Below are 72,089 nucleotides of genomic sequence, written 5' to 3'. Positions count from 1 at the left end.
GAAAGAACGAAATGAACGGAACGGAATGAACGGAATGAACGGAATGAACGGAATGAACGGAACGGAACGGAATGAACGGAAAGAACGGAATGAACGGAACGGAACGATTTTGTATAAAGGATCGGAACGGAACGGCCTGCATAAAGAACGGATCTTTTTTACTAGGTTCGGACCGGAACGGCCAACACTAGTTTCTACACAGTTTTTGCACTCACACAATTACACATGTGTGAATGTGTGCGTTCACTTTCACATTGCTTGTAACGAAACAATCGCCTTAGGCATAGCTCCGGATAAATTTGAGCTTCATTTCATGTGAGCTGGCGCTCGTAGAGCTGTTCATGAGCTGGGGATGAAAAAATGGTCAAGGCGCAGAAGATCAATTTGAATTATCATACGCTGCTTCTGGAAGCGTATACTTCAGTGCCACGATGCTGGGGTAGTGCAAGAAAATCTTAAATTCAGCACCTTTCCAAAATTGTAGATATTTCAAGTTGCGTAGCTTTCGTGGTACTTCCGAAGGCAGCTTTATCGTTTCCATTATATTTGATATAAAGCTTATATCATCCAGCGTCCACTTGTACTTTTGCCCAAAAAAGCCTTTTTTCCTGATCAAAAATCACATCACTCCTAGTTCGATTAGATGAAGTCGATAGGTTGTGGGTACATCATCAATGATATCAAAATATAACAGGGCAATGAGTTGGGTGGAGTTTTCGCAATGGTTCTTATACCTTCTTGCCTTGAAATGTTTGGCGGTTCTATTCAGTGCATCTACTCCCGAAAAGTGCATCCGATGCGTGCTACGGTTATACACAGTGTGTCCTGTGCACTTAAGACAGGCATCGTAGCCGGTATGAGCAATAGCGTCTGCATAGAAATACATCATTTAAAGAAAGAAATGATCATTTAGTTCCGTCGTAATTTACCTTTGATGAAAGCACGTGCGGGAGTGTAGGCAATGATGGCGTGTACACGTATTTTTACCTTCTTCCCACCTAGCTGAGGGTGACTGCAACCGGTTCAGCTCTGCAACCTGCTGCCGAAGATAGTCCTCTGCGCTCGCCGGTTTGGTTGTCCCACAAAACAGAGCAACGACAAACACAGGTGCATTGGGTAGATCGGATACGCCGTTGTACCAAAATTGGCCTCCTGCCATATTTTTGATGTCGATAGACGTAGCTGTCGGTGTTTTTAACAGAGTCCTTGGATCTTTCGGCAGCTTGAAGTTAGTCTCCTCTTTGATCAAAGAGAGAAGCGAACCCATAATGTGAAATGTTAGACCAGAGCGCAAAATGCCTAAGCTTTCTCTGAAACTGATTATTACTAATATTCACACCATCGTCGTCTTCTTCTTCTTCTTCTTTGGCACTATGGAAAAGGTCACTATTTAAATTTTTGTGGATTTGTCCAAAACACAATTTCAAAATTCAGATGTTTAGTATGCTACAATTTGCACTGTTATATCTGCTCTGTTATATCTGGACGGAGAATCAGCACGTGGACTGCGTGACCTATTGGAGACGTGAAAAATTCATGTAGACGGACTGTCTTAGGCCGCGGGGCCACGGAGCATTCTCAAGCTGAGAAAACATTCTCAAGCATTCAAAACATGTTCTCAGACGTGAACTCGTGGCCGTCTTCAATTTTTTTCACTCTGAGAAACTGATAAAGCCACTCAAGCTTTATTTGAAGCTTCAAATAGAAATTTAGTTTTTGATCACAATTTTTTTTTTAAAATTCAATTATAAACATTGAATACGTTTTCCAAAGTGATTACCGAAAAACAAATAGCACAATTGCTCATATTTCAGTTAGCCGATCGCTGCATCGTCCACTTTCTCAAAGATTCTCAAAGATTCTCAAAACCGATTTTGTTCCGATTCGCCAAACGCTGAGAACGAGGATTTCTCAAAAGCACTCATGAGTGCTTGAGAAAATGAGCGTTGTGAATCCCCATGGCCCCGCGGCCTTACATGAAAAAGGAGATTGATACTCCCGCCATGCAATTGACAGCGATTTGACACATAGATACGCGACGAAGTGCGATGAATATTCCTGTGAGCATGGGAGTGTGCACAAGCAACACATACTGTGTGCGAGAAAGAGTGAACAGTTATCTTGCATGCAGCAAGCAACAGCCGGACAAAACCGGTTTTTTTCAAAGAACGGAACGGACGAACGATAGCACCTTGCTAACAATATTGAAGACCGGAACGGAACGGAGCGAACGGAAAGAACGAATTGAACGGAACGGAACGAACGGAAAGAACGGAATGAACGGAAAGAACGAAATGAACGGAACGGAATGAACGGAATGAACGGAATGAACGGAATGAACGGAACGGAACGGAATGAACGGAAAGAACGGAATGAACGGAACGGAACGATTTTGTATAAAGGATCGGAACGGAACGGCCTGCATAAAGAACGGATCTTTTTTACTAGGTTCGGACCGGAACGGCCAACACTAGTTTCTACACAGTTTTTGCACTCACACAATTACACATGTGTGAATGTGTGCGTTCACTTTCAGCCTGCGCGCTCAGTTTGGTTTTCTCGCAGCGGCATGCGGGTATCGGTGTCTCGCTCGCACTAGTGCAGCGAGTGTTCCTCTGTGCGCTCCCCTTCTTGCCACCACACGAAATCGTCAGTTCAGCTCAAGCGTTCGCCGTGAAAGGCTGCGCGCGTGTTAGCCTAAGTCCCGGGCGATCGAAGTTTCGCTAAGTGTTGAAGTGTTGTGCACATTGAAATGAAGCTGCGCTTTTCTTTCACCATTTATCTTAAATGTGTGATATGCGCTGCTTTATTTCAATGTTTATTTTTGCTGTATCGAACATCAACAACGGGATCCACGCAGTTTGACGGCTCTTTGAAATACGACGATTTTTTTATATTAAGAATTTGTGTGATTTTGTGGCAAGATTGTGTGAAGCTATGTGTGAAAATGCCCCTTTATTTGCAATAAAAGTGATAAAATATAAACCAAGTTTGATGTGTTCAAGTTTTTGTTTTGATTCGGGTGTACCAAGTCCGAATGAAGGAAAGCGCACAGCGCGCTACGAAAGAAACGAGCGGGAGGGGGTGTCAGTCCAGCGCAGCGCAATTCGCTGGAATCAAGTGGGAGGGGGTACCAGTTCAGCGCAGCGCAAGCCGAAAGAAACGGGAAGGAAGGGGTATGAAGAAAATACGATGAAACAGCGCGAGCGAGCGTTCTTTACAGCGAGAGCGCCTCGTGTATTTTAAAGGCAAGCAAGAGAGCGCATTCTCTCCGTGGTAGCGCTCCATCCGCCATTTTTAATTTCGAGCCCAAAACAACGGACTTTGGATCCGACTTCGGGCCGGACCCCCACCGCATGTTTCTACCTACCCCTCGCCTGTAAATTTCGTTCTCTTTGTCTGTCGGGGATGGACTATGTGTTCGAAATGCTTCTCTTGGTTCCACTCAGAGTGCTTCAACACCCGACAGACAAAGAGAACGAAATTTTCAGGCGAGGTGTAGGTAGAAACACGCGGTGAGGGTCCGGCCCAAGCTCGGATCCGAAGTCCGTTGTTTTGGGCTGAGAATAAAAGATGGCGGATGGAGCGCTACCACGGAGAGAATGCGCTCTCTTGTTTGCCTTTAAAATACCCGACAGACAAAGAGAACGAAATTTTCAGGCGAGGGGTAGGTAGAAACACGCGGTGGGGGCCCGGCCCAAGATCGGATCCAAAGTCCGTTGTTTTGGGCTCGAAATTAAAAATGGCGAATGGAGCGCTACCACGGAGAGAATGCGCTCTCTTGCTTGCCTTTAAAATACACGAGGCGCTCTCGCTGTAAAGAACGCTCGCTCGCGCTTTTTCATCGTATTTTCCTCATACCCCTTCCTTCCCGTTTCTTTCGGCTTGCGCAGCGCTGAACTGGTACCCCCTCCCACTTGATTCCAGCGAATTGCGCTGCGCTGGACTGACACCCCCTCCCGCTCGTTTCTTTCGTAGCGCGCTGTGCGCTTTCCTTCATTCGGACTTGGTACACCCGAATCAAAACAAAAACTTGAACACATCAAACTTGGTTTATATTTTATCACTTTTATTGCAAATAAAGGGGCATTTTCACACATAGCTTCACACAATCTTGCCACAAAATCACACAAATTCTTAATATAAAAAAATCGTCGTATTTCAAAGAGCCGTCAAACTGCGTGGATCCCGTTGTTGATGTTCGATACAGCAAAAATAAACATTGAAATAAAGCAACGCAAATCACACATTTAGGATAAATGATAACAAATAAGCGCAGCTTCATTTCAATGTGCACAACACTTCAACACTTAGCGAAACTTCGATCGCCCGGGACTTAGGCTAACACGCGCGCAGCCTTTCACGGCGAACGCTTGAGCTGAACTGTCGATTTCGTGTGGTGGCAAGAAGGGGAGCGCACAGAGGAACACTCGCTGCACTAGTGCGAGCGAGACACCGATACCCGCATGCCGCTGCGAGAAAACCAAACTGAGCGCGCAGGCTGAAAGTGAACGCACACATTCACACATGTGTAATTGTGTGAGTGCAAAAACTGTGTAGAAACCAAAACACGCTCGCGCCTCCGCGTAATTCCGCGTATTTCCAACCGTCTCCCCATGCTTCTACATGCCCCTCGCCTGAAAGTCGCACACTTTTTCATTCTCATTGCTAGTAGGGTACACGAGGCGCTCTCGCTGCAAAGAACGCTCGCTCGCGCTGTTTCATCACCCTACTAGCAATGAGAATGAAAAAGTGTGCGACTTTCTGGCGAGGGGCATGTAGAAGCATGGGGAGACGGTTGGAAATTCGCGGAATTGCTCGGAGGCCCGAGCGTGTTTCGGTTTCTACACAGTTTTTGCACTCACACAATTACACATGTGTGAATGTGTGCGTTCACTTTCAGCCTGCGCGCTCAGTTTGGTTTTCTCGCAGCGGCATGCGGGTATCGGTGTCTCGCTCGCACTAGTGCAGCGAGTGTTCCTCTGTGCGCTCCCCTTCTTGCCACCACACGAAATCGTCAGTTCAGCCCAAGCGTTCGCCATGAAAGGCTGCGCGCGTGTTACCGTATTAATACACGATGCGCAATCTCAGATTGCGCATATATTCGTTTTATCAAAACATATGTCATTTCGCGTAGCCAAACCTTAGCTATAAACGTCATTTCCATATAATTACAGATTGCGCCAAGATTGCGCATAAATTTTCAAGATTATATGTCCGAGATATATAAATATTTTTTGACAGATAAATATATCAAACCCAAGGTGTGTTTATTAACCGTAGAGTTGGCAACCAGATTTACACACGTAAGTTGGCAACCGGCATACCCGGGTATTCCACACGTTTTGATGCAAAAAATTAACGATTTTCATAGGTAAACAATGCTTTCTATATTTTAATGCTGTAAGCAAGTAATGCCGACCATATATTCTCTTCTATTTCATTTATTAATTAAGTTTTTCCATTTTATTATAAAAATAACGGTCAAATTGAAATTTGGAATCGCTTGAATTTGACTCGAAAATAAGCACAATACAAAAAGAGGAAGAAGAGAAACGTCATTCTCCATACAAAATGTATGGAATACCCGGGTATGCTGGTTGCCAACTTACGTGGTAAAGTTTAAAAAAAATTCAAAATAAAATACTTACAGACTGTTTAAAATTAAAATTTATGTACCAAAAAATCATAAATTGAAAGTTGGGAGGCTACGGAAAATTTCAGGTCAATAAAAGCAATGAATCAAAAGTTATTGCAGTTTAAAGTTGAAAAAAATACCCGGGTATCCGGTTGCCAACTTAAAGGTTAAGGAGGTGAATTGTTAGCGCGTTTACCGGGCGCCATCATTGAGTGTTGTTATGTCAAATCGCATACAATTTTCTATACCCCCTCCAGCCTTCCCCGATTTTAATACCGGAGCCCCCAGTATTGTTATGTCAAGTCGTGAAATGTCAATTTGCTCTGAAGCACTTCACCTCCTAATATCCATACACCTTGTATCAAACCGATCCGTTTGACAGATAAATATATGCGCAATCTGAGATTGCACATCGTCTATTGCTACGGTTAGCCTAAGTCCCGGGCGATCGAAGTTTCGCTAAGTGTTGAAGTGTTGTGCACATTGAAATGAAGCTGCGCTTTTCTTTCACCATTAAACTGAAATGTGTGATTTGCGCTGCTTTATTTCAATGTTTTGTTTTGCTGTTTTGAACATCAACAACGGGATCCATGCAGTTAGACGGCTATTTAAAATACGACGATTTTTTTATATAATAATGTGTGTGGTTTGAAGCAAGATTGTGTGAAGCAATGTATTTAAATGTGATTTTATTTGCAATAAATGTGATAAAATGTAAACCAAGTTTGATGTGTTCAAGTTTTTGTTTTGATTCGGGTGCACCAAGTCCGAATGAAGGGAAGCGCACAGTGCGCTACGAAAGAAACGAGCGGGAGGGGGTGTCAGTCCAGCGCAGCGCAATTCGCTGGAATCAAGTGGGAGGGGGTACCAGTTCAGCGCAGCGCAAGCCGAAAGAAACGGGAAGGAAGGGGTATGCCCGACAGACAAAGAGAACGATTGTGATATTGTGTACGGTTTTTAAAGTATAATTATCACATTATCAAACATTATTTTAAATAAAATACACGATATCATAAATGCCAACTCTTCAACTTCGGTTATAAACTTAATATTCATAGATATTCGACATACGACTTTTTCGACTTACGCCTTGCTTTGGGACATTTTTTCGGTCCCAAATACAGTCGTATCTCGGGGGACACCTGTATAGGAGTGGCAAAAGTTAAGTAAGTATATTAGATTGGTCTCAATCGATCGTTTCGGCATAAAGCCATGTTGAACATTAGAAATTAATAGTGAAAAGGCTTGGAGCATATGACGAGACAATATCTTTTCAAACAGTTTACTGCACGCACATAACATTGAAATTCCTCTATAATTGCACACATTTGTTTTGTCAGATTTTTTATAAACAGGAAACATCCACGATGATTTCCAAAGACGCGGGAAGCATTTCGATTGCAAGGATTTGTTGAATAGTTTGGTCAGTATGGGAATGAGAGCAGCCTTGCAGTTAATGAGAATTGAATGCGCTGGGAATATTGTCAGGCCCAGGAGCGTAGGAAAGCTTCAACAACGAAATAGCAGATTCCACCTCATCATCGTTGAATAGTGGTGTGCATAAATTAACCTCATCATTAATGAAGGATAAAGCCGATGTTGAGTTAGACGGTACCGAGGAATTGTTGGTGTACACAGAAGAGAAATATGAGGCAAATGCATTGCAAAACTCTTAAACGTAATGAAACTGGTATAAAATAAACAATGACTAGGTTATAAATGTTTTTTGCTACACTTTCTTCTGGCAAACTGTTCAATAATTGTCTCTGTATCAAGTTGATCCATCAAATCTTGTTCTAAGAATAAAATGGCAAGATTGTTAAGCTTGGCTTCACCCATCGAGTTACGTAAATAGTTCTTAAATCGTTTTAAAACAGAAAAAGATCGTTCGTCAGAAGTATTAGAAATGGGAATCGTTAGGAATATTTTCAATAATGTTTCCATATTTGGGAACATGTCATACAGTATCGGACATACAGTATCGGACATTAAGATAGGACCCTGGTTTTTTCAACGCACCGTGCACTTGTTTTGCCTCGTTACTTGTGTTTGTGTGTGAGTGAGTGAGTGTGTGTGTGTGTGTTTGAGTGTGTGTGTGTGTGTAGTAGAAAGAGAGTGTGCTTTTTAATGTGTATTTGCAAGTGCTCGGGTTTGTGTCTGAAAAACGTAGCTTGCCATTATGTCATATTGCGTTGAAAGTATTCTTATTATGTGTGTTATCATGTGAAACATCGTGCGTTTACACTTGGATAAAAACTAAAGTTTGCATCGACAGCAGCTCTTGTTCCTCGGACGACAACGCAGGTGTGCTGGTTGATGAATGTGCATGCGCAGCGATGCAAAATGGACACGCGCACAATAGCAATGAACTCGGCATTCCCTCACAGGTGTTTCTCCAGTGCACGCCCTTGAAAGGCCTTCGTGCATCTCTGCGTTGCACGTTGTGTGCGCATGGGAAACTTTGTGCGTGCATTGAGCTGGCGCGCAGGTTTTCTTTTCAATGTGCGTTTTGTTTCATGAGCGCGGCAGTATTCTGTTCTCGATTTTGAAGGGAAGACGCTTACTCGCGTACTCGTTGATAGTTTTTATCCATGCGATGTTTTCGCTGCTCGACAACGATGTAATTCATCGCGTATAGAAGTAGAACGCAGGCAGAGCACGGGATCAGCCGTGTCCATGTTTTTAACCAGCAATGTTTGTAACAATGGGTCGAGGTAAACATTGTACCGATTATCAGCGCCATATCATTAAGCGAATGGCGGCTGCTGGCATTAAGCGCAAAATGATCGAGTTCGTAATGGAACGATCGCGCACTTTTGTGGCAAACGCGCTTCGGACAACCGAAACGCGCTTAGACAACCGAAACGCGCTAGGACAACCGAAACGCGCTAGGACAACCGAAACGCGCTAGTCAACCGGACGTCTTCAGAAGACCACGGCGAAAGAAGACCGTAAAATTGTTAATATATCGAAAACACACTGATCGCGAGGGCAGTGGTCTTGCTTATTAGATCAAAAACCTAACCCAAAACACAAAAAACTACTAACAAAACTATCCGAAATGACCTACTTGTGAAGCAAACACACACACCAATACAAATTCAAACATACATACACACACACACACACACACACACACACACACACACACACACACACACACACACACACACACACACACACACACACACACACACACACACACACACACACACACACACACACACACACACACACACACACACACACACACACACACACACACACGCACGCACGCACACACACACATGTACACACACACACAAACACAAACACACAAACCACACATAAACCACACATAAACCTGTCCCAACGGGTGCATGCTGCGTTGAAAACACTGGGGTCCTATCATTCTGTCCGATACTGTATCTTTAGCCACTTTGTACAATGCCTGAATGTCAACTTTAATGTTATTGTTACCTTCATTATTGTTGTCGGAATCTATTATTTGAAAATCTTCGTTTTTGAAAATCGTCGTTATGAGAAAAAGTATGAATTGCTCGAACTCTTCTTGCAACCCATGAACCTCAATGTCATATTTGTAAATTTCTGAGAGAGCTTTAATTAATTTGAATCGATTTTCTGCCGTCATATTCGAGTCATAAAAAACTCTGAATGGTTCTAATACAGATTCATATTTTTCTGTCCTCTGTGTAAGTTGCGCTTTTGTATTATCGCATATAGCATAAAATGTATTAACGATAAAATCATATCTGTCTGTAAATTGATGTTCATTTTCACGAGATTCGTCAAAGAACAATTTTCGCTTGCGTGTTCGTTTTTCTTCGGTAAACAATGAAGACAAATTGGACAGCTCCTTAGCTCTTTCTTCAACCTTTGAAAAATCAGTTCGAAAGTTGTCTGTGAATTGTACCAAAGAGGTAATTAATGACACACCTTTAAATAATTCATATTCAACAGTTTCGAGCGATTTACTTGTTGCGTTAATTTTTTGCTAAAGTGTATTCCATATGATGGTCAACTAACCAATGTCAGGTTTTACCATCTGCTTGAGAAGTGAATTTGCCCCATCGACTACAACAGATCTATCAACTTCATCGTTACAAATATCTGACAATGCGTTTTGGATGTCCTTAAAACCTGCATTTAATACCGAAACTGCATCCGCTCTAGCTGACCATCTAGTGACAGAACATCTTTTCAGTAATACGGTAGATTGATGTTGACCCTTGTTTAAATTATCGAATAACACTTTCCATCGATGAGTTGATGACGAAAAAAATGTATACATTTTTTTATGAAACTTAAGTAACTAACGGCTTTTTTGCAATTTTAAGCAGCAAAATTAGCTACTTAATAATAATATAAATACGGCACTTGGGTTGTGTTGTTTAATGCGAGCTTGTAAGCCCATATACTTGCCTGACATATTTGATGCGTTATCAAATGATTGACCCCGATAGTGTGCAATATTTAATCCCAATTTTTCTAATTTTGCCAGGACTTCTTGTTCCAGATAAGAAGCGTTATGCCTATTTATCGGAATAAATCCCCAAAATCGTTCAAATATTTTCCCAGAAAAAGAAAAATATCTTATAACAAACGTTAGTTGATCGATATGAGTTATATCGGGAGTGGAATCTACAATAATGCTGTAATAAATAGCTGACTTAATATCGTCTGCTATTTTATTTTTAATGTTATCACTAATTATCTATAAAAATTCGTCACAAATATTATTTGATAAATAATTTACGTTCCTGCGACCTTGATAGCCGTGTTTTCTAAATGAAGTTTCAAAAAATCATCATACTCACTTAAGTACTCAAGACAAGAGAGATAATTTCCCTTTCGGTTGCTTTGCTCACTTTCATCATGTCCCCTGAAAGCTATACCTAAGCGGCCTAACAATTTTTATAGTGCTTACTACTCGCCTTAGCACTTCTCTCCGGTACATTTCTAGAACTAACTCGGTATCAATTCTATTAACCGTATTTGATCTTTGATATAAAGTAGACATTGATGCTATGTGCTCTTTCGATGTCTCGTGTTCCGATAAAAGGGCAGTGATAGCTTTCCAGTTATTAAATCCTGTTATAAATTTTGAAGAGGATTTAGAAAACAATACACAAAACAATACACACGGATAGCAATATAGGATTTAGGGCCGGTCTGGTGGTACAGTCCTCAACTAGTACGACGTAACAACATGCCCGTCATGGGTTCAAGTCTGAATTGGCCATGCCCCCATACGTAGGACTGACTATCCTGCAATGGTAACAATAAGTTACTGAAAGCCAAGCTCACTTCACTAGTGGGTATAGGCAGGCCTTGACCGACAGCAGTTGTTGTGCCAAAGAAGAAGAAGAAGCAATATACACAATTTGTTGTTTCTGAATACACGAGCCATGTTCTCTCTTCTACATTTCTATTTTTCTTTTTTCTATAAAAATGATCATTGATTAGTCTCCTATAATATTCATTGTTATTATCTTCTTAAAGTTTTTTTTTTCTTTGTAATGCTACCAAAATTTGATGGTTTATTTTATACTTCAAAGTCAACAAACTCATATGTGAAAAGGCGCCTCCAAAGCGCGATATCTTTACGGTTAGTATATGAACACGATGCTATCGGTTCTACAGCCTGCTGAAGCTCAGAAAGTTTAGTTATTGCTGGACTATTATTTTCTATGTCATCTTTAGAATGAGATTCAATTTTAATTATTTTCATTGAACTATATATAAACATTAATGAATTACGCTGCTATAATGTCGCGAGTGTGCCTAGCGAGGGACGAAAATAGGTAACTGCAGGTTTTAGGAAATGGTAGAAGTAGTACAGATGGCAATAATCGAATCATGGACCATTTGATCTTCTCGGTGGAATCGTTGGGGGATATTAGCAACGTTACTACAAAACGTTAGAAGGATATAAGAAAACTTTCAAACGTTTATGAGAATAGTTCATAACAGTTGTATATGTTTTCCATAAGCGAGCCCTACATTTCTGGTTGGAAGAATGGTAGAAGACACGCCTAATGTAGAATGGAGCAATAAAATGTTTCTTGGCTTTTTGTAATATTTTTATATTCTTTGTATGTAAGCAAATAAGAAAAAAATAATTTACGATAAAGTGATTATACTACCGTATTCAAGGAGCATTATGCCATCGTATCGAGACCCTTGGACGGCTACCGAATCATGTACCGGCGTACGCGCAACTCTATTTTTACGATTCGAGCACAATTGAACTGCAACATGCGACGGTGGACACACGTATTGTACTAAACAACGATATGGACCGGGAGACTGTGATCCTGCAGCGCATCCTCATGCAGTGTAACCCACTGACAAGAGTGTTTCAAAACGCTCACGAGTGAATGATAGGAGGAAATGCGGGTATGCAGTTGCGTATACACTCACGGCTACTAGGACTAGATCGGCGGCGCTATAATCGACCAACCTCAGATGAAATCGGCGGAAAATTTATCGGTAGCGAGCGGGTCAATCACGTGATATTGTACTGCAGTTATGTGCCTCCGGCCATCTTATACGTGTGTTTGAATCTGATCAGATGCATGACGATTTGCAGTACCCACTGCTACACCCGCTCTGAAGTTGGCTAGACATTCGGGATTCTTAAGGCTACCAGACGAGGGTAAGGCCTGAACGAAAACAATAATACTATTGATGAAGCGAATCACGAAAGGAATTAAGCATTAGCCCCACGGGGTCAGGTGACTCCCCGTGAGTACGCAACCTACCGAATGTGTACACGAGATGGAGATGATTCACGTTCAATACATCGGAGTGGGCGCCTGATGCAACAGTAATGCGTTGACCAGGCCTGCAAAATTGTAGAGCAGCGACTAAAGTACCAACGAGAGCATCAGTCGCAGCTGCATGCTGATGTGTACGCAGGTGTGATTAAACACACATTATACCGAACAGGAACACGAATCATTCTTGCACCATCGTACCCCGGTAGCGATCAGTACAAGCGTGCGCAGTACCAAGATGCGATAGCCATCGTGCGGGCTATGGGAAAACCTGACCTTTTCATCACGGTTACCTGTAATCCTAAGTGGACGGAAGTCACCAAGGCTCTATTCCCGGGGCAGAATGCGAGCGATCGACCAGACCTGACGGCTCGCGTCTTCCGGAAGAAGCTGAAGGCAGTCCTGATAGATGATTTTAGCAGACACGAATAAACATCGATTTTCCTCGGACTACGACCGGATAGTGTCAGCAGAAATTCCAGACCGGTCAAACGAGAGGCTCCCCGCTGCGCAAATTCGAGCAGTTTCCAGCGCAGAAAATGTACCAAAATCTGCGCTGGCCAGCGCAGATTTTGGCCGGTTCCCCGCGCTGGACTTCAGCGATTCCTGCGCTGGTTCGAGCAAGTTTAGCGCCATCTGCTGGCGAAACGGACGAACTATTTATGGCGGCGGAGCAAAAAAAAACGGTAAAAAAATTTAAAAATATTGGCGCCCATTTTTTCGTCCGCTTCTTCTCCCTCACCCTGCCTTGCCTTACTTGCGCTTCTGCCCTTGCCTTCCGCCGCCAGCTAATTGGTTGTTGTGGTGTATGCGTTGATACTCACATGTGCATTGCGGTTGTGTGTTGTTATTGGTGGGTGTTAGCATTTATTAATTTGTGTGTGACCTTGAGACGCTGTGGGAGAAGCTGGATTGGGATTCAAAGTGTTATCGGTGTATTGATGGTTTATTTTATTTCGTGCCGCTGCTGATGTGACCATTCGATGCCCCTGCCAGTTAAGGGTGAAGAAGCCTATTTAAAACAAGCGTAGGAGAACGTCTAACACTAATCTAATATTTTTTAATTTGAACATGTTTGATGCTTCAACGACCTTCTAAGCATCTTGAAGCAGAGTGTATAGTGACTATAAAATATTTTTTTTAATGTGCCGAAATCTGTCTCGAGTTTTCGGGTCTCGACACACACACACACACACAGCGCGGGGAAAGTGATCGTTCACTCTATCATGTCGCGATCCCTCATCCCGCCCGGCGCTTTGGATGAGGATGCGCTACAAGATAGCTGAACAAGCCGTTCTACCGACAAGGTAGCCGTGCTCGCTCGTGCGTGGAGGGGGGGGTTCCGATGGGGGTGCGTGCTTGCGTTCGCGCTTTCGTGGGTGCGTGCTTGCGTTCGCGCTTTCGCGGGTGCGTGCACGTATACGTACATGTGTGTGTGTGTGTGTGTGTGTGTGTGTGTGTGTGTGTGTGTGTGTGTGTGTATGTGTTTGTGTGTGTGTGTGTCTATGTGTGTGTGTGTGTGTGTGTGTGTGTGTGTGTGTGTGTGTGTGTGTGTGTGTGTGTGTGTGTGTGTGTGTGTGTGTGTGTGTGTGTGTGTGTGTGTGTGTGTGTGTGTGTGTGTGTGTGTGTGTGTGTGTGTGTGTGTGTGTGTGTGTGTGTGTGTGTGTGTGTGTGTGTGTGTGTGTGTGTGTGTGTGTGTGTGTGTGTGTGTGTGTGTGTGTGTGTGTGTGTGTGTGTGTGTGTGTGTGTGTGTGTGTGTGTGTGTGTGTGTGTGTGTGTGTGTGTGTGTGTGTGTGTGTGTGTGTGTGTGTGTGTGTGTGTGTGTGTGTGTGTGTGTGTGTGTGTTTGTGTGTGTGTGTGTGTGTGTTTGTGTGTGATTGTGTGATTGTGTGCGTTTGGAAACCTCAAAACTATTTGATTCTGATGCGTACATTTTCATCCGCTGCGGCTACAAAGTCCAGGCATTTTCGATCTCGCTACCTGAGAGACAACATAACCATTGGCATTGGCTTCCTTGCGATCGGCTCTGCTGTTGGGGGTATTAAAAAACACACGATCTAAGCAAACGTGCGTGTGATATGTAGCACATTTATTTCTAATTCAGCTAGCGGACCCAAGTGGAAACAACATTTTGAATTGAATCCATACAAAAGAGGATTCTGGATTTGTTTATTACGGTGCGCGTATGGTGCTGCACCTGTCCGTCCAGAATCTGGTGGCTTGTTGGTTCGGAGTAGTTATTATGACGCCGGTTGACCGGCAATGCCTTGGAGTGGGTTCGGATCGGTAGGTTCATGTTTTAGTCGAGTGCATTCCGTGCATTTGTCGCGTCACAGCGGTAGCCCGGCAGCAACAAAGTCAAGACAACATCTTACCCGAGTGTGGACTGCTATGCTAAGTTCTTTTTATTATTATTATTATTTTTATTATTATTGGCGTAATAGTCAACGCGATCATGCCGGCCTTTTCAAGACTTGAGTACCACGTAGTCGGAGCCGGTGACTAACCCCTTGCTACGGCGAACAGTACATACGCGATTAGAACCCACGACGGGCATGCAGATGTGCGTAATGATGGCGGTGCCGCGGGCCCGCTCCTATCCAGTGTGCAACTTGCATACTGCCACTTTCTCCTGCCCGGTGCATACGCAGCAGGCAGGGGGAAGGATGCACCTCCACCATAAAAAAACACCGTCATCAACAAGCGGCGGACCTAACGGTAGGCGGACTAAGCGGTCGCCGAAGATCTCTAGTCTGTAGTATGCCGTATGTCTACAAGTGGACAGATTATTAGCGACAAGGGCCCCCGGAAAGATCAATTTTACAATTTAAGGGCCTGTGACCGATGATCGTAGGGGTCCCATGGCCACCCCCCTTCCCGCCGGCAATTTAAGTATACTGTTCAATCTCCCAACAGCTGTGTATCAGTACCCCCTCCTCCCGGTCATCAGTTACCATTGACAGGGGCCTCAATTCGTCGTTTCACCTTTCATGAACACCTTCCTTTCTTTGACCGATGGATCATAACATTCCGAAAGAAATTACATTTGGCGACAGTTGTGCACACACAGGCACGCTCACACCCACGCGCAGATGGCTCAGCATATCTATGTAATATACAGCATACGAAAGCAAAAAAAAGCTTAGTATAACAAAGTTATGCTTAATGCTTAACACGTTCAGTTCGATGGCAAGCCCCAGGGACTGCCAGTGGACTTTCCAGTATGCCGGTTTTACAATCAGCTTGCGTTCTAGATGCCGGCGAAAAGGAAAGTTGATTAAAATCAACTCCGGGATGAACTCGGATTCCTGGGTCATTTTTATATTGCAGCAATTGAACTTATTGCGCTTTTTTGGTTTGATTTGTGAAAATAAAACTTCATCGCCGCAATGTGTATAAAAGGTTTTTTAAGCGCCACAGCAACTCATGAGCATTGACCACACGCGAGAAAGAGATAGCGCTATGGAGGGAAAAAGCACGGACGACGGCTGACAGCGATTGGCTGTCTGACGCACCAACACATCCAAACCTTTGACAGCGCGCTCAGGCGAGGGGAATGAGGCGGAGCCAGGGACGGGCAGCTCGACGAGCTGCTTGACAAATTTGCCGTTGGAGGGAAAAAGATGGCATGATAAAATTCTCAGAACGCCATAACGCCTTCCGTCGCTTTGCGCAGCGGGTCCACGAAACCATCCGGACATCGATGATGCACGGACTGTGTGGTCTGGCGAATCCAACAGTACCTTGCATGCGGGACGGTGCCTGTTCCTAACGGTTTCCAAAATTGTTTTGCAATGCAATACACGAGGCAGAGGACGGCTATCCCATTTACCAGCGTCGCAACAATGGAAGGACTGTTACCGTGCGCGATGCCGAGCTGGTTAACCGTTATGTGGTCCCGTATAATCCGTGGTTAGGCCATAAATAGGACTGTCACATTAATGTGGAGATCTGCTCGACAGCGACAAGCGTGAAGTATTTGTAAAAATACATTTACAAAGGAGATGACCGGGAGGTCGTAACATCCAGTGATTCCATCAACGAGATACAACAGTACATTGACCCAAGGTACATATCTGCATCACAGGCCATGGCAGTTAGTTTTGGTGACTGTCGTACAGTTACAGTATCGGACAGAAAGATAGGGCATTGGTTTTTTAACGCACCGTGCACCCGTTGGGCCAAGTTTATGTGTGGTTTGTATGTGCTTGTGTGTGTGTGTGTGTGTGTGTGTGTGTGTGTGTGTGTGTGTGTGTATATGTGTGTGTGCATGTGTGTGTGTGTGGATGTATGTTTGAATGTGTATTGATGTGTGTGTTTGTTTCACAAGTAGGTCGTTTCGGATAGATTTGTAAGTAGTTTTTTTGTGTTTTGGGTTAGGTTTTTGGTGTGATAAGCAGGACCACCGCCCTCGCGATCAGTGTGTTTTCGATATATTAACAATTTTACGGTCTTCTTTCGCCGTGGTCTTCTGAGGACGTCCGGTTGACTTGCGCGTTTCGGTTGTCCAAGCGCGTTTCAGTTGTCCTAGCACGTTTCGGTTGTCCGAAGCGCGTTTGCCACAAAAGTGCGCGATCGTTCCATTACGAACTCGATCCTTTTGCGCTTAATGCCAGCAGCAGCCATTCGCTTTTACATATGGCGCTGATGATCGGTACAACGTTTACCTCGACCCATTGTTACTAACATTGCTTGCTTGGACCGTCAAGAACGCACTGGTTAAAAACTTGGACACGGCTGATCCCGTGCTCTGCCTGCGTTCTACTTCTATACGCGATGAATTACATCGTTTTGGAGCAGCAAAAACATCGCATGGATAAAAACTATCAACGAGTACGCGAGTAAGCGTCTTCCCTTCAAAATCGAGAAAAGAATACTGCCGCGCTCATGAAACAAAACGCCCATTGAAAAGAATAACTGCGCGCCAGCTCAATGCACGCACACAACGTGCAACGCAGAGATGCACGAAGGCCTTTCAATGGCGTGCACTGGAGAAACACCTGTGAGGGAATGCCGAGTTCATTGCTATTGTGCGCGTGTCCATTTCGCACCGGTGTCGCATTCACATTCATGAAACAGCACACCTGCGTTGTCGTCCGAGGAACAAGCGCTGCTGTCGATGCAAACTTTAGTTTTTATCCAAGTGTAAACGCACAATGTTTCACATGATAACACACATAATAAGAATAATTTCAACGCAATATGACATCATGGCAAGCTATGTTTTTCAGACACAAACCCGCGCACTTGCTAATACACATTAAAAAAGCACACTCTCTTTCTACTACTACACACACACACACACACATACACACACATACACACACACAAACACAAGTAACGTGGCAAAACAAGTGCACGGTGCATTGAAAAAAAAGGGTCCTATCTTAATGTCCGATACTGTACCGATACATTTAGAATACCAGCAGGGTGTCAGTACTTGAACGGAGCCACCATACGATGTTGACGCGATTTTTTGAATTGGCAGCAAACGACGCCCGTGCTCGCTCCCTGAATGCTCAGGAAGTTGTGACGCACTACCGGTTTACCAAACCCACGCAGCAGCTTTTTTGCTGCGGTATGTTGATTGATATGGGTAACCAGTGGAACACGCGCCGTCGCCAAACTGATATTGTTATTGGCCGTATGGTTTACTGTTCAATGGCGCAGCTGTAACGGTACTGCTTACGATTGTTACTTTGCTACCGGAAGGGTCCGACATTGTTTTCGGACCTGCGAACAATGAACGAGATCAGGTGTGCGACGTTTCTGGAAGCGGCGATGATGTCCGGACTGCTACAGAACGAGACACAAATATCCAAGACCCTATAGAAAGCGGTCCCTTTTCAAATGCCCAACCAACTGCGTTACCTGTTTGCCCTTATATTGTCGGAAGGAATGTCCCAAAATCCTCACTTATTGTGGGACGCTAACGTGGACCACTTTTGTGAAGACTTTTACCGACCAAAAATCAGGACCGCTACACCGTCGAATATTTTGAGCAGAATCGGCTACTGTGAGCTGTCAAGCACCTCAAAGCGCTGCGACTCATCGACAAGTACCTGCGCGAAATGACGCCGCCGAAAACGCTGACAATGTTTCCGAGTATGCCGCAGTTATCCGACTTTATGCAGATAGGAGCAGACCTGCTACAATGCGCCTTATCCGTTGCCGAAATATTTTCCTTGGTGGACGCGGAGCACTCTTATGCTTAAGCTGGACAACATATTAGTTTTCGCAAACCGATTGAACAACGACTAACGATTTACGATGTAAATACCACAGCAGTGGACAGCTACCTTTTTCATTTATGAACCTGGCGGCACCGGGAAGCCGTTCCGGTTCAAAACTATTCTTGCGCAAACGTGATGCCAATCGAAAATTGTAATCTCAGTGGCTCCGAGTGGAATTGCTGTTCTGCTACTGACCAGGGGACGTACGATACACTCTACATTCAAGCTATTGCTCAACCTGGACGCTAACAGTTCCTGTAACATCCGTGTACAATCAGCACAGGCTGAATCAATGCAACAGGCATCACTGGTCTTATGGAACGAGACATCCATGAGCAGCTGCTATGCTTTAGAACAGGGGTCTCCAAACTTTACAGTTCGCATTGATGCATTGCTTCACATATAATGGTGTTGAGGGCCATTTTTACATTGCGTGTATCTAATGCGAACGTTTAAATTTCGTCTTTATAAGCAAATACTTACATAAATTACCAAACTTCTATAGCCTTCTTTTATTTAAGCTTGATCTGCGTTTCTAAAACGCAACAGTTACGTTTTCTTCAAAAATAGTCACAATAATTAGCTATTTATTTAAACCATCACAAAGTTGTTACGGGCCGTATAATAGGCTCTCGAGGGCCACATGCGGCCTTCGGTCCATAGTTTGCATGCCCCTGCTCCAGAAGCTCGCGCCCTCGATTGCACCCTGCAGGACGTTATGGGAAATTGCCGAGCGTTCAATGTTAAGGTGGTGCTGGTATGTAGCGACTTTCGACAAATACTGCCGATCGTTCTTCATGTTACCAAGGTACAGGTTCTCTAGCAGTGAATCCGGCGGAGCAATTTAAGGTATTTGTGTTTGCGGAAAATATGCGTGTACCGATAGCCCAGACTGTTTAAGATGCTGAAGAATGGAAAGAGTTCGCATAATTTAGGCACGGCGTTGGTGTGAGTCATACGACATTCCCGAGATTCGATAAGGCGTACGGCAAGACACTACGGGAGTTGATGTTCGGCCTCAGCACAATTTTTCGATCGAAAAAAATCGATCGATCTGGCTGTCATTTTGGTGTCATTTGTCACTCATTTCGCCGCCAAGGTGTTCATTTTACTGGTCTTTTTGAAAACTGGTATACCATGACACTCACGAGCAAAATGAACTATGCTACAAAAATTCGATCGTTCCGCTTTGTATGGCGAAAAATCCGCAACTCATTGAGCTGCGGAAATTTTCGAATATCAGAAAAATGCCATAAATCAAGGTTAATGGTTTTGAAATACGTTATGTAAAAGCAAGTTGGTAATTGTTCTGGTTCTTTTTCAATATTTTGGGTGATAAAAAATCATTTATTAAATATTTTAAAAAATGGTTTACCTACACTAAGTACTGAACTCGATGGGAATCGACTTCATGCAGGAGTATGAAAGAAATAGTTATACTGTCAGTTTTACGTGAGCGCCTATCGAATTTTTTCGATCGAAAAATGGTGCTGAGGCCGGTTATCTGGAACATATGATCCGCAAGTTAAAGTAAATTTATCGTAAACAGTGTGTATTTTGAAAATAAAATATTTATTCCAACCAGTACACCAACCACGATGCAATTGGTAGTATATTAAATAAAAGAAAATTGTGACATCATAATCATATACACTGCAATGTTTGATGTAAATAATATAAGCACACAAAAAAACTTATACAAAGGATTCAAAAACATAATGATTGATTGAAGTGCAAATCTTATATCGTTGATTAGACGTATACGTTGCAATGAACGTTGCTCAGTCCTGTAACCGGGCCATTTTAACTACAGTAGAACGTCAATTATCCGTGGACGGATTAACCGGCGGGCGGCTTAACCGTGCGCATAAATCTGACAGCTGTTCATACATACGGCGAAAGTTTGCAGTGATAATCAATTGGGTAACCAGTTTCTTGTGCAGCTCTGTAGTGTCTAGGGGTATTTTCGAAATTCATTTTTGTTCATGAACAGTTGTTAAACCTATAGTTATTGATTAAAATAATATTCTACTAACGATTAATCGATTGATTCTAGGTGAATTAATAATAAAACTAGTGAATTTCATATGTTTTATATGCGTTTGACATTTCTTGGACCATTATCCGTGCAAATCGATTAACCGGCAACCGTCCGGTCCCGAGCTGCCCGGATAATCGACGTTCTACTGTAGTATGTTATAAATCCAACATCCTGCCACCTAAAATTTCTAAATTTTACTAGCGGTTGGATCTATGTGGCTTATTTTAGGAATCAAATATATTTTGGTTATGGGTCTAGTCAGTTCCTTTTCCTTGCTAGTCTTGATTGTAACTACACGAGTGACACCATCCTTTCCTGGATGAATTTTAGTAATCCTAGTGAGCGGCTATCACTTGCTTCGCGTTTGCAATTGCTGCAAATATTCGGTGTGCCAATGTTTCCAAAACCTCTGAAGTCGCTGTAGGATAAGCTGTCAGTGGTTGAGTCGATTGGATGGAATCTGCGAGACGTCAATTGAAGGTAGCAGCTGCATATGGGACCCAGTCCCGGGGTCAGAGCTGGCAAGTCGGATGGATTGTCGGACATCGGAGTAATAGGGCGCGAGTTGAGACATTTAGATTTGTTCGGACTGTCAGGATAGGAGAATGCCCATCCAACATCTATCGACTTATCATTTAACGAGTTTAGCTATGTCCCCCTACCCAAGGTAAGGGCCCTACCAAACTCCAACGATTCCAGTAAGGGATTTTTAAACAGGCGTCCCCCGAGTTACGACCCCCTCGAGATAGGACGATTCGCAGATACGACGATTTTGATATTGATACTTGACAGTTATTATATTGTTCAAATTGACATTTAGTTTAATTTTCACCGCAAACCGTTAAAAATAACAGTCGTTGCCAGCGAATTTTGGCTCTAAGACATCAATTTTTGACTCTAACGCACCTATTTTTGTCTGTAAGTCATAAATTTTTGTCTCCTGTAGGAATCATGACAATTTGACAAGGTTTTAAGCAGAAATTGAACATTTGATATCTTACATCTTATAAAAAATACAAAAACTGTGTAAATTGATTGTTTCTTGAGAAAAAATGATGAAATTTTATAAATTCTAAAGCTCTACAGCTACAGTCTGCAGCTGAAAATACATGCAATTTTTTTCACTCCATTAAAACTTCCAAAATTGGCAACACAATTGTTTTATTTTAAATTCTACCAATAAAATTATTCACTACTTAACTTAATTTCAATCACTTCAAAACACACAGTTTTAGAAATTACTTAAATTTTTGTAAATAAAGCGAATGATTCATAGTCAAAAATTGTTGCCTTCGAGGCAAAAATTGATGCGCACTGCCAAAAAATGTATGCCTTCGAGGCAAAAATCGTGACAAGCTGTCAAAAATTGGTGCCTTCGACACAAAAATAGGTGAGTTCGAGTCGAAATTTAGCGGCAACGACTGTAATGGCCTTCACTGAATAAAAAAATGATTTTTTTTCCGTAACGAAAAATGTAAGATATCTGTATTGGATTAGCCATCCTTTTTATTCCTAGCAAAAACTCAACTTTACATTTGTACTAAACTATAAACACATTTTTATATTCTTTGTCCCTCTGTTCTGTTTTGTTGTGCATCCACAGCTCCGAAAGGTTTCTGATTATCGGCAATTCCACCACGATTCCACTCGGAGCCAAATGACCCTGGCCCCGCTGTGCAAAGCGACAGGCGAAATCATGGCGTTCGGAGAATTTTATCATGTCTTCCTTTTCTCTCCAACGGCAAATTTGTCAAGCAGCTCGTCGAGCTACCCGTCCCTGGCTCCGCCTCATACCCCTCGCCTGTGCGCGCTGTCTAAGGTTTGGATGTGTTTTTCTTTATTTTTATAGAGACTTTGAGCCAATTGGCCTCATTCGCCTCTTTTAATCGGTTGATTAATTATATACTTAAAGTCTAACAATCTTCTTCGCAAGCCATTTGTGGCTTGCAAAATACCTTATACCGGGTAGCCTCGGTTTACTTAAAACTATCTCTTGATTTTATTGTCTGTCACAATTATGGTTTTGGTTAGATTTGTTTATAAAGATTAGTGATACGGAGGAATTTTAAAAGTTTACGCTGGCAATCGCTGTCTGGTGAGAGGATGGTGTCGATGCTGTGGTCCAATTTGCAGGTGATGCGTTCCGCAGAGTATCCATAGCATTCGGTTAAGCTGTGACGGACGGTGATGTCGACGCCACAGAAAGTACATAGTGGTGGGCTTGATTTTTGTAATAAAAAGGTGTGGGTGAGCCGGGTGTGTCCTATCCAAAGTCGTGATAGGATTCTCTGGTCTTGTTGTGATGGATGGTCTTTCCATGGTGATGTTGTGGTCTTAATGGTTCTCAGGAAAGAGCGGCCGCTGCTAACCCAATAACCATTCCAGGTTGAAGTCCGCTTTCACACAGAAGTGATAATATGGGGCTCGTGATGAACGCCCCAGTAGTACAGGGGATGGCGGTATGGTAGAGTGGTGCTATTTGTTTTTGGAGATTTTCCCGTTGCCGGGAGACTATTTCGATGCCGTAGAGTAGTTAAGGTAGAAGCCAGCTATTGATGATTTGGAGTAGTGTTTGGCGGGAGGCGCGATGTTGACCGGTTCCAAGCATTCTGAAAAGATTAATACAGTTCTTCGCTTCTCTTTTGATCCGTGTAGTGTGTGCTTTAAATGTTAAGTGACGATCAAAAGTCACACCTAGGATATCGGCTGCGCGTGTGTTTGGTATTACTGAGTTATTGTATGTTATGGGTTTTAGTGTATGATATTTGCTATTGCAGATTTTGCAGTATTTTGGATTTGGAATGTGAAATTGTGTAACCTGTCCAACGTGACCATTTCTGAACTATATTGACCCCTTCTTGTAAAGATGTGCGTGATTCGGTTCTATTGTTGGATGCTGAGTCAAGAACTATATCATCAGCATACATGAAATATTTAATGTTACTGGGCATGGGGCGGAAGAGGGATTCTACCCTAATCAGGAAAAGAGTGGGAGAGAGAATGGCACCCTGGGTAACACCTTTCTTTTGGACATGCAGGTCAGAAGATTGAGTTCCAATAAAACTTTGAATGTGCGATTTGAAAGGAAGTTTTGAAGGTACGCTGTAATGCGACCTCCAAAACCCCACAAATTTAGCTGTTCAAGAATTGTATGTTGCCAGGTTCTGTCAAAAGCTTTTGATAAATCTAATATTGCGCAATCAATGTGGTGGCTTTTGGGGTAGTATGTTTCTAAAAGTTCTTAAGTTCGGCAAAATATGTCTCAGTAGCTTTCCCACCTCTATAGGCGTGTTGATTGATACTAAGGAGGTTCCGGTCTTCTAATTCTTGTGTCCGTCTTCTATTTACCATTCTCTCCATGATTTTGCCGATGCAATTCAGGAGAGAAATGGGGCGGTAGCTATCTATTGTATGTGGTGATTTATTGGGTTTTGGAATGGGAATTGTGAAACAGGTTTTCCAGTCATCCGGCATGTTCCCGGAAAACCAAATATTATTGTAAATCTGAAGGAGGACTGTTTTGGACCGGTAAGGAATATTTTGAAGCATTGGATAACCAATGTTATTCGGGCCTGAAGACATGCCACGGCATTTATTAAGAGCCCAATTAAGCTCATTAAGAGAAAAAAGGCTATTGTAAGTTTGGTCGGAAGCGTCAATGGGTGGAAGGGGTCTGGACTCAGATATGGATTTATGGATTAGAAAATGAGATGGAAATTTATGTGTTGCAGATGTGTCATAAAAGTATCTAGCTAAAGCCTCAGGTATTTCTGTTTGTGGAATAATGGTGTGTAGCGACCTTAGCCGCAACAAGTTCTCCACACTGTGGACACTGTCCACGCTATGGACAGCGGCTGTGTGTAGATCGAGCAGACGGCGGCATACATGGTTCAGGCGGCTGACACTCAGCGAGAACAAATTATGAAAAGAGAGCGAGAAGCGATCGAGATGAGCGAATCGATCGAGATGAGTGAAGCGATGGCGAAAAAAAGGTCATTCTGGTGTCGGTGATCGCGGGATAAGGTTAAGGTTAAGTTAAGTAGCGGGAATACAAAAGTAAAATAAATTAGTTGTAGTCTTTAAGAAATGAAAAGTTGGTCTTATTTAGTAGATCAAATAGTTTTTTTCTCGGCCAAATAGGCCATTTAGTGTTTACTGTTTCAGCTGTTTTCTGTTTTTAGAATGATTGGAGTTGATTTGTGGTTTTTACTGGAAAAATTGCAACTTGCTGGAATATTACTTTGGTGGTTGTCTTGGGGCAAATTTGTTTTTAAAATTAACCCTAAGTTAGATTTTTTGCAAATTTGACGGCTTCTCTTGATTCCTGATTGGCTTCTTGGTAGTGGTCGGCCAAGAGCGGTGTAAAAATATTGTTTCTTTTTATTTGAGCGTTGAAGACTCTTGAGTGCTTTTCGTCGAGTCTTAATGGCAGGGGCAACTGTTTTATTCCACCAGGGGACAAATTTTCTGCCAACTGTACCCTTTATAAGAGGGATACTAGTTAAGGCTGCATTTGTAATTGTCTCTGTAAAGCGTGTAAGCGAGGGAGGACCATCTAAGGGTAGTCTGTATGTCATTTCTATTTTATACTTTTCCCAGTCAGCTTCCTCATATTTCCACCTGGGACGTTTTTGAGGGCAGTGGGTTAGTTGATGGCTATGGACAAAAAGCGGGCGGTGATCACTGCCATGGGTATCGTTATGGATAGAAACAGAAAAACTAGAAGCTATAGAAGAGGAGAGAGCACAAAAATCTAAAATAGTATCTTGTTCATTAGTGGGACAGGTACGTGTGTAACTGTGGTGTTTTCAATAACCTCTATACTGCAGGTATCAAAATAGTCCTGTAGCATAGAATGTTGAGCATTGAAATCGCCAAGTATTATTGCAGGTGACGGTAACTGTGGTAACACTGTTTCCATCTCCTGAGCAACAATAGAAGGACATAGAGAAGGTGGAATGTACAGACTGAATTGTGGATTCTATTGGTGAAGATATTTTAACGGCTATTACGGGTATATTTGTAGAAATATTAATAGGGTTAGAGGGTATGTGTTTTTGTATGCCTATACCAATGGAGTGATGCATGTTGGTTGGTGTTTGGAAAAAAATGCCAGGTATAGTTATTGAATGTTTGTTTGGTATGTTTAGGTTTGGTATGGTCATTATTTCTTGTAAAGCGACTATTGTTGGGTTGTGGCGGGTAATTAGAATTTTTAGTTCATCAGAGTTACGGCTCATGCTCCTGATATTCCAGGACATGGCAAACAAAGGTGTATTTTTATTTAACGGAGGATGGGAATTTGTAAAATGATTGTTTGGAGTTGATGCAAAAGAAGATGTGGTGTAAGTGGTCATTGTGTTAAAGAAGATTTCCTCCTCTCTGACCTCCTCAACTCGATGAATGGAGAATTATCGGGTGAGAGGAGGGGCTCCTCTCCCTCGGAGTTGAGGGGACTGGGAGAGGAAGGAAGAGGGATGGGAGATGGGGAGGATTTTTTGTGAAAGGGGTTTTTAGGAGAGAGAGAGGTTTCTTCCCCGGAGGAAGAGGAGCCCTTTGAGAGGGCTCGTTTTTTAAGCGCCTTTGAAGAGGTCGCTTTGCTTCCATCCAGAAGGGACGAGGAGCAAGAAGAGTCAGACTCTTCGGATTGGTTCATTGTTTCAACTTTATCAATGGTTTTGTTTTGATTAAAAGTGTAAAAAAAACTGGTTCGTTCAATTTGCATGTTTTTGATAGTTTCTGTGAGTAAATCAATTTTCTTATTTAAATTAGCATTTTATTGTATAAGTTGGGATATAATTTTATCTTTTGGATCAGGGGTGGCAACAGATAGAGTGAGTTTATTTCAAAAGTTCTTCATTTAGATTTATTTTAAGATTGGCAATTTCTTCGTCCCTAGAATCGGGTTTAGTGGAAACGTTAGTTTGTGGATTAGAGGACACAACTTGAGCGAGAGTGAGCCTTTGTTGAACTGCGCTCTGTTTATGTAGTTGGGAATCTATGTATTTTCGTGCTTCAAAGAAAGACACGTTGTAATCAATTTTATATTTAATGACTTCCTGTTCCTTAAGATAAAATGGGCAGGATTTGTCAAACGAATTGTGGTTGCCTTTGCAATTTACACATTTCAGTGGAGCAGTGCATTCACCATGGGCAGGAATACCACAATTGTGGCAAACCTGTGAGGTTTTGCATCTCAGCTTGTTATGACCAAGGTGAGCACAATTAAGACAAAGCATGGGTTTGGGATAATATGTACGGGGAATCACTTGGAGTGGACCAAGACCCGAAAACTCGAGACAGATTTCTGCACATTAAAAAAAAAAAATTATAGCCACTATACGCTGTGCTACATGATGCTTTGAATGTCGTTGAAGCGTCAAACATGTTCAAATTAAAAAATATTAGATTAATGTTAGACGTTCTCCTACGCTTGTTTTAAATAGGCTTCTTCACCCTCAACTGGCAGGGGCATCGAAAAGCCTCATCAGCAGCTGCACGAAATAAAATAAACCATCAATACACCGATAACTCTTTGAATCCCAATCTAGCTTCTCCCACAGCGTCTCAAGGTCACACACAAATTAATTAATGCTAACACCCACCAATAACAATACACAACCGCAATGCACATATATGAAAGTTATCGAGTCGAGTCGCTTCTCTTCGGAGGTTGCTTACAGACTGAGTTTATTCCACAAAAATATCCATTACATATATGGTTCACGCATACTTATAATTAAACCTAACACTATAAACGCAATACTACTTAGCTCTATATATAATAACCTATACAAATACTACTAACATATTGACAGTATGGTAACTTGAATAAACGCATACACCACACAACACCCAATCAGCTGGCGGCGGAAGGCACGGGCAGAAGCTCAAATAAGGGCAAGGCAGGGTGAGGGAGGGAGAAGAAGCGGACAAAAAAATGGGCGCCAATATTTTTTAATTTTTTGATCGTTTTTTTTGCGCCACCGCCAAAAATTGTTTGTCCATTTCGCCTACAGAGGGCGCTAAACCTGCGCAGGCCTGCGCAGGAATCGCTGAGGTCCCGCCCGGGAATTGGGCCAAAATCTGCGCAGGCCAGCGCAGATTTTGGTACATTTCCTACACAGGAAACTGCTCGAATTTGCGCAGCGGGGCGGTTCCAAATGGATCCAAATGGTGAGTTGTAAATACATTATTTATTCCTGATTTTACTTACCGTGTGTTGTTTCGATCGCTGGAGTGCTCTGCTCTCGATGATCTTCCTCCATGCCGGATCCGTTTAGACCAGCTGTGTCAAACTCATTTCATCAGAGGGCCGCAAGTACAGATTTTCAGTGATTCGCGGGCCACAAAGTTGAGAAAAAAATATACCTCAATATTTATATAAAATACTATTTAAAATCATTATTGTTAAACAAATTCACTTTTTATACTCCTCGCTTCAAATCTAGAATCGTTTCTTATTCAAAAATTTGCGTTCCATTTCCATTGTGCTCTTTTTTATTAAAAAAAATGTTCAATATACTTTTAAAGTCACATGCAATCTCATTTTATCCTTATTATTAAAATAGGATATTTTTCATTTGTCGCGTTCTCACACGGCAGTTCTGTTAGAAAATATCGCTCAACCCCACTTGTTCACTAAGGTAGGGGAAATCTAGCTGCCTGTTGCGAATTTTTTTTATAAGCATTCTGAACTATTCATCGCTGGACGAATAACAAAAATATTTGCCTGCAAATTTTTGACAGTTCAAGAGAAAAATTGTAATAAATCGTGTTTAAACATTAGCTTTCGCTAATTTCCAAGTCCCAATTGTGCTAGTGGTATATTCATTTCTAATAACAAGAATCCGTTGTTTATGAATAATTTTGTTAAATTACGATATTTTTATCCAACGCAGATTCGTGGTGTGTGAACCCAAAAAGATTAGCAAATATTTTTTTGACACTTGAAGCGAAATTATTTGCTAATAAATAAAAGGACTGTGTGAGCTAACCTTTTAATTAGCTAAGTATTGCAGGACTTTGGCATTTCGTTTATTTTAATCCTTAATGTAAATCCTTTTATCTTAAGCATAATCTGTAGCGTTCGGATTGTGTTGTGAGTCTTTTTTAGGTCGTGTGTGAAAAGTGTTAATATTATAAGTGGTGCTTTGCGTTTTATTAACCCACGCCAAAATATTACTCACTTCTAGTGGTTGTTCACGCTACAGAAAATTTCCGTCGAAAAAGGCCCTACGGCGCCAGCCCAGCCCTTTTTATAGCGAATTGCGCCGCCTACGCTTTTCAACTTTCCGACTCGCGCGTGTAACAACTACTCGTTATCATGAGTCGTCTTGTCACCCCAATGTTTACGTTCTGTAATGTTTACGTTCTCCAACATTCCCTTCCGCAGTGAGGCTATCTCACTCCTGCACTGTAAACATTGCCTTATCTCCTGACGTTTTTGTTACACGTGTCCCTTTTATCCTAAATCCGATCACCACGCGTTGTTTCTAGCTTTGCGATTTTTGTAGCAGGTCTTTTATACATACCTTTAGCGGTCCTTACTACTGCCTGTCTCACCTGGTCGTCCTTTATTTAATCGCTTCCTCGATCAAACCCTTAGGCCAGCAGTTGCGCGGTAAGTTTTCATCCACTATTAGAACGAGATCTCCTACTCCTAACGGTTCCGCCGCTTCGAACCATTTCGTTCGTTTCCCAAGCACCGGCAAATAATCTCGTACCCACGCTTTCCAGAACAGATCCGCAATATGCTGTGCTGCTTTCCAGGACGAGTTGACCGCATCGCTGCCGCTGCTGTAAGCCACAGGTGGCTTGCTTTCGTCTGCTGTTCCAAGCAGGAGCTGGTTTGGCGTAAGAGGCAGGTGGAAGGTGGAAGAAGAGGTGGTTTGGCACCTCGTCAGTCGGTCGGCGGGGAAGGTTAAGATGTCCAAGCACCTTCTTCACCGATCGCACCAAACGCTCCCAGCAGCCTCCGAAGTGTGGTGCTTCCGGTGGATTGAACGTCCACTTCAGTTCCGGACTGCAGAACTCTGTCATGAGCGCCTCGTGGACCACACCGGCAATTGCGTCCCGTAGCTCTCGTGCTGTTCCCACGAAGTTCGTCCCGCAATCGCTGATGATCTCGCGGGGAACGCCGCGCCGGGCGATGAATCGGCGAACAGCAGCGATACACGATCCGGTACTAAGGGTGTGCGCTACCTCTAGGTGCACCGCTCGAACGGTGAGGCACGTGAAGATGACACCCCATCTTTTTTCGACGCGTCGTCCTACCGCGACAACAGTGGACTCTCTTTCTTGATGCCTGTCTGCCACGGGTGTTTCCTTTAGTCTTGTCGCAGGCATCGGATCTCTTCGGGGTAGCTCTCCTGCTGGATCGATCTGAACACAATCAGTTCTGCTTCGGCCAGTTTTGGTTGCGTCAGGGGTCCCAGTTGTTTCGTTGTTCCACGGATGCTGTTCTGGACGTTAGAAATGAAGCGGATAGCATGTGCAACGGCTCGTAAAAGCCTTCTCCACTTGCTGAATCGCTCGAACTGGATGAACCCACCTGCTTCGACACCCTTGTCGACAGTTTGATGGTGGCACGCGCTTACCCGAAGCTCTTAAGTTGTGTCGTGAACAGGTTCCACCGCCGCGGGCCACTCACACTCAGGCTCCCACAGGAAAGAAGGACCTCGAAACCAACGGCTGCCGGGTGACAGATCGGGGGTTTTCACCCACTTGGTTCCATCATCCGCTACATTGTACTTCGTCGGTAGCCATCGCCATTGTTCCACGTCTGTCGTCTCAAGCAACTCTCCGATCCGAAAGGCGACAAATTGATGATAGCGTCGGTGATCGGAATTTAGCCAGCTGACAACGTTTTTTGAGTCCGTCCAATACGTGGTGCGATGAATCTCCAGACGGTGTGATCGGATGATCGCCTTGCTCAGTCGCGCGCCTAGTACTGCTGCTTGCAACTCGAGTCTGGGAATTGATAAAAAATTTAGTGGCGCAACACGGGTCTTTGACGCAACGAGAGCACATTCGATGACACCACCCTCCTCGAACCTGAAGTAAGCCACGGCAGCCATGCCGTGCTCGCTCGCATCACAAAAAATATGTAGCTCGATCTTAGCGCTGGTAGAGGTGACACGACGGTAACATCTAGGGATCGTCACTTGCGGAATTTTCGCCAATACTTTCAGCCAGGTAAACCACTTTTCCGCAATGTGACCGTCGATTTCACGATCCCAATCATAACCACTTCTCCAAATTTCCTGCAGCAACATTTTCAGGAACATGAGGAACTGTTCCACCAGTCTCATCGGATCGTAAATGCTCATTAGCGTCCGCAACACCACTCGCTTCGTTGGAAGTTGTCCTCCAGACAGAATGCCCTGATCGTACTTCTTGGACAGCCGAAACGAAAAGGTATCCGTAAGGGTGTCCCACCACATACCAAGCACCTTTTCCGCACTGAACTCGTTACCCATGTTGAAACTCTTTTCCGTTTCAGTGATGGTCTGCACACGTTCCAAGACTCGTGACGAATTGGAAATCCAGTTACGTATCTCGAATCCACCCCGAGAATGTATGTATCGCACCTGTTCCGCCAGAGAAATCGCTTCCTGTTCCGTTTCGACACTGAACAGCATATCGTCGACGTAGTGTTCGTTTCTGATACACTCCACCGCTCGTGGATACTCCGACTCGAACCGCTCTGCGTTATGATTCTTCACGTACTGCGCGGTGCTCGGCGAACAGGCGGCTCCGAAGGTCATCACCGCAACAGCATACGTGACGGGTTCGTCACTGGCAGCATCTCCTTCCCAGAATATCATCTGGCTTCGCTGATCGGCCGGCTTTATCAACACTTGATGAAACATCTCGCGGATGTCTCCGACCACAGCCACGCTAAACTCCCGGAATTTGAACAGCACTTCCAACAGGTTAGCCGTAAGATCCGGTCCGGTGAGAAGATTGTTATTAAGGCTGATACCGTTAACGGTAGCGGCAGCATCGAACACTAAACGAAACTTACCTGGCTTATTTGGATTCGTTACAGGAAACACTGGCAGGTACCAGTCTCGGGGATGTCGTTCAGCCGCTTCAGCTTCCGTCAAGCGACGGATGTAACCTTTCTTCTCATAATTCCGTATCGTGTCTCGTACCGCTGCATCCAGTACTGGATCCTTCTGCATACGCCGTTTCAGACAGTGGTATCGTCTCAAAGCCATCGCTTTACTACAGGGCAGTCGAATATTTTCCGCTTTCCACAGCAGTCCCGATTCATATTGATCACTAACCAACACCGTTTCCTTTTCTAGAATCGCCATCGCCTTGTCGTCTTCTTTCGAGCGCCACACGCTGGTTGGTTTTTCAACAGCAATGGTGTCCAGGGAGAACATCTTCTTCACCTCGGTGTTCAACAGCTCCGCACTCACTCCGTCGCACAGGCACACGTGGAAACTATTATACACTGCTCCGGGCACGTTCTCCGCTATCGGACACGGGCCGTAAATAATCCATCCCAAACGCGTTTTCGAGGCGACTGGCTCGTGTTCGCTCCTCTCAGCCGTCTTCAATGGTCTGGTCACTCGATAATTGTCGACACCAATGAGAATACGAGGCTGCACGTTGCTGTAAGAGGCGATCGGCAGCCCTCTCAGATGCGAATACTGGTCAGTCAACTGAGATACCGCCACCGTTTGCGTAGGTAACCCCAACATTTTTACCGTTCTCGCGTTGATCAGGTCGTACTTACGGCTCCCGTTTCTTCCAGATACTTCGAGGTTAAGGCGCACGGAACAGTTCTCTTGACGCGTCACTCCACCGGTCCACTGGATACAAAGCGGCACAGGTGTGCCCGTTAGCCCCAGTTCCTCTACCAAGGAGCTATCGATGAACGTCGAAGAGGAACCATCGTCCATAAAGGCAAATGTTTCGACCTCACCGCGCGGTCCAATAGCCTTGATCGGCACGTATTTTAAAAGAGCGCGATCTACGGTTCCTGAATGCATGTGGCACAAACCAACCTCTGGAGCGCGTTCTTCATCTGGCGCTGCGATGTGCAACAGGACGTGATGCATGCCGTTGCATCCGTTTACGCCGCACGCTGTTACAATCGAGCAGCCGGTCCTATGTCTGCCGAGACACTTCTTGCACAGACCTTTTTCCTTCACGTGGCTCCTTCGAGCTGCTACTGAAAAGTGCAGAAACCGTTTACATTGCAAAAGTGAGCTGCACGTACCTTTACACAGTTGACATTGTGGCGACGCTGTATTGGTGGTGGCCGCAGCAACCGGTAGATGCTCCGAACACCGAGACGTGTGCACGTTCCAGTATGTTGTTCGAGGGGGCGGATTTCCTGATCGGTCAGTACGAACAGGCAGACGCGGTTGCTGAGAATTCTGCTCACGCTTGCCGGGTTCTTCCTTACGCTCGTTCGTAACACGGCGCAGTGGCTCCACACTGACATCTATCGCGTCTCGTGCCACTTCGCTGATCCATCTGCCAAAATCGGTAACACCCCAAATGACAATGGGACCCCCTAAAAATTTACCAAAAAATGACAGATTTTTGACAGGATCGGATTTTGGTTCGGATTGAATCAAAATCCGATCTTCTCATCGCGAGGCGACCCAGTGATGAGATGTGAAGAATGAGAAGTGAGATAATATGAGCTCCGGAGCATGCGGGCACAAGGTGATTTGATAACAAGATGAAATTAAAATAAAAACCTTGAACGGAAAGGGAAAAAAAAAATTATCTTGATTTTATTATCAATCTTGCTTGAGATATTGATTTTGCTACATGGGATTATTGTGTATGTGTATGTGTATGTCAAGGATCCATATTGGCACTTGTTTTCCAAGGCGTTGTGCATCGTGTGGAGAGAGCTGTAGAAGAGAAGAAGAGCGAATTGTTAGATTATTGTGAGAGAGAAGAGCATTATAGTTTTACCATCACATCATCGCTCGATCGAATCGAACTGTGTACGCCCGTCTTGGTATTCCACCATCATTTGCGTGAAACCATCTCGGGACTTGCTTACCATCCTGTATAGAGCGGTACAAAAGCAGATGACGAACAAAAACACATACAAAGCCAAACTGAAAACTTGTACAGGTGTGTATACGGAGTGTGAACTTGAGCGCTTTCGAAAAATGGGTATAAATCTTTCATTTCTTTAAATTTTAGGAAATATGGATATTCAGCAAAATAATAAACGCCTGCGACGAGAAGGCGAGGAAATTATTTCATCAATAGATGATTTTATGGATGAACTAATCCCCTATGAGGAAGAGCAGCAAGGGCAAGCAAGTGCCAGTGAAGCAAGTGATAAATCATGTAACGCATCAAACGCAATAATGGAAATGTTGAGAAAAGTTCAAGAAACACAAAACTCTATCCTTAGCGAATTGAGCCAACAGAAATTAGAAATTTTAGAGATCAAAGAAAGCCAAAATCTATTTCAAAAAAAGATGGCTAAACAATCGAAAAACATTTTCCAGCTACAAGTTTATATTGAGAAGCTAAGCAGTGTAGTTTGTGATGGAAAAGGAGTAAAAACTAACCCCCCTGAGGGATTTAAGACGCTAGAAAATAAGAAGGATTTAGATGATTTCAACCAAAGAATAGGATCAGACGAAGATTACAAAGTTAAAATATATCAGTGGTTGGATCATAACATGATGAAAGGAGATATGAAAAACAGGATGAATGATTCACGTGACATGATCTTCTGCCCAGAGTTGTTTGCAGGTTGTAACTGGAAAGGCGGCCCGATAAGTAACCCTAAAATTCCTTTAGCATCATATACAAATCTTTTAGAACTTTTCAGATCTATTGGTAGCAATTCATTGAAAGAGGCAACTGAAGAAGACGTTGTTGATTTCTTCAAATTGAAATTGCGATACGGAAAAGATCGTTTAAATTTAAAAAACCCAAAAGCTACGTAGAAAAGGTATTAAATATGAATCTAAAAGATTTATGGGTAGGACCGCTTTTTTTGCTGCAATCTGCAAATAATTTTGTCGCAATTAATGAATTAACGTGGTTAATTCCTCGTGTTTTTGTTTATTCATCACCTTATTCATTATTTCATCCATCCTTCACATTCACAAAAATATAACGTTTAACGTTAGAGCTGTATTGAGCCAGAACATATGTGTGAATTTATGTTTATTGAATAAGTTGCGAATAATGTTAGCAGATATAGGCATTACAATGGAATTATTTAAATTTGTTGATCTTTGTACTAAGATATTTTGTTACCATATCATTAAAAAAACATTGAATATAAAGGAGAACTCTGGCAAAGAAAATTGATTTCAACACATAAGCTTACATGTACTTATATTATATTTTTAAATATACACCTTATATTCTACTATCATTAAACTAATCTTACGACAAATTTGAGACAGAGAATTTAATTCTGCCTCTGGATTAAGTCCGACCTTATACCGGGTCTACTCGGTTGCTTATGATCTATAGCTTAATCTACTTAACCTTCTTAACCTACTTAACCTACTTAACCTACCTAACCTACCTAACCTACCTAACCTATTTAACCTACTCAACCGTATTAACCTAACCAAGGCTTTTTATGTTAAGGTATGTATTAATGGCGTAAAATGTACTTTAGCCCCAGTTCGTATTGTCTTAATTGCTACCATTTTACATTTAATATCAGTTATTGGAATAGATCGAAGCGTTGTTGAAATGTCGTTTTCGTATCCAATATAGTTATAGATTTTATCGGAGGCAATAGGAGTAGTAAAGGCTTGAAAACGTCTTACCAAAGGATACCCATGTACAACGACTGATCCTGATTCCTCGATGGCTTTTTCGTACTTAACTATGATATTTCTTTTTGTTAAAAACCAAGAATCCTTAAAAATTTTCCTTAACAAAAATCCTTGCCTAACTTGCAAAATTGTCTCATCCTTTTTTAATTTAAGTGTAGGATACGTCATACTTTCCTGGTTTCTTTGTGCTGCAGTGTCTATGTCTCGCAACAATATAATTTTTCCTATCGCTTGATGCAAACTTCGGTAGCCAGATTTTACGTAACTATGTTTGATTATTTGTAACATATTTTCACAGGAATGTGTTGACAAAGTAATCAGAGGGCCTAAATTGTTAACCTCTTCGTATACATGAAGCAAGAGATGAACATTACTCACTAGATGTATGCGATCGTACACAACACTATAATCCTCAACAAATTTCCTCAACAATGTACCGGCATACTCCCACTGGTCCTTAAATGCCCATGATGATAATATAGTTATAGCGCAATATAATAATTTAAAATGTTCGTATGCTAGTCTACCTATTCTATCTTGCAAAACAACTATACCTGCGTAATGTAAAAAACTACCGAATTCAGTACCTTTCCAAAAGTGAAGATAATTAAGAGACCTAAACTTCCTATGAATTTCTGTGGGCAGCAGTATACTTATAAGCTCTTCTGATATTTCATCTATGTCTTCCTTGCACCATTTTTTAAAGGGGGCAAGAGCTCCTTCGACCCAGCCTAGCAGAAGCTTGAAAACAATACCCAATTGTATTAAATGTAATAAATCGCTAGTAGCTATACCTTTTATCATGTCGAACTTTTTTAGATCTGTAAGAGGGGTTTTCCCTCTTCGATGGCCTGTAGAACTGGGTTTTTCTTCTCTAAATTCCTTATCTGTTCTTGGTGGAGCTGTTGTATCCTCGAAAATAACTTTTTTTGGTGTTTTTAGGGAAGTACCACAGCATTTACATTTTTTTTATTGGTATTCCGTCCACTGAAAGATTCAGCTCAAACACATCCTCTAGTACGTCCACATCGCTGAATAAAAATAAAAGAAAATACTAATGTTAGAAAGGTATTACACGATTGCTTAAACAATAATTAGTTTACCGAAAATAATGTTGAAAACAACATTCAACGCCTTGGTACCACATTTCACCTCCACCTGGAACCTTAGTAATCTGCTCGCTGACGTTAACCGGAGCTTTCAGCAATGTCCTAACATCCTGTGGAAGAGATGAAAAAGCAGAAAGAGAAGACGCTTTTCGCAGTATTCCTAGTAAATTATTACTCCCGCTACGAGCAACTTTATTGCGAATAAACCATGTTCGCAAAGAGTCTCGTAGCTTCGCGCTTTCTGGATCAGTTTCCAGGCTCGCCTCCTCCAAAAACTCTGCCTCCAAAAACTCTCCCTCCAAATACTCTTCCTCTAAATACTCTTCGCCATCAGTATCTTCGTTGTGGATGGATCCTTCATCGCTAGCACGTTCGTCATCTGTATTGTTTTCGTCCAAATACTCCTCTTCCATTGATGCCACAGGACCTTCACAGGGTTCATTCATAGCAACATCTACAATTAAACAATAAAAAGAGATGTTAGTTGATTTTTTGATTGATTTAAACCAAGCAAAACCATAATAAGTCAAGCAAATACCCTCGGCAGATTGCTGAGCTGCTGGCTGGCTGCTGGGTCCGGCAGGATCATTTTGCAATGCCCACTCCTTTTCAAACTGCTCTTCCAGTTTCGCGGCTTTTTTATAAAGCTCTCCACTTCGCTTTAACTTTTTCGGGAACATTTTCGACGACTAAATCTTCCGTCTGAAATGGCAAATAAAAAAAAAACAACACTTCTACGGATCTTTTAATGTTCAAAACAGTTTGGCTTTGTTGAACGAATTTTCGATGAGCAAAATCAATTTTGTTTTGCTTTGGCGCAACGTAAATTCGTTCAGCAATTTTTTATAACTTTATCACTCCTAAAACTGTAAAACGTTAGAGAAAATTTCGAGATAAACGTAAATTGATTCGCAGAGCGACACATGCAGTTCGTGAACAACAAGTGTTTTGGCGCTTTAAAATACCGCGGCTGAATGTCTCACCTCCCTCGGGTATCCACATACACCACACCACACAACCCCACACCTCACCATGCAGCACGCAGTTCTACTCACATGAGCAAGATCGGCAGCCGATCCAAAATCCGACCTCACTATCATGTGGTAAGGCATCTCATCCGATCGATGAAGCGCGCCAGATCGTCTCATGAGAAAATTTGGCGCTAGCCAGAATGCTCACCATACAAACCTCTGCAGCTCACCATGGCGATGAGAAAGACAATGCTCGCTCAGTACGGGGGAGGCAGCCAAAGGCAGCGTCTCAGTATGAACACGTCAAGCTGTCATCGGGCTCGCTATAGTGAGATGCTGTTCGATTGTCATTTGGGACTAAAACACCCGAATGGCCTCTTGTGTCGCGCCCATTCACGTGCAGGTTCGGACGGAAGCCTACTCACAAGCTCCCTGAGAAGCGCAACGTTATAGGCGTACTCCGGCAACCTCAGCGATTCGATCGTAGCACAGAGGATTCTCACTGCAAACCCGAACCTAGCCAGAGAACGTAGGCAGTCTGGCTTTCGCACGGGCATCTTCCGAATCTTTTCGATCGTGGCCTCTATTATTTGGTCCGGTCGCCCGTACTGCGCTTCTAACATTTCAAGGACATCCTTTAAACTATTTGGAAGCAGTAGCAAATGACCAACTGACTCCATTGCTTCTCCTTTCAGGACTCGTTGCAGCCGTAGCAGATTCTCCTCGTCGGTAAACCCGTACACTTCCGTCGACTTCTCGAACATGCGGATGAACATGGGCCATTCTCGCGATTCACCACTGAACGTTGGTAACTCAGTCACGTTTCTACTCAGTCGGGCCGACCACTGTACTTCCGACAGGTTGCTAGCATTCGCGTACTGGGTAGGAGCCCTATACGATCGCATACGATGCTGTGGTGGTATGGTGTGGTCCATCGGCGGGATAACCGATGCCTTACGATACGCGCTATCGTGACTTCTCCTCCAGGTGTAGTATCCTGGGAATCGTGAGTAACCCTGAAAATCATACGGCGGTGGTACGTGGGCTGTACTCGCGAATTGGGGTGTCTCAGGTACCCCTCTGAACGATGAAGCCATACCGAAGCGATCCGTTGCCGTTACCCACTGCTCGGCTTTAGGCCGCTGAACACTGTCCCGCATGCTGCCACCTAGTGCCATCATTTCAGCCTCTTCGAGCTCAATCAACTCTATCTCCATCTTCCTCAACTCAATCTGCCTTCTTTCAACCTCAATCCTTTTCCGAACCAATTCGGCATTTCGGGAAATCGAACCTTGTTCGATTGCAATGGCCGACTCCATCGGTATCGCAGCTAAGTACGCTTGGTGCAGCAAACTCTATGTAGCGATGAGGATGGAAGTTCGCCTCCCGTCCCGGAGGACTTCACGCTGCAGCCTGTACGGTCGGAGGACGAGCTGAACTGAACGACTAAGAGCGCAAGTTGAGCGACAAGGAATATATGAGAAATTGCGTGGGTTGGCTGCACAGCAACATCACGTCCAGAAATATGAACAAGCGGCTGAAGGAAGTGAAGGAACTGGTACTGCCCAACGGGACAAAAGTAGAAAGCTTGGAGCCAAATAATCATTTGTCTCCCTCTATCCTCTATACCGTGCTTGCTTGCCCTCATGCGCGAGCGCTCGAGTATATTCTCTCAGAACTGAGTATTCGCAGTTCAACCAGTGCAGTGAGAATGTATGTGGTAATGTGTAGCGAAATTTGTCTCTGTATCTCATTCCCCACCCCCAAAAGTCACAAACTTTACACTTTACGCGCACTCTTACAATTTTGGCGCCCACGCTACGTACAACACAATACAAAAGGTCGTTTTAACCACGCGTACTCTTCACAGTCGCGATGGTTCAATCGGAAAGCCGACACTCCAAGTCAGAGATTTGGTGTGAAAGAAAAAGTTTGTCTGACCAAATCGACACACACACGCGACGAGACACATCGTCACATCGACCGCTGTCGATGGTAGTGAGTGATGTTCTAAAAATAGATCTGTGGGGTGAGTGATATGAGGGAGGGGGGGGGGGGAAGGAGCGGCGTAGAACCGAACGTAAGCGTGAGTGAGTCGTCGCGTGTGTGTGTAACACTCGAGAACTCATTTTTTACTCTTTCCTGGAACCCACATGTTCTACATTTTTTCTAATTTTAAGCAACCAAAGTAGAGTGGGAAGTAGAAGGCTACTTCATATTCTATTTTCCTTACTACTTTTGAGCGTTTTGAATCGCTTGGGTGGATGCCACATTTGTGTTGAGTTGCCGTTGGTCTACGAGGAACGATAAAATAGCGATATCCCATTTCCCGCACGTATGTGAGCTGTTCCGCAGAGCGGCATCATGGGCGAATTTGTCCATAACAGCAAAATACGTTAGCAACTTTTTCATACGCGTATTGCGATACGTAAAATAAGCAGGTTAGTTTAAGTAAGGTTAAGTTTAAGATAGTTTAATGACACTATTTCATTAGGTTATTAAAATAATTTCAACGTTAAGTTAAGTTAGTTACAGTTAAAGACGTTCAATTCAATTATTAAAAGAATGTAAATATATTATGATTATGACTACGAAAGTAACATTTTAATTATTTCACAAAACAACCAACCAAAACTTGCTCATTATTCGCCCGATTGATCTGAAACACAAAACATAAAGTTGGGCTACGGGAGAGATACGGGAAGAGGCATATTTTTACATTCACAATGAACACCTGTGTGACAAAACTATTTCTCATTTTTAACCCTATTTATCTAAAGCACAAAACACAAACTTGGGCTACGGGAGAAATACGGGAAGAGGTATACTTTTACATTTACAAGTCTCCTTTCACCTGTGTAACAAAACTATTTCTCATTATTTACCCTACCCAAAAGTACAAAACACAAAGCTGGACATATTTTTTCTTTTAGGTTTCATTTACATAAGTGTGTGTCAACGGTACAAATGTGTATACATCGGCTCGCGCTGTCTGCACTGCAGCTAACTTGCACATCAAGGTACTGATGGGGTAGTGTTTAAGGGTACGTTTGTTTAAGTCGTCCATGCTGGCCGAGTAAATATTCGCCTCCGTCGAGAGGCACGGTTCTGTAAATGCTGGCACCTGCCTCAAGAAACCATACCCCTGCACTGTAATTTCGTTTCCCGATTTTGTGGCCGTTTCGTACCGGACCACCTCACCCGAGTTGGACATACACCACTGATCGCGGAAATTTTGCCGCAGCGTGAAGCCCTCCCGTACGGTCGTTATGGTTTCAACACCAACCGTGCGCACTGATGGTTCGTCCACCGGTTTGTTTTGCTGACGCTTGGCAACAATGACATGTTGCAGGTCCAGCAAACGATGGACCACTTGGACTAGGCTGTGCCTCCCGGAATGTACCAACTTTTTGAGGTCGTGCAAAAATGCCTCAAAAATGAAGGCCGATATGGTTTTTAAACCCTCAAACCTGCGCACGTCCTCGTAAACGTGCAGCAGGTCATGCACGTTGCTATTCATAAGCAATGGACTGTACAAATCTCTATAGGCTGCCACAAAGCTATGCAGAAATGAGTCAGCCAGTGCCCATTTTGCGCGGTGGTAGGTGGTGGTCATGAATGTTACAGCCATCGTCAACAACATGAAGTGTTGGTACGCTGCATCGTCAAGTCTACCCTCCAGAACCACGAAACCGGCAACCAGCAGAAACATCCTATACTCGGAAGCTTTCCAGAGTTGACCGTATCGCAGATCGCGCAGCTTGCGTTGATAATCTGTAGGGAGCTTTAACAGGCGCAAGTGCTCCGACACTTGACGTTGTTGCCGGCGTGGCAAGTAACACGGCAGGCCAGGGAAGCCTTTTATCCACAAATCGATCAACTTGGCTTCCACGCCCTTGTACAGTAGGTGCATATCTTCGGCCACAAAATCGGCCACGATATCACAACCTAATAGTCTGGTAAGGGGGGTGCGTTTGTTGACGTGTGTCGGATATTTGCCATCGCAAAAGTCGCTGTGGTTTCGTGGCTGGCGTTCCGCATCATACGTGAAATACATCCGGTGCCCGTCCAACACCCCTACGATCGTGCACTTCTGGCACCCGCTGTTTGCATTATGCCCTTTAACACCTGCAAGAAAATGAAACGGAAAATAATTAGAAATAATGCATAGTACCGTATTTCACTGTGCGTGTAAAGCGGACACACATTCCACTGTATATGTAGAAGGCACTTTATCAACAACCTACCTTTTATGAATGCACGTGCTGGAGCATCTGCTATGATAGCACGCGGGGCTACCCAGTAAAAGCGGGTTTCCAATTACCAGGCCGTTCATTAAAAGGTGGTTCATTTCGTCCACAAACTGATCCGAAAACTCTTCGAGGATTAACGGTTTTGATTCGCCACAAAAAATCGCAACCGTCATCACCGGAGTATTTGGCACGTTGTGAACCTGCATCAGGATGGGCCAGAATTGGGACCGGCTGCTCTTGTACAGCGGCAGGCCGTCCACAAAAAAGTTAGTTAGTTAGTTTAATATTCTTACCGAAAGTATGAAAGAAGGCATTTCCCCACACCCTGGTACCACAGCGTCCCTCCTGCGATAGGCGTAATGGCTGTCTCCGGTGCTCTGGACGCGGGCGTGTTCATTAACGTTCGAGCATCCTTGGGCAATCTGGCATTGGGAAAATGCTGCCGCAAATGGCCCAGCAAAAGGTTCAAACTACGATGAGTTTGCCCAGTTTGCAGGCCCCACAGCCGCAAACCTTCCTCGCACGAAAGGTCTTCGTACGGTTGGTCCGGCGTTTGCACCTCGACCTGGATGTCTTCGACGTCACTTTCTGCCCCGCTGCTTGCGTCGGCCATGTTGTCCTCCTCGCTGTCGCTAAGCGGAGCAGCATCGTCTGTAAAACAGCTCGGAACGGGCTCCATGTACGATGGCTCAGCATCACCCCAAGCAAAATTTTTCGGGGATGATGAACATAAACTCATGCCATCTCTTTCTATTCATCAGCTCTACTCTCTCACACGCATCGATGAACTTTTACACATCTCTTTGTTCATTGTGCTATATTTGAAGGGTTTAAAACTGATAGATAACGAATCATGTTCATGAACTAGTAGAGGTCAAATGGTAATGGTGTAATGTTTGCACCATGGTCGACATGAGTTCAATTCCATTTTTATTGTTTCCATTGATGATTTTAAGTTTTGATTTCTTTTTAAAACATGCAGCTCCAGTAACTTCAGACCCCTTTACTAGTTGTTAGAAATGCGTGTTTAATAGTCAATCTATTATTTTTATTGTTTTATTTATTTCTTTTAATTCATTTAGTATCAGTACCCCTTCATACAACAAAACAAGCAAATAGCACGATCACGAATAATAATATGGTGGCGCTACTGGCAAAGTGATTCGAAGTAAAATTAGCGATGTGGTTGGTAGCATCAAGGATGAAGCATGAGCATGAATTGGAATATGAGGGAAGGGAATGAATCCGAATGTTCATTTCTATTTTTAGCTCTTTTTTGCATGGGTTCATCCTTCACGTGTGTTCACTATCCCCGAAAATGATCTGTATTTCGCTGGTCTTTTCGGGGATAATTCGTTAACGAATTATCCCCGAAAAGACCAGCGAAAACCAACGTGGTCGGGAGCTTGGGATCGGCTTGGTTTTCTGTAATATAGACACGTAGCACATTTTACAACACTGCTCGTTACATTCACCTCACTCATAACCGTTCACCAAGTACTCACCCACAGTCGGCAGCTCCGGTTGCCGGGCACGACGGAATTCCCTCTCCACCTCCTCAAAACGCCGCTTACACGCACGTTCAGCTGCATGGTACACGAAGCCACTCTTTTTATCTGGATTACGTTCCATTTTCACGCTTTTAACACTTTGCGAAGGATAGATGTGCACTGGTTAAAGTTCTGTTGGCGTTTGTTTTAATTTCTCAACGGTTCCTTTCTCCACGCTTTGCATGGACAACACGCCAGAAAGAGATAGCGCTAGGGAGGAAATGAGCACGGACGACAGCTGACAGCCATTGGCCGTCTGACACACCAACACATCGATAGCTGTCACAGCGCGCTCAGCCGAGGGGTATGAGGCGGAGCCAGGGACGGGTAGCTCGACGAGCTGCTTGACAAATTTGCCGTAGAAGAGAAAAAGATGGCATAATACAATTCTCCGAACGCTCAGTTTGGTTTTCTCGCAGCGGCATGCTGGTATCGGCGTTTGGCTTGCACTAGTGCAGCGAGTATTCCTCTGTGCGCTCTCTTTCTTGCCACCACACGAAATCGTCAGTTCAGCTCAAGCGTTCGCCGTGAAAGGCTGCGCGCGTGTTACCGTAGCAATAGACGATGCGCAATCTCAGATTGCGCATAAATTTATCTGTCAAACGGATCGGTTTGATATATTTATCTGTCAAAAAATATTTATATATCTCGGACATATAATCTTGAAAATTTATGCGCAATCTTGGCGCAATCTGAAATTGTATGGAAATGACGTTTATAGCTCAGGGTTGGCTACGCGAAATGACATATGTTTTGATAAAACAAATATATGCGCAATCTGAGATTGCGCATCGTGTATTAATACGGTTACCGTATCAATACACGATGCGCAATCTCAGATTGCGCATATATTCGTTTTATCAAAACATATGTCATTTCGCGTAGCCAAACCTTAGCTATAAACGTCATTTCCATACAATTTCAGATTGCGCCAAGATTGCGCATAAATTTTCAAGATTATATGTCCGAGATATATAAATATTTTTTGACAGATAAATATATCAAACCGATCCGTTTGACAGATAAATATATGCGCAATCTGAGATTGCACATCGTCTATTGCTACGGTTAGCCTAAGTCCCGGGCGATCGAAGTTTTGCTAAGTGTTGAAATGTTGTGCACATTGAAATGAAGCTGCGCTTATCTTTCATCATTTATCTTAAATGTGTGATTTGCGCTGCTTCTTTTGTGCATTGGTGTGATTGCTTCTACATTTTCTTGAATGAATGCGCACTGGCCTAGCATTTGAAGTATGAAGCATTTGCAGTTGTTATTCACATGCGTTTGGTATTGTAGATTGCTAATCTGAACTTAAACTCAAGCGGTGAGTATTTTTCTTCGCTGGAGACTTTTTGTTCAAACGTTCTTACACTGCTGTATTTTGCATTGCGTTAATTTTATTTATAAATCATTAAAAGGAGATAGGTTAAAAAAAGATAATAGCAGAGAACAAAACAAAGCAAAGAATTATCATCAGTTTTGTGGACCAGCTGTAGATAATACGTCTTTATGAAAGTGGGAATGATTTTGCTTCAAAAAATTTGCCAGACAAAAGAAACGGCCGTCATCGACTATTAAAACAATCGTAAAAAGCAAAGATTGTACCAAAGATTGTACTTAAGGGAACATATCATCACAAGGAACGATTGTAACCAAAAAAAGGCTAGATACAATAACCAAAATCGAAAGACTACTAATCATGTGGATAGACGATATCACTGATAAAAGAATTCCATTAAGCAACTAGAAATATCCTGGAGAAAGCCAAATCATTGTACGAAGATTTACGATCTAAGTTAGGAATAGAGGATCTTGAACTAGCGCTGGTTGGTTTAATCGTTTCAAAAAAAGTTCGAATCTGCATAATATAAAGATCTCTGGCGAAGCATGCAGTGCAGATGAAATTGCAGCGAAATCATCTTCGAAGCAATTGATTCGCCAGACTCGGGGCCCCAACGTCCATCCTTCCGAGGGCCCTTGTCGCTAGTACTCTATCCATACGGCATACTATAAAATTTACGATCTACGAGGCCCCTACATCGGCGGGGCCCAAGGCGACCGCCTAGTCCGCCTACCGTTAGATCCGTCACTGCTACTGTTGCATTTACATATTGAGGCAAACATTGAAGACATCAGTGACCTTATTGTAGTGTATGTGTTGCGACAAACGCATCGGTGGCTAGCTGGGTCACCGTAAGTAGAACGGCTAGACTACGACAGGTGGCGCTAATAGTACGACGTATACAGTTCTCGGAAGGATCGTGGTGATTTAGCATCTGTGAAGCTGGATAATCCGTGGTGACCGTGGTGCCGTCGTCTGAAAGCCGTTGACCCCATTCGTACGCTAAAGCCGCTAAGCGACCAGTGAATTTTTTAACACTTGTAAATTGCGAAATAAACAGTGATTAAGAAAACTACTAAGATTAAGATAAACAGTGATTAAGAAAACTAGTGAACGCGAATTTTGTGCGAATCCTTTCGGTAGATTCGACGGTTACTTGACGTAACATTAAAAAAAAATCATTTTCTCGCTAATTGGATTATTCGCTTATTTCGTTACCGAATAAACCCACATTCTACGTGACAAAATGGTGGGTGAGATGAAAAGTACCAGCGCGTGTGGTACATGCGGTGAAAAGGCGATGGTAGATGTGGTAAAAAGTAGTGACTACGGCCAAGCGTTCCACTTTGATTGTGTCGAGGAAGACGAGACGGTTCTAGACCGGGAGTGGTACTGTGAACCTTGCTGCAACAAAGATTTTCCGCCGGCTGAAGAACCGCGAGATGTTGAACTAGAGCATCGCGAGGTAGATCCTCCATTCGCCAACCCTTCGACCAGCCGTATTCCACAACCTACTGTGGAAAGACGGGAGGTTTATCCTCCGTTAGTAGACCAACAACGTACCACAGAGAAAAAAGACCGTGCAGTTTGCCTTGAATCTACTGCTCCGTTGACTACCGGCCTGCGTCGCCGGTCTTCGTTTGCTAGTGCGCCGCCTTCTCCACCCCGGGGAACGAGCCAATAGTTCCCCTCGTCTCAGCTCTACGGCGTATTCAGATGAGATATACGAGTTGAGCCAAAGTCAGGTGTCTGCACGCCACGTGGTAAAAAGTGAGCTGCCTCAATTCTCGGGTGAATACGAAGACTGGTTAACTTTCATTTCAACCTACGAGGATACAACGCAGATGTGCGGGTTCTCTCCCAGAGAAAACATTATCCGGTTGAAGCAAGCCTTGAAAGGAAAAGCGCTGTAGGCAGTGCAATGCCGCTTGAGACGCGCCGAAGATCTTCCAGAAGCCATCGAGACACTCAGGGAAACGTTTGGAAGACCGGAAATGGTCAAAGATTCCCTTCTCGATCAGATCCGCCATTCACGACCGCCGAAGGAAGATCGCCTCGATAGCATTGTAGATTTTGCTCTGTCCGTAGAAGAAATCTGCGCCACCGTCAGGAACAGCGACGTCGAACGACGCTACGACGGACCGGTGCTACAAGAGTTAGTGGGATTGCTTCCCACTCAATGAAACTAGATTGGGGAAAGCACTGTTTAACTTTAAAACACAAATCTCTGGAAGAGTTTGGGAAATATATTTATTTATTTATTTATTTATTTATTTATTTAAATCAAAGTTATCGGGCAGTATGCCTAAATAACTTAATGCTAACAGAGTACAAGTTTATGCGGATAATTAAGCGGATGATTAAGAATGCCTGCCTACATGTCATCGCTCCAGTGCGTAATGAACGTCAACGCAATCCTTGACACGTCAACGTACACGCTGCAACAGAAAAGATAACGAATTCCGACCAACCTGAATCATCTACATACATAAGGTGTGCCTGCGATAACTACTGCAACGTCCTGATGAATTGTGACGAATACCGACACATGTCGGTCACGCAGCGGTGGAACCTTATTCGAACCAGACGACTATGCAGGAGCTGCTTGAAATCTCATCGAAGTGAGTGTCACGAGTCGCGTCGCTGTGGAGTTGACGGTTGCCAGTTTCGACATCATGCATCTCTACATCAAACTGGTTCCACAAGTAACTCAGGCAAGTATCGTAGCAATTTTCACTCGACCGATAACCTAAACGTTTTACTGAGATACATTCCAGTAACGCTGTACGGACGAGGAAAGGTCGTGGAAACGCTTGCATGCCTGGACGAAGGCTCATCAGTTACCCTGATGGAACATGGTCTGCTACAGGAAATAGACATACAGCAAATGGATCCCCACAACCACTCTGTCTCTCATGGACCTGGGGTCAACAACGTGAAGAAAATGACTCTTTGATTTTAGCCATAGATGTATCCGGTACAGCACAACATGCACCACGTTTCGAGATGGCTTCAGTAAGAACGGTACGAAGCCTAGGTCTCCCGGGTCAACTTGTAATGATGGAGTCATTATCGTCCAAGTATCGCCACTTACGAGGTCTTCCTATAAGCTCATATAGTGATACAGCTCCTAAGATACTCATAGGGATCGACAATTATCGTCTGACACGACCTTTGAAGGCCATAGAAGGAGAACCCTTTGAACCAGTCGCCATCAAAACACGTTTAGGGTGGGTTGTGTCTGGACACTGCGCTCAATTTCAGGGCGATGGATGGAAAGTAACATTAGCGACGCATAACGCGAGACTTTGCGTTTGTTCTAACCTAGAAGCAAGATTAGATGCCGTTCTTAAAGGAAGCTTCGACTTGGAGAAATCTAACGGTACACCACCACTACCAAAGGCAACGAAAAGAGCGCTAGACTTGCTGAGAGAACAAACCAAGTTTGTAGAAGGAAGATTCGAAGTAGGGCTCTTATGGAAACGAGAAAATATGTCCTTGCCAAATAATCGCTCGATGGCCCTACGCCGCCTCGATTGCCTTGAGAAACGCATGATTCGAGAACCAGCGCTAAGAGTAGCCATGAATGCAGTGATCAGCGAACACATCAAGAAAGGCTACGTACAAGAACTTCCTAAAACCTAAAACTGAAAAGTATGATGTCGGCAAGAACTTGGTATCTGTCAGTATTTCCTGTCTCCAGAGCCAACAAGCCCGATAAAATCAGAGTAGTGAGGGATGCTGCAGCAGAATTCCGTGGAGTATCTCTAAACTCTATGCTTCTTACCGGTCCTGACCTCCTGACACCACTCATCTTCGTACTACGTAGATTTCGAGAGTACAAGATAGCTGTCGCTGCCGACATTTCCGAGATGTATCATCAAGTACGCGTCAGTCCCAACGATCATGATAGTCAAAGATTTTTATGGAGGTGGAACAAGGATGAAACTGAAACGAAGGAATACGTAATGAAACGAATGACATTCGGCGCCGCTTGCTCACCTAGCTGTGCTCAATTTGTAAAAAACTTGAACGCTGAACGGTTTCAAGAAAGACTTCCGATTGCAGCACGTTGCATCAAGGAAGACCACTACGTAGACGACATGCTGACGAGTCAAGAGGAGATATGTGATGCGATTAAGCTTGCCAAAGACGTCTTATACGTCCACGAACAAGGAGGTTTCCCGTTGCACAACTGGATATCAAACTGTGAAGAAGTACGTCGAGCAATTGGTACCACGTCTAGCGAACAACAGAAAAATCTCAACCTTGAACCGACTTTGACCACTCAGAAGGTCCTCGGTATGTGGTGGGATGCACAACTAGACGTCTTTCGCTTCGAAATCCGTCCGCGTAATGAAGACTTATTGCTGGGAACCACTATTCCAACCAAGCGTCAGATCCTAAGTATGCTAATGTCATTATACGATCCTTTAAGAAAAAAAGGTGGCCAGGAATTAGTCCTAAAGGTAACATTGCAAGAGACCTGGAGGATGAATGTTGGATGGGACGACGAGGTTCCCCAATCCATCTATGAGATGTGGAGTCAATGGGTTGCACATATTCCAACCCTCCAAAGCATTTCGATACCACGCTGCTATCGCGAATCTGTGACAATAACTGAATGCAAAATACAATTGCACGTTTTCGTCGACGCTGGTAAGGACGGCTATACTGCTGTCGCATATTTCCGGTTTGAGACCAACGACCACGTTGAGGTCGCACTAATAGGGGGAAAGACACGCGTCGCTCCATTGAAGTATATTTCAGTACCTAGGTTAGAGCTCCAAGCTGCTGTTCTTGGGCTTCGATTAGCGAAATCGATTTGCGAATCGCATCGAGAAAAGGTTCAACAACAATTCTTCTGGACAGATTCGAGGGACGTTGTATGCTTAATGCTGATCACAGGCGTTATAGTACCTTTGTAGCACACAGAGTTGGCGAAATCCTCGAGCATAGTTCAGCCGAAGACTGGAACTGGATACCAACCAAAACAAATTTTGCCGACGAAGGCACGAAGTGGTCAAAGATGGACAAACATCTCACAACCAGCGCATGGTTTACAGGACCGTTATTCCTGCAAAACAAAAAAGAAAACTGGCACTTTGAAAATCCAAAAGAAATGACAACAACTGAAGAAATACGCTACAACGTTTGTAGTCACGCTCAGGTAGAACCCCTCATCGAATTCAGTCGTTTCAGTCGCTGGAGGCGATTGCTACGAGCGATAGCATACGTTTGGCGATTCATCAGGAACGCTCGATCACCGACTGATAAACAGATGGGAACCCTCACGACGGCAGAATTGGAACTTGCTGAACGAACTATAATCTTGCAGACACAGCAGTCCGTATTTCCAGAAGAACGACGCCTTCTAAAGAAGACTAAATGCGAGTCCAATACTCTTAAATATCTTCCTAAAAGCAAGCCAGCAGCCTTCTTAAATAGCTTCCTAGCCAACTGTATAAGTTACAGGGTTTACCATCATAATAAAGAACTGTCCACTTGTTTATAACAATAGTCGTTTTGAATAGACACCGCTGTCTACCACTTGCTCACACGTCAGATGGTGTAAGCTACTCTGTCCAATTCAATAACACAATTTTCGCCTTCGATTAGCAACTGTCAGATTCGGCACAGTTTGTTTTGTTGGGACAAATTTTACAAAAACCAAACATTTTCAAATACGTTTATTTTATTCAAGCAATATGCAGTATAAACCATAAATTTCAATAAATCAAAACATTAATTTTGTTATTTATACAACAACCACAAGAAACCGTGCCGAATCCGACCGTTGTGCAATCGGAGGCGAAAATTGTGTTATTGAATTGGACAGAGTAGCTTACACCATCTGACGTGTGAGCAAGTGGTAGACAGCGGTGTCTAAACAAAACGACTATTGTTATAAACAAGTGAACAGTTGTTTTATATGCTGGTAAACCCTGTAAGCCCTCAACTCGATACGCACGGCATCTTACGAGTTAAAGGAAGAATAGATGCTTGCGAATATGTCGGATACGAAACCAAGCAACCGATAATACTCCCGAAGTCTGGACATGTAACCGAACACCAAACCGTCATGAACGAAGTGCGACAACGTTTTAATATTCCTTCTCTACGCTCCGTATGTCATAGAGTGAGACAGAACTGCTGTTTTTGCAAAGTCAGAGAGTCTATGCCATCAGTGCCACCTATGGGGAACTTACCTGCAGCCAGATTAACTCCCTTTATCAGGCCATTCACATTCACGGGCATTGACTACTTCGGACCATTCATCGTAACGAACGAACGGCGGACCGTAAAGCGTTGGGGCGTGCTATTTACCTGCATGACCATTAGAGCGGTACACCTTGAAGTAGCATTTTCTTTGTCAACAAGCTCGTGTATAATCGCCATAAGAAACTTCATCTCTCGCCGTGGAACGCCAAGAGAAATGTATTGCGATCAAGGAACCAATTTCATAGGTGCAAATCGAGAATTATCAGAAGCCCTGAAAGGAGTAAACATGCAACAGCTGATAGAAGAACTAGACGTTCCGCACACTCAGTGGAAGTTTAATTCACCAGCAGCTCTTCACTTCGGAGGCATATGGGAACGGCTCATACGCTCCATAAAAAACGCTTCAGAATATTCAAATAAGGAAACACCCGACAGATGAGATACTGAACGGCTGGCTCATTGAAGTCGAAGGCATAATAAACTCTAGACCGCTTATCGAGGTTCCGGTTAGACTAGACGAAGACAGCCCACTGACACCGAACCATTTTTACTAGGTTCATCGGGGGGAGCAAAACCACTTTCAACGTTTGACGACAGTCCGGCAGCATTAAAGAATACGTAGCAAGCTTGTTATAGAGAATAATAGTAATAATAATAATAATAATAATAATAATAATAATAATAATAATGATAAGAATAATAATAATAACAAAAATAATAATAATAATAAGTTAGAACTTAAATTTAAAATAAAAGAATAATTAGCACTAAAACGTAGCATAGAGATGGTCGCGAGAGGGAAGGATATAGAGAGAAATAGCGATAGAACGAGAAGCCTACCCGACAGACAAAGAGAACGAAATTTTCAGGCGAGGGGTAAGTAGAAACACGCGGTGGGGGGCCGGCCCAAGATCGGATCCAAAGTCCGTTCCCTACTAGCAAAGAGAATGTAAAAGTGTGCGTCTTTCAGGCGAGGGGCATGTAGAAGCAGGGGGAGACGGCTGGAAATACGCGGAATTGCTCGGAGGCGAGAGCGTGTTTTGCTTGCTACACAGTTTTTGCACTCACACAATCACACATGTGTGAATGTGTGCGTTCACTTTCAGCCAGCGCGCTCAGTTTGGTTTTCTCGCCGGCTGCTTGCGCGTTGCCCTGTCTCGCTTTTACAACTTATGATCAAAGCACCCGTAGGCTTCTCACTCTAACTACCGTGAGTATATTTTTAGCGACGCAGGCAAGTTGACACTTGTAAAATTTGCTGCTTTTAATCGACTAGCGTCTGCGTGAAATTATTGTTTTTAAAATGTTGTAAAGTTCTCCAATTAATTATGAAAGGTGTGAAGTGTTTTAAAGAGTGCGCAAAAACGTTGTAAATGTGCAGTGTTTGTGAACTACAGGTAAGAAAATAAGTGTGGAATCGTGCATAGTTGTTTTTTATTTGTTGCACCTTGCAACTTCAAAAAATATTTCAGGTGTGTTTCTAGTGGCTCGACCATTACATGTTTTTGTTAAAATGGTGTAACTTGTACCCCGGTTATACCTGTTATTAAAAGTATACAAGCATTGTTTTAAAATATTTACCTATAATAAAAACACCGTGCCCCTTGCGATGGTTGGATATTTGTGTATCCTTACCTGATCTTTAAAAATAAATCTACCTATTACCTACTACTCAAAGTATTGGCGAGTCATTTTGTTACCTTTATCGTGCTTATAAAAATAAACACATACTGTTATTCTGTCAATTGCATTCGGGCAGTCACCTCATAAGGACTTTAACAGTCGCATTCCTTCAAAAGTCTGTTATATAGTTGAATAGTGATTTGTCAGACAAATACACCATTTTGTGAACTTACGTAAATTGTGTGTTACCAATATTAAAACAATGGAGAATCGTGAAACTGAGAATCGTGAAACTGAGAATCGTGAAATTGAGAATTGTGAAAAACGTGGAACAAGTGCGGAAAAAAGGATGCGTGAAACAAGTTCAGACAAAAAGATGCGGGAAACAGGTTCGATGTATAAAATCATAAAAAAAATCAACAACCGATACGATGCCGAATCCTTGGGCGAAACTAGCACATCTGACCTACATAGCATAAATCTGGCATCTTCAGATGAAGAGATCCCTAGTGCTTCAAACATGCCGTTATCAAGTGAATATCAAGAATTTATCGGCTGCCCAGAAGAACAGACAATTGAAGAAGAACGGATCGTCGAAGCAGAATACATTAGTGATTGGATCAATTTTGACGAGTGTGACAATGTAGAAAATTATGAAATCATAGATGACACCGAAAACATAGTAGAGACAGCCTCCGATAATTCACAGCAAACGGCACCAAATAATAGTGAGGCGATGGCGGAACGACTCCGAAATTGGGCATTGAAAACATACCAAACGCATTCGGCTCTCAACGGATTGTTAGAAATATTACGGGATACAACCAGTTACAAGTTACCCAAAGATGCGCGAACACTGCTAAGAACGAAGCAATGTGGAAAAGAAATACAGCAAATAGCTGGAGGAGAATTTTGGTATCCAGGAATAAAAGCAGCTCTGTTGAAACAATTTGGAAATGTCCAGCCAAGAGTAAACAAATTTTCATTAAATTTCTCTATGGATGGCCTGCCGTTACACAAAAGCTCTCGTAAGCAGTTTTGGCCAATACTAATGAGCATTGAAGAGTTACCCGAGGTTCCAGTATTAATGGTTGGAAATTTTTTGGGGCAATCAAAACCTGCAAACCTAAAGGAATACCTTGACCCTTTAGTAAATGAACTCAACGAATTGATGGAGAAAGGCATTCAAATAGCCAATAAACTGATAACAATACGCGTTTGGGCTATCATCGCTGACTCACCTGCGCGAGCATTTATAAAAGGTAGGTTGCGCTAAACATGTACAAATCATGACATTTTATTATTTTATAATTTTGGTATTACTAAATATTAACATGTGCTTATTGTATCTATTTTTTTTTTCTTTTACTATTAGGAGTAGTCTACTTCAATCACAAAAATGGATGCCAGAAATGTACCGTTGAAGGTAAATTTGACAAAACTGCAAAAGTGATGTGTTTTCTCGACATAGACGCACCGCCGAGAACGCACAATGATTTTGAGAACTCCAAGTACGGTGAACATCACAGGGAAACAACGCCACTTATACGTCTTCTCCACTTCGATATCATAAAGAATGTAATTATTGCTGATCTGTTGCACCTGATTGACTTTGGAGTAACACGAACGTCAATTACTGGTTGGAAATCCGGCAAGTTAGGTGGAGGCCCTAAATGGAGTCAGGATACATTAAATAGAATCAATAACATTCTTGACAAGGTGGAAATTCCTTTAGAATTTCACCGCAAATTGCGAAGTATTGAAGATACTGGTTTTTGGAAAGCCAGTGAATTTAATATGTTTTTGAACTATGCCAGTTTCATAGTGTTGAAAGAGGTGTTAACTAAAGAACAGTATGAACATTTCATGCTATACTTTTGTGCGATTAGACTATTCTCTTTCGAATGCTACAGAGAGCATTGGCCAGCTGCACATTTGATGCTTAAACAGTTTGTTGCACAGTATGCAACAATTTACGGGCAACATCGTGTCACCAGCAATGTGCATAATTTATTGCATGTTTACGAAGATGTGCAAAAATTTGGACCTCTTGTTAAATTTTCTTCTTATCGCTATGAAGCTAAATTACAGGATATCGGTAAAACCCTACGAAATGGCCATAAAGTTTTAGTACAGACAGCAAACAGGATTTCAGAACAGATTCCAACACGTTCATCAAGCAGTGAGAATTCACCGTTTCCTTACATTGAATCAAAAAGTAATGGGGTAGTTGTGCACGTCAGCTCGATTATTACTTTATATCCCAGTAAACAAAAAAATTGGTTTTTAACTCACGATGATTATATTGTTCAATATTGCAGTGCCAAAGTGGAAGGATCAGTTATTTACATAAGCGGAAAAGCTTTTAGTGAAATAGATGAAACTACCACATACCACTCCTCTAAGTGGATGATAGATATATATGAAGTGAATGTGTGCGATCTTTCCACAGAAGAAATGGTATTTTTAATATCAGATATAAAATTTAAAATGGTAGCAATTAATGTTAGTGATAGCAAAATAGTATTAGTACCTATGCTTCATAATTTATTATAAAACATATCAATAAATTAAAATGTTATATTATGCAACGGTGAATAAACCCATAACTTGTGTTGTATTTATTTGTTTTCTATGTATCTCATAAGAAAATGCAAGAATTTTTTCAAACGCATTGTGATAAGAATAAATGTATTAAAATATTGTTTTCAGATAAATTTATTTCTAGAAAGTAACATGTATCCGTTTATTATAATTCATGTGGTCAATCAAGTAAACCAGCCTCTATCAGAGGTGCACAGTCTTTCTAGAGCTAATTCACTTTAATAAAACTTATCCTACCGGGGAAAATCTTATGTTCCTTCTCGTTTCAAAGAAGAAATATGTAGCATACAGCCTTTTTATCATTTGGATGAAATGATTTAAAAGATATTTAAATTATATTTTGGCGCAAAGTCCTGCGCGGACAAAAACAATTAAAATTTTAAAAAGATATGTTTTTATTTACATCACAGTTCGTTTTATTTGTTGCACCTTATCATACTAATTGTAATTCTATTATAATATGTACATCACAGTTCTTTTCATTCATTGCAGCTTATTGTACTAATTGTAATTCTAATATACTATATACATCACAGTTCGTTTTATCAAAAAAAAAAAGTTCATTCGCTAGGACGGTAATGAGGTGTTGTTAATTTTGATTCCTCATATTCGCTTCTTTCACTAGCATGTTTGAGTTTTTGTTGAATTATTTTCTCAACATATTCCAATTCTACTTCGACACCAATATGGTTTGTTGCCACAGCCTGAAACAAACGCACAATATTTACATATCTGCTAAACTGTAACTTAGCAACAACATTAATCCTTCCAGACCAGCTGAATTTCGCAAAAAACTTTTTATCGAAAAGTATGTCTATTGCATAGTGCAATCTATGTCTGGCATATTGAGAATTAATTTCAGCATCAATGCGTTGCACTATTGCATAGAAATATGTTGGGTCTGATTGTAATTTTTCTTCCATTTGTTCCAACATTTCCAAATTACTTATTTTCTCTAAATGAAGAGAAAATGCATTTAGTCGAATTTTTTGCATTGGTTTCACGATATTAAAAATTTCGGTTATCATCACGAAAGCTTGATCACTTTGGGCTTTTTCTTTTTTTTTTTTCAACACGACACTCCTCGCAACATGTATGTCCTTTGGAGGTCTGGTTTACTGAATCACTGTCATAAATCTGGTGCATGTGGTTATGTGAAGTAACTTGATTTGTTTCTATGGCTTCTCGGGACTCTATGTTTGAAAACAATGCGGAATTCGGCGGCAAAATCTCATCCGATAATATCATCACCGGACACGGAGTTTTTTTCAACGGATTTGACAACACACTTGTAGAACCGCTCGACGTTGGATGCAACGAGGAATCCCCTACAGATGCGCCTAATGTTGAAGCTGTCGACGTGGACGGATTTAAACACCTTAAAATCGTGCCACGAGGAAGGCTAGCTGCCAGCGTGGCAATATCCGGTAAACTTTGCTCAGGTGCTTTGGACGAGGATGGTTGTGGATTGCAATTTAAAACTGTCGACGTGGTCGGCTGTACACAAATCATCGTGGCGTCAGGAAAACTTTCTGCGAAAGAATATTCTTCTATGTTTGACGATACTGCTGTGCATGATACTGGAGACATCAACGGTTCAACACATTGCATCATCCAGGAACCAGGACCAGAAAGGCAGGATGTGGTAGGCCCTGTTGTAACTGCACCCTCTGCTTCACCAGTCGAGGTCGGATATTGTTCCGTCGTACCACTATTTGCCTCAATATCGGCCCGGTAGTTCTTTTTTCCTGGACGACGGGTAATAGCATGCGTAGGAATATGTTCCGACGTGTTTAACAGTCGAATTGCTTTACCGGGGCCATGTGTCAATTTCGCGGCCGATGGAATGTGGATTTGATCTTTGCTACACGAAGCAACACTCGAACTAGGCGCGGACGCATCTTGCACGTGCAGCACTGCAACCTGTTCCAACGGTGGTAGATCATTCATAGCCGTATTAGGCACATGGGACCTGAGCGTTGCTTGCGTGGCAAGGATATCCAAGGCCGACATTAAATGGATTGCACTTTGCGCACCTTGTTCAGTCTCCGTTGCCATAAGGCGCGCGTGTTTAGCCGGCGTCGACATCTGCAATTTGAAAAGGTAAATTAAAATCCACTTCATCTTATGCTTATTAATAATAGTTGTTTTTACATGTCACATAACTCACATTGTTCCTTTTTCTTCACAAGCTCGATTGCTTAACTCGTCGAAACAAACAAACTGCAACGAATGCGGACTGAAATTACGAATGACAAATACAAATAATAAAAGGTGACCACACTTTTGTATTTCACATATTAACTTACAAATCACTTGCTTATATTTTAACACAAACTTTTAACTATTTTTTTCAGGATCTACGCACTTTACGATGTTGTCGGTACCGAAATGCAAACAAATGTGAATTGACAGTCGAAATAAACCGGCGTAAGCGATGATACACACACAAATGTAGTTCAGCGATCTTTCACGCACACCACGGAAAAGAAATATTGCAAAGTGCGGCAACAGCGCAGCGCGCAAGTGCGGCAACAGCGCAGCGCAAACCGAAAGAAACACGAGAGAGCAAGAACAGCTGATCCGCGCATCCAGCGCAGCGCGAGAGGAAAAAAACGGGAGGGAGGGGGTATCAGCTGATCAGCTGTTTTGTATCGCGAGAGCGCCCCGTGTAATTTGAAGGCATGCGAGAGAGCGCTGCGCGCGCTCACTCTCAATTCGGAAAAAAATCGCTTCCCTTCGACTATGGCGGCCAATACAAAATCGACCGAACCCCTTCCCCCTGTTTCTACATGCACCTCGCCTGTAAATTTCGCTCTCTTTGTCTGTCGGGTTGTTTTGGGCTCGAAATTAAAAATGGCGAATGGAGCGCTACCACGGAGAGAATGCGCTCTCTTGCTTGCCTTTAAAATACACGAGGCGCTCTCGCTGTAAAGAACGCTCGCTCGCGCTTTTTCATCGTATTTTCCTCATACCCCTTCCTTCCCGTTTCTTTCGGCTTGCGCAGCGCTGAACTGGTACCCCCTCCCACTTGATTCCAGCGAATTGCGCTGCGCTGGACTGACACCCCCTCCCGCTCGTTTCTTTCGTAGCGCGCTGTGCGCTTCCCTTCATTCGGACTTGGTGCACCCGAATCAAAACAAAAACTTGAACACATCAAACTTGGTGTATATTTTATCACTTTTATTGCAAATAAAGGGGCATTTTCACACATAGCTTCACACAATCTTGCCACAAAATCACACACATTATTTATATAAAAAAAATCGCCGTATTTAAAATAGTCGCCTAACTGCATGGATACCGTTGTTGATGTTCAATACAGCAAACAAATATTAAAATGAAGCAACGCAAATCACACATTTAGGATAAATGATAACAAATAAGCGCAGCTTCATTTCAATGTGCACAACACTTCAACACTTAGCGAAACTTCGATCGCCCGGGACTTAGGCTAACACGCGCGCAGCCTTTCACGGCGAACGCTTGAGCTGAACTGTCGATTTCGTGTGGTGGCAAGAAGGGGAGCGCACAGAGGAACACTCGCTGCACTAGTGCGAGCGAGACACCGATACCCGCATGCCGCTGCGAGAAAACCAAACTGAGCGCGCAGGCTGAAAGTGAACGCACACATTCACACATGTGTAATTGTGTGAGTGCAAAAACTGTGTAGAAACCAAAACACGCTCGCGCCTCCGCGTAATTCCGCGTATTTCCAACCGTCTCCCCATGCTTCTACATGCCCCTCGCCTGAAAGTTGCACACTTTTTCATTCTCATTGCTAGTAGGGTATCGACAAGTGAGAGACTCGCAGCTCGCAGATCTCACGGTGAGAAGAGATCAACAGAGAAGCGCGATTTCAAGAGAGGAGCGACTCGGTGAGATCGCATGTGAGAGCGGCAGGATGGAAACGAAACGCGAAAACCCAAGCGAGTCAACACGCTTGAAAGTAGCAAGGAAAGTAGAAATGAAGTAGCCTTCTACTTCCCCTTCTACTTTTGTTGCTTAAAATCAGAAGAATGTAGCAAATTCACTCAGCAAGCGGATGAGCGCTCGCTTCTTTAACTATACATGTATAGTACGTGGAAGCGCGCAGCGCCAGGAATGTATATGTGTCAGTGCAAACGAACATCAGATGGGTCAACCATTCTGTTCGTAAGTATTGAGGGGGGGGGGGAATAAAGCCGAAAAAGTGTGCAGTGTAAAAAAATCTCCTTCCCCTCCCGCGCGCTTGTTCGTTTGTGTTGACAAGAGCACACGGTGTGTTTTGGTGGTTTTGTTTGTGTGTTCGATATTGCTTGCAATTTGGTATTGGATGAATTCTTGGAGACAGTGTGTTGTATGGCGGGGGGGGGGGGGGGGGGGAGAGGGTGGGTTGTGTATTTTGCCAAGCCAAGTGTAGTGTGTGTGGTAGTGTGAAATTGTGTGTATTGATATTTAGTGGTGACGGATGATTCATTCCCGCGGGAACCAGTTGTTGACCAGGCAGCGTGAAACTTTTTCTGTAAAGAGGTAAGTAAAGATTTTGGGTTATTTTGCAAAGCCAAGTGAGAAATGTTGCACCGGCGAACCAACTTCACTACGAAGGAGGCAATGAATATGTGTGTTTCAAATCGAGTTTTAATCTAGTAGCAGCTGTTTTTGTTATTCGACTTCGATTTGAAAAAATTAAAACCAAAACATTTGTTCACAAGCTGTAACGTGTGGTGAGTGTATATTTTAATTAAATGAAACATGACAGTAGGCAAGTGTAATTTGATAGCTATGGTCCCGTGCTATAATCGTCAAATCTCATGATTGAACACATGCCCGGCGTGGGATTAAATCTAGAGTGAACCGTCCCCCTGTATTATGGACTAACTATTGAAAGGAATTGTGTGGACCATGTTTGATGCGTATTATGACATGTGTAACAGGTGATATGGGCGAAGAAAATAGTGCAGATTATTTTATTTATATTAATTTTTTGTAAAGAGTGTTCTTTAAAATAAGCAAATTCTAATAATTTGCTAAGTAGGCAGGAACACATTTGAGGCTGGTGCAACAATGCTAGAAAAAAAAAACAATACTAATATTGTGTGTAAAGGTTTGCGTTTTATGAAGAGAATTAATATTTTCTGTTATTTCAGTGCGCAATGTCCGAAAACGTTTTCGTGGATATTCCAAATAATGAGCAAACATATAATGCTCAGGATTGTTTTGCTCCCAGATTACCTTTGGTTCGTTTGCCCAACGGTAAGTAACTGTGTAATGCATATAGTGAAACAGAAAATAACTGTTCTATTTTACAATGCCGAACTTACGCTTCACACCGATTATTTTACCAAGTGAAAATCGACCAGCTAGCAGTAGGTAGCAAAACGTAGAACTCTGGCAACCTTCGCTAATTGTATTTTATTTCATTTTCAGCTTCTACAAAACTTGTTGCATGTAATGATGTTTATACACCACATGATTTGAGACATATTTCAAACGATGGTAAAGATCTTTTTTGTACCATATATTTAAAACATAATATTTGGTAATACATAAAGTACAACTCAAGACATTTTTTTTTCCTTCAGATCAGCATAAATGTTGCAAATGTAGTACGGACGAAGTTCATAAACTGAAACAACAGCTAGCTGTGAGCGAAGCATTGAATAACAAATTAGAAGAGGAATTAAAGTATTATAAAAATGTTCTAGAGCAAAAGTTAGAAATTGTTTTAAAAAATTCGGCCTATCAACGAGAAGCGTTCCAGGAGTTCGTTACTGTGAGTCGTCCAAGAGAAGGTCTTCTTCCCAAAACTAATTTTGAATTCGCTCCAATGCAAAACGATGAAGAGTTGCAAAATTTTGACAGACAGTTAGGTACAGATGCAGAGTACAAAGCAAAAGTCGTTCGTTATTTACAAAAACAAGTAGATCGATCAGATGTGCTGAATCGTCTGCATTCTTTAATAGACTTGCTGTTTGGCAAAACATTTTTCTCTAAATTTTGTTGGATGCGTAGTTATGATAAAAAAATCCCAAAAAACCATTTAACATTTATAAAAACGTTATAAACCTGTTTCAAATAATAGGGACAAATGAAAATATTATGCCTTCCACAGCATTTGTCAAAGAATTTCTTCAGCAAAAATTTAAAAATTCCTTAAAACGAATCCATGTCTCCGATCTCAAAACTACAACATCATTTAAAAAAGTTAATGTTAATAACGATGATTAATCTTTATAACCCAATCAGAAAATCAAGCAAAAGCTATTGAATTGAAATCTATTTAGTAGGGAGTATGCCGATTCGTAACAGTTTACAATTTCTTGGCTGTGGCATAATTGGTACAATTATGTGTATGTTACTACGTTACCTAATACTAAGCTAACTGATATGTTAAACGAACTAATGCATTCAATATGAACTGATGATGCGATGAATGTAAAATAATTATTATTATTCGTTAAATTAGATAAAGCTTTTCAATGCGAAACATGTTTCTCAGAATTTGTAATGTAATGAACTAATACAAGTAGAATAGGTAATATTGTTTTCTTGTTTACATTCATATTTATTGTTTTATATTTATTCTATATCAATGTATGTACTAGCGGAATAAACATAGTATCATTCGGGGTTATTCCTTTAATACATACTAACTTACATTTAATAAAATCAGCATTTAATTCTAAACGATAATTTTCAAGGCTTTCAATGTTCCCCTTAAATATAAATAACTCGCTAGAATCAAATGGCTCGCTAAATGCTAATCCTTTTACTGCGAGCTTTTGGCCACTTATGGACAGTCTACCACCGTTAACCGTTTCCGTATTTGTTGATTTAAATTTTATTATGCAGCAGTCCTTCGTTAGAAACCAACAATTTTTATCATTGTTCTGCAAATTGAAATTTTCTCGGACATGAACAGTCGTTATTTTTCCTTTGGTGCAGATTGTAGGATATTTTACATTGCTTCTTTCCATTGGCATTTCGAATTCATCCAACTCTGAAAGTCTGTTGATGGCCTGCTCAAGATTCTTCCATCCACTACGAAGTAAATTTTTCAGGTATTGAAGCATGTTTTCGAATGGATAAGTAGAAATTTCTGACAAGGGTCCAAAACGATCAACGTCTTCAAATACGTGCTGCAAATTGTGGATGTTGCTCGTCATATATCGCTCGTTATAGACTGTGGGGAAATCCGCTACGAATTTATCCAGCAGTTGTCCAGCGAGAGGCCATTTTTGCTTGTAGACTCTTGTAGATAGAATTGTTATAGCACAAAACAGCAGCAAGAAATGTTTGTATACATTTTGTGGTAGATGATCTTTCAGTACTGCGATCGCCGGATAGTGGAGAAAAAATGCACACTCAGATGCTTTCCAGTACTTGATGTACTTTATAGGACGCTGCTTTCGATGCACTTCTGATGGTTGCCGAATCTTGTCCAATGCTTTATCTATCAACTCAATTTGTTGTTTGTTCCAAGCTTTTATGTCCAACTTGCCGTCTCGCCATCCCAAAAGTAAACGCTTCATGATCCCGAGGTCGATGAGATGCAACCGATCTGCCACAATGATATCACGTATCATGTCGAATTGTGCCAGTTGCAAAAAGGGAGTCGGTATGATTCGGTGCCCAGGGTAATTATCGGCTCTGAAGCCTTCATCAGTTTTTTTAGGTGCGTTGATCCCACAAAAAACCGTTGTTTTAGACTCCTTGTTGAATACTCCATTGTTAGTGCATTTCATACAAGATGCGTATCCAGTATGTCCTTTAACGCCTGAGAATAATTAAAAGTAAAATAAAATATAAATAATTTTGCTGGTCGTTTATATGCATAAAATTATGTATCTTGATTACCTTTTATAAAAGCCCTGGCTGGAGTGTCAGCAACGATAGCACTTAGCGTAATGGTGATAAGTTCTCCGTTGATTTTGATTCCGTTAGAATGCAAAAGGTTTAATTCTTTTACCAACGGACCGAGATACTCATCGATGCTATCCGGCTTTTTAAGACCACAGAAGATAGCGGCTGTCATAACCGGTGCTTTGGGTAGTTCGTTGATTTTAAATAATATGGGCCAAAATTGCATGCTACTACTGTTGTGCAATGGTAAACCATCTACTGAAACAGTCAATGAAAAAGTTGTCGAAGAAGGCTTTTTAGTTCTGTAAAAATAATAAAGACAAACCAAAATGTTGGTATGCATTGCGAAAAGGAAATTATGTAAAATGAAATAAGACTTACCGAAAATAATTAAGCAAGCATTTTGTGATTCCGCGATACCAATACTGTCCACCGCCAATCTCTTTTATTTCCGACGATGGATTACGTTTCGTCCTCAACAAAGTTTTTGCAGTTGACGGAACTTTAACGTTTGCTTTTTTAAACAATTTTAAAACCATATTGACGGAACTATGCGGTGCATTGCTCGACAACGCCCAAAATCGAAGGCCATCTTCGATTGACATAGTATCTATGTTGCGAACACTGTCGTCTTCCACATCGCTGGTGTCAGAGAAACTTTCGTCTGCGTTGGTAAAGTCAGACAATTCCGGTAACTCCTCTGTTACCACTTGCTGCATTTCTTCTTCATCAGGTTTTGTAGTAGTGCATGAGGCAGGTACGTCATGTTGCTTTGCTGGGAAATGCACTTGCTGCATTTCTTCTTCATGAGGTTCTGCAGTAGTGCATGAGTTGGCAGGTACGTCATGTTGTTCTGAAAATTAATGGAAAAGGGTTTTTAATAAAACATAACTTATGCTAGTTTTCATTACGTTTTTTTACGGGTTCTTTAACTTACTTTGACGACTCGATCCAGCCTCCATTTTATCCTTTTTATTCACTTTCATTTTCATATGATTTGCCGCCTTGCGATAGAAAGCACCACTTTTACGAGAACGATTACGGTTCGCCATGTTGTTCCTGTTTCGGTCTACACTTACAGTGACTTTGTATATTTTTTATAAGAAGCACTGTTCACGAAACAACTGACACGATAGCACTTTACGCCGTTTAAGGTAGAACTGAATTGGAATAAAAAATATTAACCCTTATTACACGGTTTTGTATGCCGGTGTACAGATTTGGAGTTTCTATGCTGGCACAAAATATAATGTGCTGTCTATAGTATTTTACCCGTTCTGACAATGATCACGCTGTCTATGCGTATTATTTCACATATTGAAAATGTACCTGTTTCGTTAATATCCGATTTTATTTTGCTTCACAATTCGCTTTTACACACACGTGGTTTCACTCCTAAATATTGTTTGCGACTGCGCTCTCTCTTCTGGATCATATCCTTTTTTGCTATAGCTTAGAAGTCTATACCAAAGGATAGATACAAAAAATCCCTAATGCAAGAGCAGTACCGCACTATGCTCTGCGCCAAAATCTAACAGCAAAGCATCCACGATGCGTACACAGCCTAATATCTTCATCCGTTCTTTCTTCTTTCTTCCGCTTTCATGTCCTACGTGCCTACGTTACTTTCTGTCGTGTACACATACGTTTACGCTAGTTACTTGTGCGTAATAAGTGCGCTTTGCTATGATTTGTTAAAATGGGCAAATTTTGTGCTGTGTGAAAAAATGCACTTATAGATGAAATTTCCCCTTATCTTAAAAACAATGAATTTTGAGTAGAGCTCAATACATCACGAAATATATTGCAGTACAATATAGCCAGTCTACACTTGATTAATGAATCATAAAAATTAATAATAATTATAATAATAATAATATTAACAATAGTTACAATAATTATATCATTATTAAGTTTTATTATGTTTTTTGACATATGGCGTAACAGATATTGGTTTATTCTACAACATAAAAACAGATTGTTTGCTTAGATATTTTCATATACTATTGTATTAGATATAACTCTATTCTCATGCCTAACTTATTGCCTTTACAATACAATAATATATATTTCATATTTAAAGAATATCTTATTTTAATGTTATGAAAATTTTACCATTTTCAAAATAATGCATTCAGAGCTTCCAAAATTCTAACATCAAATAGTTATATTTGTTTTTTGTGTAATGTTGTTATACTCATTATAGAGCAAATATACCATCTCTTTAAATTTAAAGCAAAATAAAATTTTTACATATAAGAAAAAAAATAAAACCACATCAAGAATTGAACTCAGGACGGGCATATTGGAAATGCGTACACTTATCCTCTCCACCATGCGACATTGATAATATACGTATGCAAGATATCGCTGCACGGTTTGGTGTGCTGGTGTGCGAGGAGTGATGCAAAATAAAATCCACCGAATATGAACACACACATGCACATTACATGGGTTCCCATGCGGACGTTCAATCATGAAGAGTGAATTGGTGTGCGGGTGGAATGAAGCCAAATAAAATCCATCGAATATGAACACACACATGCACACTCCATGGGTTCGATTGCGGGTATTCTATAGAGAGTGTATACTTGAGCACCCATGAGCTACCTACAGACGTGCATGCATGAGTGCAAGCAAGCGCGGTATAGAGGATAGAGCGAGACAAACGATTATTTTGCTCCAAGCTTTCTACTTTTGTCCAGTTGGGAAGGCGATCAGTTTTTGGACGGACGTAGTGAAGGAGAGTCACAATAAAGGAGTGTTTCAGAAAACTACAAGTGGCGTATTGAAGGATGTTTAGAAACAACGATGACAAGGGCTGCGGTTACGACAATGGCGCAAACCACGCTCCCAAATTGTAAGTATAGCAAGTTTTGTTAAAACATTGACGGAATTTTGTAAATGAATCTGATGTGCGGATCAAACGAAGGTAGATATGTGTTATGTGTGAACGATTGTGATTTAGTCGAAATACAAGAAAACGGAACACATTACTTTATATTAGTGACTGGTGCGTGTGTGCAGCATCAGTGGAAGCAATATTTTTCTCGATTGCGTTTTGTGATTAACTCCGATATATATATAGCCGCTTGATATATATATATATATATATATATATATATATATATATATATATATATATATATATATATATATATATATATATATATATATATATATATATATATATATATATCTATACGCTGTTTTAACAAAAGTGTATGGGCGGAATTCATGGAGATGGATACCGGCTGAAGTGATAAGTAAGTTGGGGAACGTCATGTATCAACTAAAAGGGTCAGATGGCAGAATGCTCCGAAGACATCAAAACCAAATGCGGAAGCGAGCATCGAAGGACATCCCTCAGATACTGCAGCCAGGTAGCGAATCCATTCAACTACCCATTCGACTCCATTCATCCCCCAATAACCGACCAAATAACGTCAGGAGGATCGTGCTCGGACCCTCTCCCTCAACCACTCTCCCCGGAGCGGACGGCACCCCCGGAGACCAGTACTACCATGTTACGTTCACCTCGTCGGTCTTCAAGGAATAGAAGACCCCCGCGATGGTTCGACGCGTTCGTGTTTTAAAGGGGGAGATGTTATGGCCCAACCTGCCTAACACATTAGGCCACTCACCGACGACAGGCAAGGGTCTTCGTGTGATGTGTGAGTGTAGGAGGTCGGGTCTCTCGGGAGAATGAGAGGGCATCAAGCGGGAACCGAGCGACGGTCGGGCACTCGGTACGAACAGGCAGAAGGGCAACGACATTATCAGTGAATACACGGTTTTTACCTACTTCGTAAGCTTAAACCCTTCCCGCGTTGTTGGCCGTTGTTGAGTAGCGCAACATATCACAACAGAAGGTGCTATTAGCAACGATCCAATTCCGTGCTTCGGTCTTTGTGAACACTATTACCACGATAAGTGCATTGGACTTTCAACCCCGCTCTTGCGTGATTTTAAGAAGTCACAAAATTTATTCTGGGCTTGCGCGGATTGTGCTCAGCGTTTGCGGGCCGTTGACAATTTATGCTTCTCGCACGGCCTTTCTCGTGACGCTGCCTACCTGTTGGAATCGTTGCAGTCCGATTTCCGCGATTCCTCACGTTCTGTGCAGGCGGCATCAGCTGGCTTGCGACTTGAACTTTCCTCTTCACTGGATTGTTTTAGAAACGAGATAGCTTTGATGAAACAGGAATCAGCAACATCAATTCGTTCCGTGAAAGATTTCATCGACTCACTTACTGCTTCTCACTCAATGGAACGCAACTACTCACAGGCTCCACTACTCACAACGCTTGCTGAAGTTAAGCATGGCATCAAGGAGCTTGATCTCATGCACCGTGAGCTTCTCACTTCCTTCAACTCACTAATGAACAAGCTCAACTCTCATCTTGCCACGCATACCACTACATCGAGTGCTCACCATTCCGCGATTCCTGCTACGCACTCAACGACCACGAATCCAGTTGCGGCCTGTAAGCTCACCCATCAAGCTGTTGGTGATAATCCTTCCAAACGTCGATTGATGGATCGCTCTCCCGACCCGTCGCCTACCAATACCGTTACACGCGCTATGCTGTCATCGGGCACAGGGTTGTCCTGCAACAATATTACGACCGTTCCTGAACGCTCACCCCGTACTTGGATCTTTATCTCCCGTATCGCTCCTGATACTCCGATTGAAGCGATCCGTGAAATGGCCTGTTCTAACATAGGGACAGACGACATCTTGGTATATAGCCTTGTACGACGCGACCGGGATCTTTCTACGCTCTCCTACGTATCTTTTAAAATTGGTGTACCGAATTCGCACCGGGCTATTGCTTTGGCTGCTTCAACCTGGCCTCGCTTGATCTCTTTTAAGGAGTTCATCGACCTTAATCCCCGCTCCGTCAACGTTTATGCGACCCACTACTGCAGCATCCCTTGCACCTTCTGCGCCTATTAATCGTGAATCGGATCATCCTTCATCGCCACCACACGCCGCCACCACATCAACCACACGACTCAACTGCGAAACGCTGATTTCACTATTTCGCCAGATCATGGCCCTATGAGCTTGCCTTATACGCAGTACTTTCAGCAAACGTAAACCGGCTGATCCGGCTGAAGATTTTCATGAACTACCGACTTTACCCGAATTGTTGGAAGCTAACCCTGCATCTAATACACACAATCCGTTCGACTCTCTTCCGCCGATAATAACGTGCAGCGAGAGCACTCCCGGCGCATCTCGCTCTCTCATTCCTTCGATCGATCGACTAAACATCTACTATCAAAACGTAAGAGGATTGCGCACAAAACTAGACGAGTTACGCCTCTCTCTATCTGAGCTTGATATGGATGTGTTGGTGTTAACTGAAACATGGCTCGATGGCTCAATTCCGTCCTCTCTTATCTCGGAGGATGCGTATGTCATCTATCGCTGCGACCGAAATTCTCTCAACAGTAACCGTTGCCGTGGTGGTGGTGTACTCATTGCCTGCTCTTCCGTGCTGAACACGTCAACTTTATCACTGCCGTTCGACTCGCTGGAGTCTGTTTGGACAATTGTTAAGCTTCAAAACCTTGCAATCTATATCGGCGCCGTTTACATCCCACCCGATTTGCGTTCTTCCGAAGTAGTCCTTGACGATTTACATGAGAGTGTTAGTTTCGTTGCTGGCAAACTTAAACCAAATGATCTTATGGTGTTACTTGGTGATTTTAATTCACCATCACTCTCCTGGCAACCGTCGGCATCGTGCGTTAATCAGTTCATTCCTACTGGTGTATCTCGTGAAAATGTTTCTCTGCTTGATGGAATGTCGGTAAACGGTTTGCTGCAATTATCCGACATAAAAAATATACGCGGAAGACAATTAGATCTTCTATTTGCCAATGCTGCCTTCTTGGAGTGCTCCGGGAGGTTCCCCGTCATAGCTTCACCTGTTCCACTCGTCGCGCTAGACAATCATCATCGTGCTCTTGAGACAAGCGTGCTCCTTACGCACTCTCGCCCTGCATCCTCCCAACGAATACCTACGGCTCGTATGTTCAATTTTTGGGAAATTGGACTACCAAAAGCTTCATCGTATATTAGCCGATACCGATTGGTCCTTATTCCAGATAAATATGCCTGTGTCATCTAATCTCCTGTCCAACTATCTCTGCTCCAAAGGATTGAGAGGATCCAGAGACGTTTTACAAGGATCGTATTTCGTAGGTCGCTGGGTCATCACTCTATTCCGCTTCCTTCGTATGACGATAGATGCACTCTATTAGGCCTTGCCAAGTTGGAGCACCGCCTCTCGGTCGCTCAGGCTTCTTTCGTCGCTGGCATATTGCTCAATACGATTGATACTCCTTCACTTCTGTCGCGCTTACATTTGTATGCACCTTGTCGCACCTTACGTTATCGTTTTCGTCTCCAGTTACCTATATGTCGTACACGTTTTGCTCGCAATGAGCCTTTTGTAAGAGCTATGTCGTCTTTTAATAGTACTTCTGATCTGTTCGATTTCAACATATCCTATCCTGTCTACCGATCCCGTCTTCGCTCCTTTTCCGTACCATAAACTCCTTCCAACTCCTTCGTGAATAATTGTATACTATAGACAGTAAGCACTATTACTGTAACCCAACGTGACCGAGCAATTAAAAAAATAAAAAATAAAATAAAAATATGTATATATATATATATATATATATATATATATATATATATATATATATATATATATATATATATATATATATATATATTGTAAAACCTCGAATTTTACCAATTTGAACTAAACGTTGAACTTATAACAGAGGCACAAAATCGCAAGGCAGAAGAATAAACAGAAGGCTGAAGGTGTTGTCAGTACAACGATCCGTAAACGAATGATCTTTATTTTGACATTCAGATTATCGCACAGTTGTCATGGTGATGGTCATATTCTGATCCGGCATATTGAGCAGGTCTTATCAGGGGTCAAATCTCCAGGATATTACAATATATATATACATATATGGATACAATATATATATATATATATATATATATATATATATATATATATATATATATATATATATATATATATATATATATATATATATATATATATATATATATATATATATATATATATACAGTAGAACGTCGATTATCCGGGGACGGATTAATCGGCGGGCGGCTTAACCGTGCGCCTAAATCTGACAGCTGTTTGCAGCGGCGAAAGTTTGCAGCGATAGTCAATTGGGTAACCTGTTTCTTGTGCAGCTCTGTAGTGTCTAGGGGTATTTTTGAAATTCATTTTTGTTCATGAAGAGTTGTTAAACCTACAGTTATTGATTAAAATAATATTCTACTAACGATTTATCGATTGATTCTAGGTGAAATAATAATAAAACTAGTGAATTTTATATGTTTTATATGCGTTCTTTCTTGGACCATTATCCGTGCAAATCGATTAACCGGCAACCGTCCGGTCCCGAGCTGCCCGGATAATCGACGCTCTACTGTATATATATACATATATCTACATATAAAGAAGTTATCACTTTATCTTACTTTTGTGTTTTAATACATGTTTTAATACAGTGTTTTAATATATATATATATATATATATATATATATATATATATATATATATATATATATATATATATATATATATATATATATATATATATATATATATATATATATATATATATATATATATATATATATATATATATATATATATATATATATATATATATATATATATATATATTGTAATATCCTGGAGATTTGACCCCTGATAAGACCATAGTGCTCAATATGCCGGATCAGAATATGACCATCACCATGACAACTGTGCGATAATCTGAATGTCAAAATAAAGATCATTCGTTTACGGATCGTTGTACTGACAACACCTTCAGCCTTCTGTTTATTCTTCTGCCTTGCGATTTTGTGCCTCTGTTATAAGTTCAACGTTTAGTTCAAATTGGTAAATTTCGAGGTTTTACAATATATATATATATATATATATATATATATATATATATATATATATATATATATATATATATATATATATATATATTTTATTTTTTTTTATTTTTTATTTTTTTAATTGCTCGGTCACGTTGGGTTACAGTAATAGTGCTTACTGTCTATAGTATACAATTATTCACGAAGGAGTTGGAAGGAGTTTATGGTACGGAAAAGGAGCGAAGACGGGATCGGTAGACAGGATAGGATATGTTGAAATCGAACAGATCAGAAGTACTATTAAAAGACGACATAGCTCTTACAAAAGGCTCATTGCGAGCAAAACGTGTACGACATATAGGTAACTGGAGACGAAAACGATAACGTAAGGTGCGACAAGGTGCATACAAATGTAAGCGCGACAGAAGTGAAGGAGTATCAATCGTATTGAGCAATATGCCAGCGACGAAAGAAGCCTGAGCGACCGAGAGGCGGTGCTCCAACTTGGCAAGGCCTAATAGAGTGCATCTATCGTCATACGAAGGAAGCGGAATAGAGTGATGACCCAGCGACCTACGAAATACGATCCTTGTAAAACGTCTCTGGATCCTCTCAATCCTTTGGAGCAGAGATAGTTGGACAGGAGATTAGATGACACAGGCATATTTATCTGGAATAAGGACCAATCGGTATCGGCTAATATACGATGAAGCTTTTGGTAGTCCAATTTCCCAAAAATTGAACATACGAGCCGTAGGTATTCGTTGGGAGGATGCAGGGCGAGAGTGCGTAAGGAGCACGCTTGTCTCAAGAGCACGATGATGATTGTCTAGCGCGACGAGTGGAACAGGTGAAGCTATGACGGGGAACCCTCCCGGAGCACTCCAAGAAGGCAGCATTGGCAAATAGAAGATCTAATTGTCTTCCGCGTATATTTTTTATGTCGGATAATTGCAGCAAACCGTTTACCGACATTCCATCAAGCAGAGAAACATTTTCACGAGATACACCAGTAGGAATGAACTGATTAACGCACGATGCCGACGGTTGCCAGGAGAGTGATGGTGAATTAAAATCACCAAGTAACACCATAAGATCATTTGGTTTAAGTTTG

Source organism: Anopheles coluzzii, chromosome 3, assembly GCF_943734685.1.
Source record: "Anopheles coluzzii chromosome 3, AcolN3, whole genome shotgun sequence".
Lineage (NCBI taxonomy): Eukaryota > Metazoa > Arthropoda > Insecta > Diptera > Culicidae > Anopheles > Anopheles coluzzii.
This window is presented reverse-complemented; position numbering follows the sequence as displayed.